General features: G+C 48.0%; 4 protein-coding genes across 7 annotated transcripts in view; 2 read left to right on the top strand and 2 right to left on the bottom strand.

Moving 5' to 3' along the window:
* RESP18 (regulated endocrine-specific protein 18) overlaps positions 1 to 32 on the top strand; it is a 4,368-nt gene extending 4,336 nt beyond the window's left edge. Inside the window, exon 6 of the mRNA XM_006890307.1 lies at positions 1 to 32. This exon is cut by the window's left edge and continues 43 nt beyond it. Coding sequence (XP_006890369.1) covers positions 1 to 32 — 32 coding nt within the window.
* A 12,406-nt stretch (positions 33 to 12,438) lies between these two features.
* PTPRN (protein tyrosine phosphatase, receptor type, N) lies at positions 12,439 to 29,537 on the top strand. 2 transcript variants are annotated; one of them, XM_006890252.1, is made up of 23 exons: positions 12,439 to 12,553; positions 13,864 to 13,914; positions 14,146 to 14,259; positions 15,884 to 15,980; positions 16,726 to 16,984; positions 17,066 to 17,423; positions 17,824 to 17,955; positions 18,494 to 18,529; positions 19,149 to 19,401; positions 19,582 to 19,668; positions 19,969 to 20,048; positions 20,253 to 20,317; positions 20,900 to 21,118; positions 21,531 to 21,731; positions 21,827 to 21,974; positions 22,129 to 22,202; positions 22,423 to 22,500; positions 22,614 to 22,733; positions 24,364 to 24,530; positions 28,274 to 28,327; positions 29,037 to 29,101; positions 29,191 to 29,264; positions 29,466 to 29,537. In XM_006890252.1, exons 1-23 carry the CDS (start codon positions 12,439 to 12,441, stop codon positions 29,535 to 29,537), a joined length of 2,919 nt encoding a protein of 972 aa, XP_006890314.1. The 2 variants fall into 2 exon arrangements, with proteins under 2 accessions (XP_006890314.1, XP_006890315.1); XM_006890253.1 differs by lacking the exon at positions 19,582 to 19,668.
* A 4,035-nt stretch (positions 29,538 to 33,572) lies between these two features.
* Positions 33,573 to 40,749, bottom strand: DNAJB2 (DnaJ (Hsp40) homolog, subfamily B, member 2). Of its 2 annotated transcripts, XM_006890251.1 has the most exons (9): positions 40,647 to 40,749; positions 39,734 to 39,843; positions 38,415 to 38,468; positions 38,133 to 38,255; positions 36,906 to 36,998; positions 36,589 to 36,691; positions 36,286 to 36,356; positions 34,693 to 34,890; positions 33,573 to 33,603 (listed from the first exon to the last, which is right to left on the bottom strand). In XM_006890251.1, the coding sequence occupies exons 1-9, from the start codon at positions 40,709 to 40,711 to the stop codon at positions 33,593 to 33,595; spliced, it is 828 nt and encodes a 275-aa protein (XP_006890313.1). In that variant the 5' UTR covers positions 40,712 to 40,749; the 3' UTR covers positions 33,573 to 33,592. The 2 variants fall into 2 exon arrangements, with proteins under 2 accessions (XP_006890313.1, XP_006890312.1); XM_006890250.1 differs by lacking the exon at positions 33,573 to 33,603 and having other exon boundaries at positions 34,541 to 34,890.
* A 12,808-nt stretch (positions 40,750 to 53,557) lies between these two features.
* On the bottom strand, positions 53,558 to 62,729 carry LOC102877675 (tubulin alpha-1D chain-like). Of its 2 annotated transcripts, none has more exons than XM_006890249.1 (4): positions 62,721 to 62,729; positions 56,007 to 56,229; positions 55,504 to 55,652; positions 53,558 to 54,541 (listed from the first exon to the last, which is right to left on the bottom strand). In XM_006890249.1, exons 2-4 carry the CDS (start codon positions 56,125 to 56,127, stop codon positions 53,558 to 53,560), a joined length of 1,254 nt encoding a protein of 417 aa, XP_006890311.1. In that variant the 5' UTR covers positions 56,128 to 56,229; positions 62,721 to 62,729. The 2 variants fall into 2 exon arrangements, with proteins under 2 accessions (XP_006890311.1, XP_006890310.1); XM_006890248.1 differs by lacking the exon at positions 62,721 to 62,729 and adding an exon at positions 59,029 to 59,046.
* Positions 62,730 to 69,573: the final 6,844 nt, after the last annotated feature.

Here is a 69,573-nt window from a genome sequence, read left to right as displayed (position 1 = left end):
AGCACATGATGCAAGATTCGAGGAGCTTCTAAGGAAGAAATGATATAGTGTGTAGAAATGACTACAGAGTTTTCAAAACGAAATGTTTTCCTTGATGCTAGTGTAACTTTGTACATGTCCCTACACCCCATCATAATTCCTCGTGTCATGTCACCTGCAAAGCTCCTTTGGATGAGTTAAATTGGATAGCCCAGGGTCCCTCACAGTTATACAGTCACACTCGCTCTGTTCTATGCCTTGAGGAAAGCCACCTGGGCAAGACTCTGAGGCAGAAAGTTGGAATCCCTGAATCTTCAGAAGTTGAAAAGCATTCACGTAGTACTTTGATCCATTTTTATAAAGGAGAAATTGGGGCTCATGATGGTCAAGGAGATCACTCAAGGCTGCACTGCAGGTTCATGGTGGAGCCAAGCCTAGTCGTAGGTCTCCTGATACTCAGCCTTTTCCCTTTTACAGCCGCCATCTTTCATTTCAAGGATCCAGTGAGGAGTGAGCTATTTCAAATATTAGACTCTTCTGTATTAAAGTCAGCCTCACTGAGGAGGTAACATCCAGACTAAGACCTAAATGACAAGAAGGTGGCAGCCATGTGAAACATAAGGGAAGGGTGTTCTAGGCAAAAAGCATGGTGATTACATAAGCTCTGAGACGAGAATACCATGACATCCAAAGAGCCAGGGGTAGAAGATAAATTTGGAGAAGTTGCAATCCCAAAGGCACACAGCTCGAATCCACTAGCTACTCTGTGGGAGAAGGATAGGCAATCTCCTCCCACGCACTTACCTGCCTCTGAAAACCTGCCAGAGGGTCAGCTATGGCTTGGTTCTGACTCAATGGTTTACAACAACAGCAGTCAAAAGAGACATCATCTCCAGCGGACCTGATTTAACATATCAAAACCAGGTAGGGCCAGGATTAATTACACGGGGACCTGCAGATCATAGTGGGTTGGAATTTATCCTAAAAGCGGTGGGAAGTGAGCTGAGAAATCTTAAGGAAGGGATTGTCATAACGTGATAATTTTTAAAAGCCACCCTTGCAGTGTCAGAGCTTGGATTGTGAGAAGGGCACATGTGAGGACTGATAAATCTTCACATGGCTGGTCTGGGGGAGACTGGGTGACTCGAACTCGGGTGTTGTCAGTGGAGCTGAGCTGCACAGATGACTGACTCCATCCAGGGGCAAACCTGCACCTCAGGGTTGTTCCAGCCCCTCACACCCTCCAAGGAAACTGGTCTCTGCTCCTCACATAAGGGCAGCTGGGCATCTTGAGCTGGGGCAACATAGTAAGTAACACACCCACCTGTGGATGCCAATGAGGATCTGCCCTTCTTCTCCAGCTCCACACTGGAAAAACACTGGAAGGAGAGAAGTTCTATGTGGGAGTCAAGGGGACAATGGTGGACTGAGTCACTCTGCTTAAGGCTTAGGAGATCAGGTTATGTTCCTAAGCTGCTGTGAATTTTAAAAGGGTAAGTGAAGGAAGGCTGCCTCTTCACAAACTGATCTCAAATCTCTTCGTTCTTTTGTTTTAGGGCTTCTTTGAACCATCCCTTACTGTGGGCCGAAACCTTGTAGCTGACTGAGAACACAACTGATGTCTCTATATGCTCCATCACCTTCCCCTTGCCCTCCAAAAGGAGCATTTCTAGGAAGACTCAAATCTGGACCATTAAAGTAAATTTTCATGCAAATTCCTGTGAGCTTGTCATGTGTAAGGACGGGTAAGATTTGGACCTGACCAGAGCCTCTGAAGAAAGCGAATTGGAGCCATAAAAGAGGTTGGGTGAGGAGGATAGCACAGTAACTTAAGGACAATGTCAGGCTAATCTTTCCCTTGGTTTTCCTTCCACTGACCATTCTGAAAGTGGGGAAAGTCATATTGGAACCATAGATGCAATGAGAGCCTTTCTCACCCCCAATCAATTTGAAAAACAGTTTTGTATTAGGCATTAACATTGAACTTTCTTACACCTTGTGATTCATCAACTCTTCTCTTAGGTGAATAGCCTATACACGTCATTCTCAAATCTTACAATGTGTTGGAATCAACTGAAGGGCTTGTTAAGGGCAGATAAATTATTAGGGCCCACCTTCATCTCTGATTCAATAGGTCTGGAATGAACTCAAGGATTTGTATTTCTGAGAAAGTCCCAGAACATACTGATTTTTGCAGGAACCACACTTTGAGACTCAATGGCTTAGAAAAATAAGTAACACGTACAAGATTTCCACAACATGACACATAATAATTGTGGACTAGGAGAAAACCCCAAATGTCCATCAATAGAAGAATGGATTAAGTACATTACAGCATATTCATAGACTAAAACACAGTAACGAAGAAGAAACTAGTTTAACAAAACCTGAGAAACTAGACAAAAATATATATTGTTGTTGTTGTTGTTATGTGCTATCGAGTCGCCTGCAATTTCATAGCGACCCTATGTACAAGAGCTTTAAACACCGTTCTAGTTTGTGCCAACCTAGCCATCTCAAACGCACTCATTCCCACCACTCCAGTCACAGAACCGATCCATCTCATCTAAGGCCTTCCTCTCCTTTGCCACCCCTCCATTCTGCCAAACATGATGTCCCTCTCCAAGGACCAGTCCTTCTTTGCAACCTGTCCAAAGTAATATCAGAATCCTTGACTCCAAGGAGCATTCCGGCTTCACCTTCTCCAGGGCAAACCTGTTTGTTCTCCTAGCAGTCCATGGTGTATTCAACACTCTTCTCCAGCACCACAGCTCAAAGGCATCAATTCTCTTTCTATCATCCCTGTTCACTGTCCAACTCTCTGATGCATAGCATGTAAATGCAAAGACTATAGCCCAGATCAGGCGCACCTTAGTCTCCAGCCTGACATCATTGCTCTTCAGTACTCTTGAGAGGTCCCTCACAGCTGACTTTCCCAATGCAATTCGTCTCTTGATTTCCTGATTGTTGTATGTTATCCCATATGTATGTTGTTGATAAATGTCAATGAGTTGACTTTGACTCATGGAGACTCTATAGATAACAGATCTGAACCTTGCTCTAACCTCACCATCTCTGATATATACTCCAGTCCATTCTGACAGTCACTGTATCAATCCATCTTGTTAAGGGTCTCCCCCTCTTCCTGTGATCCTCTGCCTTTTCAAGCATGATGTCCTCTTCCAATGACTGGCCCCTCCACACAATATGATTAAATTATATGGGATGAACTTGCACCATCACTGCCTCTGAAGAATACCTGGTTTCAGTTCCTCCAAGATAGACTTGTTCTTTTGGCTGTCACTCACAGTTTATTCAGTATTCTTCTCTAACACCACAATCCAAAAGGCACTAACTCACTGTCCAACTTTCAGATGCATAAGAAGCAATTAAAAATATTATGACTAAGTTCAGAACCTTCTTAGTCTTTAAACTGATATCCTTGCTCTTTAGCACTGTGGTAGCGTATTTTCCCAATGCAACATATCTTTTGCTTTCTTGACTGCTGTTACCATGAGTGTTGACTGTGATCCAAGTAAAATGAAATCACTGACAACTTCAACATTTTCTTTTTTTCTTTTTTTAACTTCAACCTTTTATCCATCTATCATGATGCTGCCTTAGGTCCAGTAATGAGAATTTTTGTTTTCATGATGTTGAGATATAATCCTATCAAAGGCTATAGTATTTTACCTTCTGCAGTAAATGCTTCGAGTTCTCTTTCCTTGCTTTCAAGCAAGTAAGATTGTGTCATCGGCATAATGCAAGTTTTTGTTGATTATTCCTCCAGTCCTGATGCCACATTCTTCGTCATTTAGTCCAGCTTCTTAAGTTATTTGCTCAGCATACAGATTGAATAGGTATGGAGAAAGGATACAACCCTGATGAACATCTCTCATGATTTTAAACCACACAATGTTCCTTTATTTTGTTGGGAAAACAGACTCTTGGTCTATGTGTAGGTTTCTTGTGAGCCCAATTAAGTGTTCTGGGATTTTCATTCTTCTCAGTGTTAGCCATAATCTGTTTTGTTACACACAGTCTTTGCATAGTCAACAAAACACAAGTAAACATCTTTCTGGTATTCTCTGTTTCCACCAAGATCCAACTGATATCAGGCCCACAGACTCTTCTTAAACCAGCTCGAATTTCTGACAATTCTCTGTTCATGTACTGTTTCAGTTGTTTTTAAGAAACTTCAGCAAGATTTTACTTGCATGTGATATTAATGATATTGCTCCATAATTTCCACATTCTGTTGGATCCCGTTTTTTTTTAAAAATGGGAGTAAATATGGATTTCCTTCAGTCATTTGATGAAGTAACTGTCTTCCAAATTTCTTAGCATAGGCTAGTGAGCACATCCAGGGCTGCTTCCATTTGTTGAAATATGTCAATTAGTATTCCATCAATTCCTGGGCCCTTCCCCCCCCCCCAATACCTTCAGTGCAGCTTGAACTTTCTTCATGACCATTGGTTGTTGATCACATGCTACTTCCTGAAATGGCTCAGTTTCGACCAATTCTTTTGGTACAGTGACTCTGTATATTCTTTCTGTTTTGTTTTGGTTTGAGTGTTTTTATAATTACTGGAAAAATTTATATATCCATTTTCTTTTTTGTGCTTCCTCTATCACTCAAGATTTTTGCCCATGAAATCCTTCCATGTTGCAACTGAAGGTTTGATTTTGGTTTTTTAATTCTTTCACCTTCTGTTCTTTCTCTTTCTTTTTGTTTTCTAACTCCAGCTCTTTGTACAGTTTGTTCTAATAGTTCACTTTGTCTCCTTGAGCTGCCCTTTGAAATCTCCCTTTCAAATATTTTTAAAAAGCTATTAGTTGGCAACAATGAATGAATGAGAACCCAAAATTTCTGTAAATGTTCATTAAAACTACTAAAATATAATAATAAGTAAAAAAAGCTATTGGTTGATAAAAATAGGAGAAGACACTGGACTAAATTAAATAAATACTAAATCCAAACTCACTGCTACTGATTCTCACTCACAACAACCTTAGTGGACAAAACTGCCCTGGAGAACTTACAGAACTGCCGTATAATGTTTCTAAGGTTCTAAGTATTTATGGAAGCAGCATGCCACATCTTTCTCCTGGGAAATTGATAGTTTTGAATCAACTGTTTCATTAACAAAGAACTTTTCTTCATCTTTGGCTTTAGTATTTGGTGAGTATTTTTAAATAAGAGTTGTACTAACAAGTCTTCCTTATATGTATATGGATATCATCCTGTGATTGATAGTATTATATTTCAGGACAGGTCTTCAAATGAGCTTTTTTAATGATGAATGTAACACCATTCCTCTTCAGTTTGTTGCTCCCAGCAGAGTAGGTCACATGATTGTTTACAACTTCTAGTTTTCCTATAACCATACTTTGTGTATTTCATGTTCCAATTATTAATGGATGTTTGGAGCTGTTTCTCCTCATTTTGAATCATGCCACCTCAGTAAGTGAAGCCCCTCCATTGCCTGAAAGCTTTACTCGATCCACATCAGTAGGTAGACTATTTTGAGAAGGCAGCTCTTCCCTAATCATGATTTGAGTACCTTCCAACATGATGACTCATCTTCTGGCTTCATTTCAAACAATGTTCTGCTGCTATTCTAGGGTTTTTGAGGGCCTGTTGTTTCAAAAGTAGAGGGCCAATCCTGCTTCTTAATCTGTAAGCTACAACAGTGACCTTGCTGGTGTTTGAAATATCAGTGGTGTGGTATCACAGTACCAACACAAACCACATAATATGACAAACTAACAGATGGGTGGTGGTGTATTTGAAATATCAGTGCTGTTGCATCACAGTACCAATACAAGCCACATAATATGACAAACTAACAGATGGGTGGTGGTGGTGGTGGTGGTGGTGGTGGTGGTGGTGGTGGTTATGCCCCATCAAGTCAGCCGTGACTGATAGCAACTCATGCGCAATAGCTCTAAACCCTGCTCTATCCTGATCCAATCTCACTGTCTCTGACACACCTAGCCTCATTATCCCTGTGATTGTGTCAATCCATCTCATGTGGGGTCTTCCTCTCCTGCAATGTCCCTCAACCCTTCCAAGCATGATATCCTTCTCCAAAGACTAGATGGGTAGTGCTTTTTAAATATAGTTACTAAAAAAATAAACCACATGTAATAGCATTCTAGCTCTACTATACAACATTGATCTAGTAAAATGCTTTCTTTTCCATTCTTACCAAGGAAGACAATCAGAAGCAGTGAGTGTTCATTTAGCAAAGACAACAGTATGTCCACTCTTTTATTTAGATATAGCAGAGATAACAATATACCATATTTGATTTCAGGATTGTGCCAATTCTTCCATTTTCTATAGAAATGTGGAAAGATTTGTTACTATTGTATCCCACCAAAAATTATACTGATTTACTATTTTGCAAAAAAAGGAAGACCCTGAGTCCATTATTTTTCAAAAGGAGCAGGTCTTCAACAAGATGAATTAACACAGTGACTACACCAATGTTCTCATTGTTACAATGTGAGAATGGCACAGGACCAAGCCACATTTCATTCTGATATAAAAAGGGTTGTTAAGAGTTAGAGCCAATTCAATAGCACCTACAACATTGCACTAATTAGATGTGAAAAGTAAGATGTAGTGAGTACTCTTGTTACCATAATGAGATACATGCACTCCAATGACAGAAGGAGGTCCCTATGAAAGTTCAGAGTTCTGCCATATCTGTTACATTTCTAAAGCCTCAGTGGTCTGTAGTTTGTTGAGATGCCCTCTCTAAATTGAGAGACAACTTGCTTCACTTCACGCCACCTACCACAACAGAAAAGTGAGCTTATGAAGCAGGCCTCTGTGGAACATGTAACACACTCACCGAATGCTGTTCTGACCCACTTACTAACAAACCATCAGGTTTCCCGTGTGGCCTGAAGCAAGAAAAATTTCTGCAGCAATTCCATACAAGAAAACAAGCAGTCCTATCTTTTAATTATTAGGATCCAGGGGTCATGATAGGCAGCTCTCATGGTCTATGGGTAAGGAGTGCTGCTATCAGCCCAGAAATGTAGGCAGTTCAGATCCACTATCTATTCCCAGGAAAAAAGATGGGCAATCTCTTCCTGTGCAATTTACAGCCTCTGAAAACCTGCTGGTGGCTCTGTTATGAGTTGGTTCTGACCAGACAGAATGAGTGAGCATGTGTGCGTTGTCTGCGTTGTCTCTGTGGTGCTGAAAATGTCTATAGCAGCCTGAGGTGCTCTGTGAACCTTCCCTACAAGCCCTAGCAGTACAAACCCCAACTATTCTCCATTTAAAAAGCAACTCCTGGTTTTCTATCAGTCCCTGTTGCAGAGTAACACTTGGCCATGAGACAGAAAGAAATGTGAACAAGGTATTATCTGATCAACTAAATAATAAAATCAGAGGTTTGTTGTAGTTCCATGTTAAATGCAAAAATGTAGATGAGCTAGAAGGTTTGAAAGAAACAAGTGAACTGCATATGCAGGAAACTCAAACTCCTACTGATTCTCTCCCTCATTCACAACTTTATTTATGGTCTCAAGAGGAATTCTCCATGATCAGCTAACAGAGTAAGAAGGAGCATATGTTTAATTTATACATGAGTCTGCACAAAATCCAGGCATCATTCAAAAGTGGAAGGAAGCAGGGCGCTCTGTTGGCATATTCCGGAGGCTGCTGTACTGTAAGCCAAAAGTGGAAGGAGGCTGTCTAAAAAGTGTCCTTAAATGACATCAGTGAAGGTGAATCCACTCTTTAGAAAGTTTTTATTGGTAGATCTGGATAGCTACTTGGAATCGGAAAAGAGAAAGGATGAGGTATGAATCCATACTGATTCATTATTTATGGCTGACAGATTGGTTAGCTGATGATAGCCATAAATAAAACAATAGTATCTGTGTTATTACAGCATAGAATATAACACTTGTAATGGCTTCAGAATATAAAGATCATTATGACCAAAAGAAAACAGAATTGTGAAGGAATCCGTCTCTCATACTTTGGACATGTTACTAGGAAAGGATATTTCTTGGCAATGGACATCATGCTTGGGGCTTGGGAAGAGGGAGAGTCAGCAAAAAGCAGACCACGCTAATGAGATGAATTGGCAGTGACCACAGCAAAGGGCTCAAGCATGTCAGAGATGGTGAGGATAGCCCAGGATAGGACAAGGTTCAGGTCTGTTGTTCATTAAGGTAGTGTGATATCACACAATGTTCTACCCATAGAACCCTTCAGAATTCCAACTTGAGGCTTGCATTTGCTCTTTAGTTCTTCCAGCTTGACAAATGTTGAATGTCTCTTCCCTTTTGGGTTTCTAACTCCAGGTCTTTGTACATTTCGTTATAATATTTTGATTAGTCTTCTTGAGCTACCCTTTGAAATATTCTCTTAAACTCTCCTTTTAATCATTTCCCCCCTTTACTTTAGCTTCTTTACATTCAAGAGCAAGTTTTAGACTCTCTGCTGGTATATTTTTTTATGTTCCCTTTGTTTCATGTATATTTTTATTGATTTATTTATTATCAGATGTAGCCATTTTCAGGGACTTTAGTGATCTCAGTTATCCTTAAGGTCATAACATTGTTTTAATATTATCAGCTTTAAAAATACTTCTGCAGAAGCATATACAGATAAGCAGAGTAAATAGCTGGCTTCTTTCCTATATGTGTAATGATCTTTTGCTTTCTTCATGTATGATGTCATCCCGTAACTTGTCTGGTCTTTGGTCTTTAGTGTTCAAGGCAGCAAAACTATTATTGAAAATATTTTTTAAAATTTAGGCAGGATAAACTAAAAATTTTACTCTAGCTTTCATAGACTCCTTTTAATTTTGTTCAATTTGCTCATGAGCAATTAATGGCCTTGGTATGACTATTGATATTGGGATTTTTCCATTGTACTTTCCTATAAATAGTCAATTTGATTTCTGTGTATTCCACCGAGGTCCATGTGTATAGCCAGCATTTCTATTTTTTTTAATTTTTATTATTTTTGTGTGAGTGTACCATCAAATCAGATCTGACTGGTACAGGAGGAGATTGTCCCTCCTTCCCCGGCACAGCATCTGGTGGATTCAAACCGTGCACCTCTGGGATTATAGTTGCAGCTCCTTGCCACTAGGTCACCAGAGCTCCCCAGCATTTCTATTTTTTAAAGGCATTTACAATTAATAAATCATAGATTGTACAATATTCTGTCTTTTGATTTCCAGTCTCATATGTGTCACCAAGGCCATATTTTCCAGCTACCAACCCTTCTTTGTTTCTAACTTTGCATTCCAGTCATGATTATTATTATTAATGTATCTTAAATGCATGTTAGATCAATTTCAGATTGCAGAAGGTGGTAGAAATCCTCAACTTCTTCAACTTTGGATTTATTGGTTGGTGCATATATTTGAATAATAACTGTAGTAACAGGTCCTCTTTGTATGCATGTGAATATTAGCCCATCACTGACAGCACTGTACTTCAGAATAGATCTTGAAATGTTCTTTTTTATGATGAATATGACACCATCCCTCTTCAATTTGTCTTTCCCAGGATAGTAGTAAATCATGTGATTGTCTGATTCAAAATGGCCAAGACCAGTCCATCTCAGCTCACTAATATTTAGGACGCATCGATCCTTATGTGTGCCATTTTGGTTTTTGACACTTCTTGGCAGCATCACGATGGGTGATAAAGAGGTTGAGATTGTTAACAGCTTCAGTTTGCTTGGCTCTAAAATCAACAATCTTGGTACCAGCATCCAGGAAATTAAAAAATTAATTGCATTGAAAAGTCAGCTAACAGATACCTCTCCAAAGTATTAAAGAACAATGATGTCAGTCTGGAGACTAAGGTGCACCTGATACAGGCCATGGTCTTTGCAATTACTTGCTATGCGTCAGAAAGCTGGACAATGACTAGGGATTATAGGAGAATTGATGCCTTTGAGCTGTGGTGCTAGAGAAGAGTATTTAATATACCATGGACTGCTAGGAGAAAAAAAACACATTTGTCCTAAAGAGAGTGGAGCCAGGCTGCTCCTTGGAGGCAAGGATTCTGAAGCTTCATCTGACATACTTTGGACATGTTGCAAGGCTGGATCAGTCCTTGGAGAGGGACATCATGTTTGGGAGGGTGGATGGACAGCGCTGGAGAGGAAGACCCCTGATGAGGTGGATTGATGCAGTAACTAGGGTAATGGGGATAGGTGTTTCAGAGACAGTGAGATTGACATGGGCTAGAGCAGGGTTTAGAGCTATTGTACATAGGGTTGCTGTGAGTCGCAGGCCACTCAACGGCACATAACAACAACAACAACAGTTTTCCAAACTCATATTTTGTATTTTCCACATTTTGATTGTTAATGTATGTTTGCACTGTTTCTTCTCATATTTTGTTATATCACATCAGCAAATGAAACTCTTTTATTGGTTGAAAGCTTTTCTCTAGTCAAGTCATTAAAGTACATTCTACATTGAGCTTTAATGGCCTAATGAATAAGAAATTGCATGGCCAACTCAAAGGCTGGTGGTTCAAATCCACCACCTGCTCTAAAGGAGAAAGATGAGCAGTCTCCTCCTGTGTGATTTAGAGCCTCTGAAAACCCACTGAAGAATCAGCTATGAGTCAGTTCCAACTCAACAGTAATGAACAACAAGTGCTTTGAGGAAGCAATTCCTCACCAGGTGTATTTTGAAATGCCTTCCAAGTTAAAAGACTCATCCTCCAGCACAATATCAGACAATGTTTCACTGCTTTTCAAACAAGTCTGTCTTCAAGGAAGTGCAACCAGGCTGCTCCTTAGAGGCAAAGATGGTGAAACTTCATTTCACCTACTTTGGGCATGTTATCAAGAGATGTAAGCCTTTTAAAAAAAAGACATCATGCTAGAAAAGGTGGGAAGTCAGAGGGGAAGATCTTCGATAAGGTGAACTGACACCATGACCATAACAATGGACTTGAGCATATTAGAGATCATGAGGATGGCACAGGATAGGGCAAGGCTCAGATCTGCTGTTCAGAGGATGGCCGGCTAAATGTCGCAGTCAACTTGATGGCGCCTAACAACAAAATAGGGCTCCAAAGACCCATTATTTCAGAAATGAAAGGCCAGTCCTGCTTCATCTGAAAAAAAGAAAAACATGTATACACAAATCTCTGGTGCTCTAGTGTGAAGGGAGTTGTGATGTCAACCCGGTAACACACCATTCTAATCCACTGTCAGCTCTGCAGGAGAAAGAAGGGCAATTTCCTCCTGTGTGATTTACTGCCTCTGAAAACCCTCTGGAGGGTCAGCTATGAATCAGTTCTGACTTATAACTCTGCTGGGGAGGGGTGTATGTAAAGTAGACACTGACCCTCCAGCAGGTTTTCAGAGGCTGTAAATGTCACAAGAGGAGACGGCCATCTTTCTCCATCAGAACAGCTGGTGGATTTGAACAATATGCCTTTGGTTTGGCAGTGCAACTCCTTACTCACTAGGCCACCTGAGCTCCCCCAGAGATACAAGAGAGGTGTCAGATGTGTGCATGTATGTGCCTGCGCACACGTGTATGATTTACTTTTATGCCATATCTACAAGAAATATCCTTGTTGGTTGTTTATAGCAGATTTCATCATGGAACTGATACTATTATATCCCATCTCATCAAAGGACTGACTGTACCACAGCTGCCAACTCAGAGAATAAAGTGTAGAAACCCTAATATTAAGATCCCCTGGCTAGGTGCAGGTCAGGACAAAGGGAGCGTAAACAATACCAAAAGCTGCAACGTATGCAATGTATCTCATGATATATGCTGGTTATTGAAAAAGCTGATTGACAGAGTTGAACTCATTTCATCTTCAAGACTATACCCTGTGATGTCGGTTCTATTAGCATCCCTATTTTACAGATCAGGAAATTTGGTCTTAGAAAAGTTAAGCAACTTGCCCAAGTATACAGCATCACTAGAACGGAAATCCAGGCACACCTGACTAACCATTCCTGGTCTTAAGGATGATACCGGCACTATTGATTAAAATGTATAAGAGTTCCTGTTCTATTCCTTTTTCTACTCCTTAATGTAAGGTTAACAGTCCTCTATCAAGTTATCTCCTACTGTATCTTTCTGAGCCCCCAGCCAGCTATAACCTTTTTACCAACCTTAATAATAGGAAATAGTTTGATCACCTGGGAATTCTAGAGATGTGTCTACTATTTGGTGGGGTGGGTAGGAAGGATGGGTAGTTACCCCCTCAACATGGGGCTCTTACGCCACGTGTGACGCAAATCTGCGTAAGAGCCGTGGGTGGGAATGTCGTCACCATCCACCCGCGATTGGCCGGGTTGCCTTAAGAGGGGCGTGCAGGCTCCGCCCGGTGGGTGGGAGTGGCAGGCCCCGCCTCGGTCCCTCTGCGGGGCTCCGGCCAGCGTCGTTGCGGCTTCGCCGGTTGAGGGAGCGCGCTGAGCCGGGAAGGATGCGGCGCCCGCGGCGGCCTGGGGGACCTGGGGGCTCCGGGGGTCTCCGGCTGCTCTTCTGCCTCCTGCTGCTGGGCAACCGCCCAGGGGGCTGCAACGCCATTAGTGCCCACGGTCAGGAGAAAACCTGGGGGGAGGGGAGAGGGAACTGGGGGCAAAACTTGGGGGAGGGGGAAGAAGGGGAGTGTCCCAGAGTGGGACGCTCATGTAGAATCTGTGCGCAGGCTGGGGCAAAGGCTGACATGAGGATGGGAGGGCATCTGGGAGGGAAAGGGGCGTAGGCCGGAGGTGGGGCTCTGAAGATGGGGGCGGGACCTAGAAGAAGCGGTTGCAGGGGAAGACTGTGGGTTCCGGAGGAAGATTTGGGGTGTATGTACGTTGGGAGACCTAGAGCTGGGATAGGAGACCACAGCAGAAGCGAGTAGCTCCAGGGTTCCAGGCGGGTGGAGGCAGGTGCCGCGCGTTGCAAGATGAAGCTAAGACAGAACCTGGAACTCCGTGTCCAGGGCCGTGGGCATCGGTCCGGTTCCCATAGAGAACTGGGAAGACAAGGGTCAGGGCCTCTCTCTACGACTAGAGGAGTCTGACTGCTGCGTCCTGGTCTCCGTGTCCATTAAGAAGGGGAGCTGCGGAAGGGAGCGGAAGAGGAAGCCGAGGGAAGGGTCCCCCCTCCCGCGCCCCTCCCCACAGCCGGGCCTGGTGCTGACTCACGTCGGGCGGACGGAGTCAGCGCTGACTCACGGGCTGGGGGCGGGTGGGGGGAGGGAGCCGCACGGTGGACCGGGCACAGCCCCGCCATCGGGCGCCCTCTTTCCCCACCTCGGCTGGAAGGCCAGCGCTGGGTACTTCCTGTGGCTCGGGGTGGACAGTGGGACAGAGCGGAGCGGTCAGTTCGCCCTGTTAACCCCTCCTTGCCGCACGACTGCCTCTGAAGAGCCCCTAGCTGAGGCCGGCTCGGTACTTCAGCACCATGGACAGCGCCCGCTGCTAATAGCGGGGGTGTGGCCTGGATCACTCCTTTTTCTTTTGAGTGTCCGGCCAGATGCCCAATGGTGTGCGGAGGGGTGTGTGTGTGTGCCTGTGCGCTCTCTACAATTTCTACTTCCGGAGTTGGTTTCCCCGTAATTTGTTCCAAAACTCTTGCACAGTAATTCTGTGAGAGCAGGCATAGGATGTCCCACCACCTCTCTTCCCGTGCACCTGGAAGGTTAAGCAAACCGAGGCTTTTAGGAAAAGGATGTAGGTTCACAGATGCCAGAACTCCAAAACCAAGCCCCTTGCTGCCTTCTCGTAAGAACGCTAGGCCTCTTTATTTAAAGCTTTTCTTACAAGGGCGGGCCCCAGTTCTCCTTTTCCCAGCCTAACTGTCCCTCTTGATGTCCACTCTGTGGTGTCTGAGCCTCGACTCACCTGTCCCACTCCAGGTTGTCTGTTTGACCGAAGGCTTTGCTCCCACCTTGAAGTCTGTATTCAGGGTGAGTGAGACCAGGAGTCACAAGGAAGGGGTGGGTGGGCTGTGGGAACATAGTAAGAAAGTAAAGAGAAGAGGACTGGGAGGAATGTGGGGTCCTGGGCTTCGCGAAGGGGCTGGAGAAACAAGATCTTCTGAAGCCAGAAGAGGTGGCAAGAGTTCTGTTTGCTTTCAAACTGGACTTTGGAGGGCCTCTTCTCCAGGCACCTGCCTTAGGCACCTTTTGTGCTCTTAGATGGCTTGTTTGGACAGTGTCAGGTGGGAGTGGGGCAGGTCCGGCCCCTTCTGCAAGTCACCTCTCCAGTTCTCCAGCGCTTACAAGGCGTGCTCCGACAGCTCATGTCCCAAGGTGAGACCTGGGTGCACGAGAGAGACTTGGTCACGTCTGGGTAGGGGAGTGACCTGAAGCATAGGCTTTCTCCTGTCCTAAACACTAATCATGAATAATTCCTATCACTCTCACTTCTGGAATCTCATCTTCCCAGACCTTGATGGAGAAGGAGATAAGTGTGGAAGGGGGGTCCTAGAGATAAGCTTTCATGCTTGAACTCTGGAAAGACCCAGCAGAGACTTGTAGAAGAAGCTCTTGGGAAAAGCCAGCTTACATCACTTTGTGTCTAGCCCCACTCATTGAAATTGGCAGAGTGCTCAAGAGCCAGGAGTAGGGGACACTCAGCCAGGAGAATATCACACCCATCCAACTAGTGGGAAATAGGAGGAATTTCTGACAAGATGGCCTTGAGTAGGTAAGAATTCAATGCGTAAATGAAAGAATTGCCTTTAAATAGGAGCACAAATAGTCTGCCTAGTGTTCATAGGCAAGAAGACAGTCTGGAGATCTGGCATGGAGGTAGATTCTAGAATATGGGTTAAGAGCAGCATTAATCATACGTTCAAAACAGAAGGTGGAGAAAGGAAGATGATTCCTTTGCAATATGTGACCAATCATTCCTAAGAACAATTTCATGAGAGGGAAGGGTAAACAGGAAGAGCTACTTCAGCACAAGATGATAGTGATGATAATGACAAGAATGATGATCACATTAATTGCTTTATGCTTTAGAGTTTTTTAATACTTCAAAGTCTCTGAACTTATCTCCACACTAGCCCCAGAAAATACCTATTAGTCTCACATGAAAAATGTAACAATTAGACAAGCTTTGGTGGCCTAGAGGCAAGAAGCTGCAATGCAGTCCCAGAGGTGTGTGGTTCAAATCCACCAGATGCTCTGCTGGAGAAGGAGGGACAATCTCTTCCTGCACCAGTCACATCCAAATTGATGGTACACACACACAAAAATAATAATTTTTTAAAATATTTGTTAAAAAATGTAAAAATTATGATCAACAAAAAGGGCAATAATATAAGCAGTAATTATTATAATGTTAAATAATAATATTTCATTAAGTGACAGGCATATTATAAGCATTTGATCTATTCTATTAATATTTTAATTATCACAAAAATCTTAGAAAGTGTTAGGGAGCTCTGGTGGCTTAGTGGCAAGAAGCTGCACTGCAATCCCAGAGGTACGCTGTTCGAATCTACCAGATGCTCTGATGGAGAAAGAGGGAAAATCTCCTCCTGTACCAGTCAGATCTGATTTGATGGTACACACACAACAAATAATAAAATAAAATTAAAAAAAAAATCTTAGAAGGTGTTAACCTCAATTTTACGGATGAGAGAATTGAGGTTTAGAGAAACTTGGGTTACTTACCCAAGGTCGAAAAATTTGCAGGTGGTATAGGCAGGATTCAAACATAGGTTGTCCCCCTCTAAAGTCTGTACCTAAGGGAATAAAGAGGAAACAGATCAGGTCACCCGTCAGGTCTCCAGATCCTCCCTACAATACCTGCAATGCACTCAGTGTGGCAGGGGAGAGGCACTGTTCCAATTCCCCACTGGTCCTTTAAGAGGTAGCCCTCAAGATGCCCCAGGAGTCTACTTCACCACATCCTGTCCCCTGGCAGGATTGTCCTGGCATGATGATCTCACTCAGTACGTGATTTCCCAGGAGATGGAGCGCATCCCCCGGCTTCGCCCCCCACAACCCTATCCAAGGGACAGGTAGGCAAGCCTTTCTCAACTTGAACATGGCAAGGCTGGTGAGCTGTGGCTGTCCTGTAGGACAGAGGAAAGAAGAGTCAATGTCAGCAAACTGTATAGATAAAAGCAGCTCAGGAATGGTTACTCTCTTGACTCCCACACGCTCAATAGGCACTGAGCTCATCCCTGGGGATCCAGCAAAACAAGGGCATTAAAGTTCAATGCTTTAAATTACTTTTCAATTAAAGTTTTATTACTAGGTGAAGTTAAATATGGCACAGGACCATCATTTAGGGGGTTAAGACCTCTTAAGGTGTTGTTCAGACCCTGCAAAGCAGAGGAAATCCATTGAGGCCCACAGCACACAAATGAATCCAGCGTGAAAGGGCACAAGAAAGAGCAATCCTGAATGCTTGAATATACACATGTGGAGGGTCAGCTGAGGGGACACCACAGACACAGGCCACTGGAGGAACACAGCCACAACTCATCCAGAGGGGTTTCCGATGCCCTCATCTACTTTTCTGTCCTGTCCAGCCCCAGCCTTCTGCTTCTCTAGCCTCTGCAGCTTGGGGGTAAGCGGGGGGGGACGGGGACCTAGGCATGTTTATCATGAAGGCATAGGACATCTGCTCGGGCTGTTTGTCTCTTCCCCAGTGCTGCTCCCTTCTCCCCCAAAGCTTCCTCAATTGTCATGACATCAGACCCAGTCTCAATGTAAAGACTGTCTGACTCCCACTATTTCTGCTTTTGCTTTCCTCCTCAGATCTGGCTTAGCGTCTAGGAGACCTGGCCCTGGGGAGCTGCTTTCAAAGGGCATGCCCACTGGCCCTGCCCCTGCAACCCAGCACCTCCTTCCTCGGCCTTCAGCAGGTGGGGGTGGAGCTGGGGCAGGCTCCTCCCTGTCCCCCCTGCAGGCTGAGCTGCTGCCCCCTCTCTTGGAGCACCTGCTGTTGCCCCCACAGCCTCCTCACCCTGCCTTGAGTTATGAAACCGCCTTGCTGCAACCCTACCTCTTCCACCAGGTGAGCCCTGGACTCCAGTCCTGCCCCACTCAGTCCCCCAGCCTGACTTCTGCTCTTACTGGGATCTCTGGTTTCCTACAGTTTGGATCCCGTGATGGCTCTCAGGGCTCAGAGAGCTCCCCAGGGATGGTCAGTGTCGGCCCCCTGCCCAAGACCAAACTCCCTGCCCTCCTCAGCAGAGCTGCCTCCAAGGGCATGTTTGGGGCCCACCCTAGCCTCTCCTATGGGGACCCTCCAGGGCCTTCACCTGCTCAGCTTTTCCAGGATTCAGGGCTGCTCTACCTGACCCAGAAGCCTCCAGCGCCCAGCAGGGCCAGGGTGCCAAGGCTTCCAGAGCAAGGGAGCAGCAACCAGGAGGTTGCAGAAGATTCCTCGGAGGGCTATGAGAAGGAAGGACCAGGGGCTCGTGGAGAGAAGCCTTTCCCAGCTGTCCCGCCAGGTAGCAGACTCCTCAGCACCCACCTGTCTGCCGGTGGGGGCCACCTGGGGCATCTTCCCATCTGTCCATGTACTTACTAGCATGCCCAGAATATCATTCATGCACTGATCTGGTGCCTACAGTCAGTCTGATCTGTGCTAGGCCCTGGGGATACAATGGAGCGGCATGACCCTTGAGAGTCAACGTGTCCAGGTGGGCCTGACATGAAGTCTTGGTCTCCGGGAAGGTTTTTTTGTTTCCTTGTGTACAAGGAAGGGGAGGATATCCTTATCCTGGTGTTTGAGACATTCCAAAGGCTAATTCTCACCCATCTTCCACTCACCCATCTTCCACTCACCCATCTGCATCCCGTAAGTTCATCCCACCATGAGCACTAAGCCCAGTGTCTGGCTCCTGGCAGATGTCGCTCTGCAGAGACTGGCGGCTGTGCTGGCAGGCTATGGAGTGGAGTTGCGTCAGCTGACCCCAGAACAACTATCTACCCTCTTGACCTTGCTGCAGCTGCAGCCCAAGGGGGCAGGAAGAAACCTGGGTAAGTGTCCAGGCAGAGGGACTAGCCACTCCTGGCAGGGACCAACCTCTTTCCTCTCTTCTCATGACCACACGAAGCAGCCTGGAGGGGGAAAATTAGGGTCACAAGAAAAGAGTTCTTTTGAAACCCAGGGTCACTGCCAGCCAAGACCAAGGAGCAAAGAGCAGTGTGGTGAGTTGAGGAGTCAGGTGAGGAGAGGACTGGAGGGTAGAAGTAACAGAAAAAGAAGCCAAGGGTTGATGTGATCAGCCAGGAGGACACCCAGAAAAATGGTTAACGATAATGTGTCCAGTGCTAAGGAGAAACCAATAAACAATAAGCATAGAACAAAGCGGAGCTTTGAATGTTGTGGCCAGTGGCAGAGGGAGGGGTTAGAAAAAACAATTAGAAGGGAAGTGAGACCATGCTTGGAGTCAGACCAATAAGAGGGCTCGGCCAGTGTCTGAGAAAAGAGGCCACCGCAGAAGCCCTCTCACCCACTGTGTCCTGTGGGCCAACCCTGACCTTTTGCTATTCTCACCCTTCCCAATTCCTACAGGTGGGGTAAATGCTGGAGCTGACATCAAGAAAGTGAGTCCCCCGCATCTCCTTGATCCTTAAAGTGCCCCACAGTGCTCTCTCTTGTCTCCGGATCAGGAACCCTAATCCATACCCAACCCCTTATCTTGCAAATGGGGCAGCCAAAGGCCCAGACTGTGAATCATTGCCTCAGTCTCACATCAAGTGGGACCCAGCTGGGTGCAGAAGCTGATCATGAGTCAGGCTTTCTCATTGGCTGCTCTTTTCACTGCTGTCCTTCAAACCATCCTCCAAGGAGCCTGAGCAGAACAGGGCTGAAGTAGACAGGCTCCCGGTCCCTGTAACTTGAAGAGAGAGCTCTTGGCCACGTTGGACAGCACTAAAAGCTATTTCGCCCTTACCATAGTTTCCCTTGCTTGGGTATATTCTCTGTGAGTCTAATCCCATCCCAATCCAGGCCCACTCTTGCTCATTTATTTATGCATTCACTCATCTATCTGGCTACAATTTGCTGGTGGCTCTGTCATGGACCCCAGGGAAGAAAGACAAGCAAGTCCTAAACTCTCTTGTGGGAACTAATAGTCTAAGAAGTAGGCCTCCCCTCTTCTCCCCACTCTCCACATCGAAGTCCAGGCCTGGTCACACTGATCTGATCTCTTCCAAACAGACAACAGAAGAGGAGGAGATACAGGGTGCAAACACAGCAGCACCCCCATCCCCCACGGCCCCCCTGCCTGGACACCCCACCTCCAGTAACGCCCAGCAAGTACTGAGCTCCCCAGAGTCCTCCAAGGCTGCTGACCTCCCTGTCACACCTGTCCTGCTGGAGAAGAAAAGTCCTCTGGGCCAGAGCCAGCCCACAATGGCAGGGCAACCCTCTGCTCGGCCTTCTGCCGAGGAATATGGCTACATCGTCACTGACCAGAAGTAAGAGTCCTGCTGGGGTCATCTCTCCAGGCTCCTAGAGCAGGAAGCAGCAGACCAAAATCCAGATGTAAAGGAAAGAGGGAGGTGATGGGTTGCTCCGCACTTCAAGGGGTGGCCTATTACAAGAAGAGACTGAGTGGGGCCCTCAATTGTCTTCCTCTGTCTGCTCCCCACCTCCAGGCCGCTGAGCCTGGCTGCAGGCGTGAAGCTGCTGGAGCTCCTGGCTGAACACGTGCACATGTCCTCGGGCAGCTTTATCAATATCAGGTGGGACTGGTGTCTTGCTGGGGTGTCTGGGATCTAGGAGATAGCTGGAGAAGGAAGTGGCTAGAGGGGCCCGGAGAAAGATGAGAAGAGTTCTGGGCAAAGGGCCAACATGGGTCCGAGAGATGCTTCCAGCTGTACATCTAGCCCCATCCGATGCCTTCCTGGCCTCAGACACCACTGCTGGGCATCTTGGATGAGCTGCACCCTCATTCTCTAATGAGGACAGGCCCAGCTCCAGACTCGCTCCTAGAATCTTGGGTCTCAGGTTGATGAGACAGTGACATAGCTCCAATTTGGCAGTGTGGTGGGACCAGCCCTGACATTTCGCATCCGGCACAATGAGCAGAACCTGTCTTTGGCTGATGTGACCCAGCAAGCTGGTAAATACTGCCCTGACCTCAACCTTGGCCTTGGCCTTGGCCCCAGTCCACGTGGGATAGACCTAGGCCTGTGGATGATGCTCCCCTGATATATTCCAAGCCTACATGGGTCCTCCCGCCATCTGGCACAGCATGACATAGGATGGGGACCGTAAGGAGTGGCCCATGTGGAGCTGGAGAGCCTGACTCACATCCTCTCTATAGGGCTGGTGAAATCGGAACTGGAGGCCCAGGCAGGGCTCCGGATCTTGCAGACGGGAGTGGGACAGGTATGAGCTACCTGGAGATTCAAAGCCCCAGAGGGCTGGTGTCCCTTACCACCTGACAGAACTGGAGAAGTGGAGCTGAAGCATCATTACCTGGCCGCCTTGCTAGTTTCGCCAAAGCACCCACCCCTTCCCCGTGCAGTTTTCCTTAGGACCAGCAGATGGCGACAGTGATTCCTCTTCCCTGACCACGCTGAGTTCTATAATAGTGCTGTATCCTTGGCAAGAACTAGCTGAGATGCCCTTGGCCTTCTGGAGAAAATTACAAGGGAAGTCCTTGGGCAGAAAGGACATTGTACTCAAAATATATTTCCATTCTGCATCCAACATTGATGCCTCACTTTCTACTTTTCAATTCCTTAGAGAGAGCATTGCTCTCTCCACTTTTAAAACCAAATCTCTGGCACTGAAGTGTGGTTGAATTAGCGCGCTGACATTTGAAAAGGGGAATCTTAAGTTCCTCCGAGTGCTTCTCTCTGTCCCAGCAAGCTCCTGCCCTCCCAGCTTTTCCCAGGGCACGTCCCAGCAGGGTGGCACAAGCAGGGGTGAGGAGCAGCCTCCATGATTCTACCCTTGTTCCTGCAGAGGGAGGAGGCTGCCGCAGTCCTTCCCCGGCCAGCCCACGGCACCTCTCCCATGCGCTCCGTGTTGCTTACTCTGGTGGCCCTGGTGGGCGTGGCTGGGCTGCTGGTGGCCCTGGCCGTGGCTCTGTGTATGCGGCAGCATGCACGGCAGCGGGACAAGGAGCGCCTGGCAGCCCTGGGGCCCGAGGGCGCGCATGGGGACACCACGTTTGAGTACCAGGTGTGTAGCCCCAGAAACTTGCTGAGGACAGGAACTGGAGTGGTTCTGGGAATCTAGGTCTTGCATGGGGTGGGATTGGAACATGGATGGCGAGTGAGCTGGAAATTGAGAGCTATTCTAGCAGAGACTGGAGGAGCTCCCGTGGAGCAAGTACGGGTGCATTTTGGATAGGGTGGGAATTGGGAACAGAGATTCTGAAAGTTCTCAGTGCTGACGTTCTGGAGGTCTGGCCTCTGCTCTGTAGTGTCTAAGGGTGTCTTAAGTACCACCCATGCAGAACTGCTTTGACAAGGATGGAAGGCCCTACTCCAGGACATAAGGGTTCCCCATCAAGTCAGTGAAGACCTAGAACTGAGCCCAGGACCCTTCTGGAAAGGCTTTAGGGGACCCTGGGCTCCTGGTTATCCTGCAGGACCTCTGCCGGCAACACATGGCCACGAAGTCCCTGTTCAATCGGTCCGAGGGTCCGCCGGAGCCCTCACGTGTGAGCAGCGTGTCCTCCCAGTTCAGTGACGCGGCACAGGCCAGCCCCAGCTCCCACAGCAGTACGCCCTCCTGGTGCGAGGAGCCAGCACAGGCCAACATGGACATCTCCACAGGGCACATGATCCTGGTCAGGACTGGGCTGGGGCAGGACGGGGCACGGCAGGGTGGTGTGAGCGGCGGGGCTGGCCTGCAGGCCCGAGCCAGGCTGTGGTGACCCCACAGGCATACATGGAGGACCACTTGCGGAACCGGGACCGCCTGGCTAAGGAGTGGCAGGCCCTGTGTGCCTACCAGGCAGAGCCGAACACCTGTGCCACCGCCCAGGGGGAGTGCAACCTCAAAAAGAACCGCCACCCTGACTTCCTGCCCTGTGAGTGAGCCTGGCTGGCCAAGCTAGCCCAGCCCCCTCTATGGGGTGTTCTAAATATGCCTGGGGGGAGGGTCTGAGCTCCTGGCTCAGGATGGGTGGCAGGGTGCCAGGATTTCAATGACCAGAGCGGACATCTGGGGTGGGCTGTGTGCAGATGACCATGCCCGCATCAAGCTGAAGGTGGACAGCAGCCCTTCTCGGAGCGATTACATCAACGCCAGCCCCATCGTGAGTGGCCTGGCTCCAGCCTTTACCTCTGCCCCATCCTTCTTCTTCCCTGAGCCCTGATGTATAAACTCCATTCACGGTGGCCACCACTATTCCATCCGGGTATCCTGGCATGAAAACAAGGGGATCAGGCTCCCCAGACCCTCTCACTCTCATTAACCAGGGCCTCCCTGCAGTAGAAGGCCTCTCCTGACTCATGATGTATCTTCCCTGCCCTCAGATTGAGCACGACCCTCGGATGCCAGCCTACATCGCCACCCAGGGCCCGCTGTCCCACACCATTGCAGACTTCTGGCAGGTGGGTTCTTGGAAGGAGATGTCTCTGGGGACTAGATGGCCTTACGGCCATCCAGATTAACCAGGTGTTAGTGAGGTTAAAGGGGTACAGACCGTGGCTTCTTCTGTCCCTAGATGGTGTGGGAGAGTGGCTGCACCGTCATCGTCATGCTGACCCCACTGGTGGAGGATGGTGTCAAGCAGTGTGACCGCTACTGGCCAGACGAGGGCTCCTCCCTCTACCATGTATACGAGGTTAGTGGGACTGTGAAACTGAGACAGGGGAGGAGGGAAAGGGGATGGTGGAGTGTTCGTGAATACATGAACATATATAAGTCCACAAACATTTCTACAAGTACATGTGTGTCCTGTCTATGCCGAAAAAAGAATGTGAGGAGTGTATGAGGAAGCGAAGGAGCCCTGGTGGTGCGGTGGTTAGGTGCTTGTCTGCTAAGCAGCTGGCGTTTCAAACCCCCGGGAAGACGATGTAGCAGCTGGCTTCTGTAAAGGTCACACCTTGGAAATTATACAGGGCACTCCTACTCTGTTCCGCAGGGTTGCGATGAACTGGAAGTTATTCAGTTGGTAAAGGGTTTGGGTTTAAAAGACAGCGTACAGAATTAAAGCTTTAAAACCAGCAAAGTCGAGGTAAGAAACTAAGAGCCAAGAATAAACGAGACAGGGAAGACAATAGATCCAAGATCAAGGGAACAACCTGTTTCAATTGAGCCTTAGTTCTGAGTTTCCTGGAGACAAAACAAAGAAATGTCACGAGTCCCACATGCTGATGATGGAAAATGGGAACAAATCTTTTCATCCAGAGAGGGCGTGGGGAGGGGAAAACTCCCGCAGAAGAGGAAACCAGATCCTGGGCAGATGTAAGGATCATTCTCTGTTGAGATAAGAGACATCAGAAGCTTCTCACGACTAGATGAACTCTTATCATTTTCTCTTGTAGTGCAGTGGTTAAGCAGTTAGCTGCTACCCAGATGATTATCTGTTCAAAGCCGCCAACTGTTTCTGGAGGAGAAAGATGTGGCAGCCTGCTTCCATAAAGACTGTTTAGTTAGTTTGTCTCCAAGTTAGTTCCATCTCCGACTGGCCCTGTGTGTAAGGGAATGAGCCATTTTCCAGTGCTGAGCGACCCTCACAATCACTGCTGCCCCGGAAGCTTTGGGGGGCAGTTCTGGCCTCTGCTGCGAGGTCGAGGTCATTGTGAGCTGGAATCCACATGTTGGTGACAAGGTCTAACACTCGATAGTCAGCAGACAGCAGAGGAGGGTGGCTCAAGCTGGATTGGTTTGGGTTTTGTATGTATTGATCTTACTCACTGTTAAAGTATTTTTTTTTAATTTTTATTTTATTATTTTCTCTGTGTATGTACCGTCAAATTGGATCTGACTGGTACAGGAGGAGATGGCCCCTCCTTTTCTGGCAGAGCATCTGGTGGATTCGAACCGCATATCTCTGGGATTGCAGTGCAGTTTCTTGCCACTAGGCCACCAGAGCTCCCCTAAAGTATTTAAAAAAAAAAAAAAAAAACCTAATCAAAACATTATGGCATTTCATCTCAGTTTTTATGGTGCATGGAGCATGGCACTTGTGCTACGCTCCGTGAGAAGACCAATGAAAGAAAAGTGTAAAATAGTAGTGTGTCTAATTGGCAAAGCCAGCACCTGCCCTGGGCAGTAGTTACAGACAGGCTGCTGCAGAGACAGCTGGGACAGGTGGGTGCGGAAACTTGCCAGGGAATTTTGAATTTGTGTTGGCCTGGGAGCTGGGACATTTGCAGAGAGGGAGAAAGCGAGGTCTGGATGTGGAGGCTGGAGGGTTCCTGGTGTTTGTGGTCGCCGCCCTGCTCAGGCCCAGGTCCCCTCTTCCGCAGGTGAACCTGGTGTCGGAGCACATCTGGTGTGAGGACTTTCTGGTGCGCAGCTTCTACCTGAAGAACGTGCAGACCCAGGAGACGCGCACCCTCACACAGTTCCATTTCCTCAGCTGGCCGGCAGAGGGCACTCCGGCCTCCACGAGGCCCCTGCTGGACTTTCGCAGGTGGGGACCGCGGGCCCAGGGATGGGCTGGTGTTGGCCAGACTGGCAGATCCTCACCAAGTCACGCCTCCTTCCACTGTCCACTGTCTGCCCCTTCCAGAATTCCCACCAGGCCTGCTGATGCGTCCTCTCTTGCTCCATCTTTCCTCCTCACACCCCATCTCTGTTTCTGGGAGTCTCTGTAGTCTCCCCCTCACTCTTGCTTTTGTTCTGACCCCTTCTCTCCCTCCTTCGACCACCCCCAGTCCCCCTGAATGGCTCCCTTCATTTCTATGTCACCTTCCTCCCTGCCTCTCCCTCCACGCTTGACGCTGCTTCCCATCTCTCAGCTCCAGTCATCGTCCTGTTTGCTCTCAAGGTCGCCAGCCTGATTCTCTTACTTCCTCCGCCCCATTGGTCCTTTTCTAAGCTTTTCACTTCTCTTTCCACTCTTGTGTGTGCCGCCCATTTTCTCCTTCTCTTGCTCTTTCTCTGCCTCTGTCCACTATTTCCCTGGATTGCCTTGTCTCCTCTGCACCTCTCCCCTTCTCTGTCTCCTCTCTCCTCTCCTCCCGTCTTTGCATCTCTGCCTCTCTTTGTCTCTGTTTACTTGCCTGTGGCCTAGTGGTAAGGAATTGCCTTGCTAACCCAAAGGCATGCAGTTCAAATCCACCAGTAGCCCATGGGAGAAGGATGGGCAATCTCCTCCCATATGATTAACTGTCTCTGAAAGCACACTGGAGGGTCACCTATAAGTTGGTTCCAACTCAATGGCACACAACTTTCTCTACAGTTTTGTCTTTACCTACTTCTCTCTTCTGTCTGTGTGTAACATGAGGAAGGCCGAGTCTGACTTCCAACTACTTCACAAAGGGGAATAATCCCCATAAATAATATTTATAGTAACCACAAACATAACTACATGGTCAGGCATGCCACTCTACGTGCTCCTGCACCTATTCCTACTAATCATTGCGTTCAATGTTCACTGCAGCTTGACTCACAGAATTTACTCACAGTTGTGGGGTTTATTAGGGTAACAGGTTTGGGAGGAGGAGAGAGACAAAGACTATAACACAATACAGGTTTAGTCCAGCAGTCCCAAGCCAGATTCAAAAGCACAATTCCTCAATTAGTGAAATTTCAGGTTCAGTTCAGCAGCACAGATAAATTTCTGGTTTCCTTGATCATCCAGCAAACTTGATGTCAGACCACTTACAAGTCAGCTTTCCCTTCAATTATCCAGCAAACAAAATCTTTAACTCTGCCTCCATCTCCAGGGTTCCTCTGACTACACCTTGCTACAGTTACTTCACAACAGTGTCAGTCTCTTCACCTTTTCTCCACTAACATCTCTCACAGTGTGGAAAGTGCTCTCTTATATTGGTCCCACAGTTGTTGATGACCTAGAAGACGTGTCCACAGTTAAGGTAGCCGGAGACCATGCCCCAGACCATGCTGCAGACACCCCTGTCCTCCTCTGTGTCCTTCTCTCTCACTTCCTCCCATTTGTTTTGTTTGTCCTCTCTCCTCCTTCTACCCCTCACTCTTTGTCCTCTCTTCCCTCTGTCTGTCCCTTTCTCTCTCCCTTCTTCCCTCTGTCTGTCCCTTTCTCCCTCACAGATGCCAGTGCCACTTTTGCAGCTAGTATTTGCACTCCAGAAAAGTGATCACTGGCAGGTGTGGCTGCTGCACAAACAGCACAGACAAGCCATGTGGGAGAGCTGGGTGGGATGAGACGCTGAGGGAAGAAACAAAAAGAGTGTGGGAGGATCTCTGGTTCTTGGGAACAGTTTGTGTGCATGTGTATGTGTGTTGGGGCTGGGACATGAAGCTTGCTAAGAGACTTTATTTGTTTTGACATTAAAACAAAGACCAGGCTATGCCTCCAGCCTGTCCTCTCCCCTAGACAGGTAGCTGAGAAGTCTGTCACCAGAGCTTCTGCTGGGCCTCCACCAGCACTGAAAGCCTCCACCTGCCTTGTTGGCCCCTGTCTGACTGAACAAAGGGCGCAGGTGTGGGGGCAAAAGAGCTGGGGAGACTAGAATTCCATCAAAATGGTTTCTGATTGGGACCCCAGGTACCTAAGGCCCAGGCATCTTGAAAACAATTCCAGGGCTCTTATAACTAACGCCCACTTTGCACATTTTCAAATTCTGAGTGGAGTAGTACACCTTGCTTTAAGCCTGCACAAGTAAACAAAAAGATGTTATGTTTCTTTGCTTTAGACTGGGATCATGTAATCTCAATGTATCTGATCAGGATCAGACAAGTAACATACTGCCTAATAAATGCAGTGTCGTGAAGGTCACAAATTTTAAAAATATAAACAGTCTCACTTCTGTAGAGTCAGAATCTAAGTTGCAAGTCCCACAGGCCATTGGCCGTCTTCCCCTCAGAACCACTGGTGGATTCGAACCAACTGAGAGGCGTGACCTTTGGGTTCACAGCTCATCTCTCTATGTGGACTAGGCCACCAGAGCTCATTCAAGCAAAGGAGGTCTTAAAAAGTGACCCTGAGCAAGTTCCTTGACCTCCTGGTGTTTGTACCTATGAAATGAGGATGAAGACACATGCTTTAGATGTTGTTGGAGGTTTAATAGGATAAAACAGATCAAATCTAGCTTAAGTTCCTGGCATTCATTGATTAACTGGATAAACACTCAATTTATTCATTCCACCTACTACTTATCATCATCATCATTAAATGAGGGACTCTGGTGGCCCAGTCTGCAGGGAGATGCGTTGCCAAGCAAGCCAAAGGTTCTCTGGTAGTTCAAATCCACCAGCAGCTAATCTCCTCCTATGAGATTTACAACCTCAGAAATGCAATGATGGGGCATCAGCTATAAGTCAGTTCCAACTTGATGACACGTTTTCATGAAGCTTTTTAAGGAAAAATTATTCCAATTATTTGGAGCCACTGTTGTGATTCTTGTTCAATCTCATCCCTAATCAATGTTCTAAAAAGACATTGTTATTGTGTGCTGTCGAGTTGAAACCCATATCTGACCCCTTTAGTAGGTTGTCAGAAGCAATAAATGGACTCCTGTAAGCCATCCAGTCTCCTGGCCCTACAAGCCTAGGGAAGCCAGAGCAGAAGCCTAAGTTCCCAGCTTCCCCTGAAAATGGCCTGATGACGCCCTAAGTGCTTCTCCCCCGTCCGGGCCCAGACAGGGTATCATAGGTCTGTTCCTGATTCTCAAAGCAAGAGAGTCTTAAGGGGAAAGGCCAAAGGAGACTGGACCATTGAAGGAGAGCAAACCCATGACCCTGATCAGAGGCAGCAAAGGATATGAGGTCCAAACAGCCCCCAGACATGGTACCATTCAGTCACACAGCACCTAGGTTGTAAGACCAAAGCTGAAAGGTTGTCTTCCCCCACCCAAAACTACCCAACTCCGTTAGCTCTTTACACAGATTACCTGTGGATATGTCATCATTGTAAAAACCCTAAAGAGAAATGTGGAACTTGTCATTATCCCATTTTACAGATACAGAAGCTGAGGCTCAAAGAGGCTGAGCTAGTTGTTTCAGATGCATAGCTTGGGTACATGACTCGTAAGTAAGGCAAGCCTCTAGCCACCAAGAGAAGCCTTGGTTCTTTGCCTCCTGTCCTGACTCTGTTTCCTCTGGCCTCTCCCCTCCTCTGCCCTGGTGTGTGAGGAGCAAAGGCTAATGGAGAGGCTGCTGGTGTGGGTTTCAGTCCCCACCCCCAGCTCAGGTGCTGGACCCACAGATCCTTATACCCACTTCTTGTTGCAGGAAGGTGAATAAATGCTACCGGGGCCGCTCCTGCCCCATCATCGTGCACTGCAGGTACGTGGAGAAGGGTGTGCGACAGGGTGGGACAAAGCTGAGAGGGCGCCCCCTCTCTGCAGGTCAGTCAGTCTCCCATGCTCGCTGCGGGCCTCTCCCCTGCACACCTGCAAACCATAGCCTGTGGGCCAGATCCAGCATGCTGCCTGCTTCTTTAACCTCCTAGGAACTGAGAATGGTTCCTAAATGGTTGAGGAACACACACACACACACACACACACACACACACACACAAAGACACCGACAGACTCTGTGGCAGCGCAATTACTACTTACTGTCTGGGTCCATGGGAGCTCTGGGTGGAACTCATTGTATGTTGTGCTGCTAACTTAAAGGTCAGCAGTTTGAATCCACCAGTTGCTCCTTGGGAGACAGATTGGCTGCCAACCCCCTGGGCAGTAGTGGGTCTGGCATGTTGGGCCATCACCCAAGAGTGCGTTTAACAGAAGCCTGATCCGAGGCTGGAGTGCACCAGGCCCCTTCCTCCTGCCCTCTCCATCCCAGGGTCTCCAGGCCTCTCCTTTGTGGTTGTCCAGTTGCCCAAATGACACCTCAGGGCTCACAGGGTCCCTCCGCTCAGACCATGCATGCACCCCTAAGGCCACTCTTTGTGGTCAGCCCTCTTCCCTCCTCCCCTACCTGACCTCTGCCCCTCAGACTCCTTCCCTCCTTCCTCTGCTGGGCCCTGACCCTCTGCCTTCTGTTTCAGTGATGGTGCTGGGAGGACTGGCACCTACATCCTGGTCGACATGGTCCTGAACCGCATGGCCAAAGGTAAGCCCCCCTCCCCTGAGGAGCCCACAGCCCACAGGGCTGTGAGCGTTCTTGGAAGGGCGCCTGAACAGCTCTGCTCCCATCTTCAGGTGTGAAAGAGATCGACATTGCGGCCACCCTGGAGCACGTGCGTGACCAGCGGCCCGGCCTTGTCCGCTCCAAGGTGACCATGCCTCCTTCCCCAACACCCACTTCCAGTCACCCCCAGAATCAGCAGCAGCCTGCCTCCTCTGGACCAGCACCCAACCCCTCCCCAACACTCCCCAGGTTTCCAGGAAACACTCTCAGGCCCCTCTCCAAGGGCCTGCTGGGCTGAAGCAGGGGTTCCCTGCCTCCTGACCCTGTTCCTCCTGCCCGTCCCCAGGACCAGTTTGAATTTGCCCTGACCGCCGTGGCAGAGGAGGTGAACGCCATCCTCAAGGCCCTGCCCCAGTGAGCCCACCCCTCAGCAGGCACCCAGCCTCTGTCCTCTGTGCCATGTAAGCATCTGTGTACCTGCTGTGACACCCCTGCCTGCCACTCCGATCCCTCTGAGCAGGCCTGGCCCTTCCACGAGGCGTACGTAGTAAGGAAGCAGAGGCAGGAAGGGCGGGCACCCTCCTGGGCGCTGGCAGCTGGCCAGAGACCAAGGACGTGGGCTGCAGTTCTCTGCTGAGCCTTTTTCTGCTTCGGTCCCCTGGCCTCCACCTCCTGGCCCAGAGGTGCCCCATGTGTGTCCCCTCCCCCCAGGCGTGCCCAGGAGGGGTGTCAGGCCTCAGGTCCCGGCTCCCTCTCCCCTCCTGCCTGCCTCCGCCTTCAGGCTTCCTCCCACCATGTGCTGCTGTGCAATCTTTCCCTATCTGGCTCTGTTTCTAGAAAAATCTACTTTTGTATCAATGTGAATAAAATTAGTGTGTCATCTGTGTGCTGCACTCTGGGATCCCACGCATTTCTGCTTGTTCGCAGCCTCTGGCCTGGCCTGTCTGGACCCAGAGCGGTGGCGTCGGGTCCTCCCAGGGGGAGTGGTGTATTCATAGCTGAGCGGTGGTTATTTTTATATGATGCCTTCCATGTGCCAGGCAGTCTCCACAGTGCCTGGTTTCATTTGCACACCACCAGTACCATGTGGGTACTGTTATTAGATGCCTTCCATGTGCCAGGCAGTCTCCACAGTGCCTGGTTTCATTTGGACACCACCAGTACCATGTGGGTACTGTTATTAGCCCCACTTTACAGATGGATAAAATGTTGCATTGGACAGATAAGCAACTTGCCACCAAGGGAGTATGACTGTTAAGTGGTAGAGCTAGGACTCTTAACTGGCACTTCCTCCCATGCTGCATAGGCCCCTGGTCGGTACCCGGGCAGCTGCTGTGTACCTCAGGCATGGGAGATCTGCAGCAAAGGCCCTGTGAGACGAGAGCAGGTGCTCGCCAAGGGCAGAGGGCACCATCTCTTCCACCCTTGGCTTCCCCAACGCTCCACCCTGTCAATCTCAGTAGCAGCCCTCACCGTGGTCTAAGGTGGCTGTGGTGATGTTTGCTGTTGAGCTGGAACAAGCTCACAGCTGACCTTCTCAGAGGCAGTCAACTTGTCCATGCTTCTCCCGCAGAGCAGCTGGTGGGACTTGAACCGCATGCCTTTGGAATTGTTGCACAGCTGCTTACCACTAGGCTACTGGAGCTCCCTAAGGTGGTAAATGTAGAAACGGAACACAAAGTGCCTTGGGCCTGAGCCCACCTGGGACTCGAAGAGTCACTCGACCATGTTGAGAGGTGCAGACTCCTCAAATGAAAAGGCCAACACCATCCCTCTCAAGCAGGAAGAGGGGGGACCAGCTTGGACACCACAGGCCCCGCCTACTGGCTCACTTGCACTCTGCTGACCCTCAACTCCAGCTGTTTGTTCTCAAAGACTACAAGTAGGAGTAGGGGAAATGGCCATTTGACAAACTTCCAGAAGATTCTCTTTTGTCAGAGGTGTCCATTTCTCTTTTGGACCAGTCTGCTTTTTATGCTCTGATAAAAATCTATCACGGGCTCTTTGTCTATGTGCAGGAGAAGCAGATTACTGATCCAGGGAGGAAAGGAGGGCGAGCCAATGTGGCGCTCTCCCGTCAAGAAAGGGCACCTCTGCAGAGCCGGATCCGTGAGAGAGGCATCTGGATTCTCCTCCCTGAGCCCTGTGATCTTGCTGGATCCTCGGTAGGGCTGACTGGGGCCAGTCCAGGCTCTGAAACCCACCACTGGTGGTGAGTGAGGAGGGAGATCTCAGCCTATGAACTTTAAAAATTAAACAAACCCATCAGATGCTCTGCTGGAGAAGGAGGAACAATCTCCTCCTGTACCAGTCAGATCTGATTTGACGGTACATGCACAAACACAAAAATAATAAAATTTTAAAAAATAATAAAAATTAAACAAACCCACTTCTATCAAGTTCATTCTCACTCAGTGACCTCACAGGATGGAGCAACACTGCGTCGGGGGTTCCCAAGGCTGCTACATTCATGGAAGCAGATCATTCTCCCAAGAAATGGCTGGTGGGTTTGAACCACCAATCTTTTGGCAGCTAAGCATCCTACTGCTGCTCTACCAGGGCTCCTTCCATGGACCTTGTTGTTGGAGGTAGTCAGCTCCAACTGGGAGTTACCCTATTACAATGGAACAAAACTCCACCTGGTCCTATACCAGCCTTGACATTTCTGCTGTGCTTAAGTCCACACAGCCACTGAGCCGATCCAACTCACTTCAAGGTCTTCCTCTCTGATCCTCTATGTCCTTTTCCAGGGACTGGGCCCTGTGATCACATGCCTGGAGTATGTGAGACAGTCTGCCCCCACCTGCCTCAGAAGTGTCCTTGTCATAGATGCTCACCACCTGCCACCTAATGTCGTCAGGCGTGCAGCTGTCTAGTTTGGTCTGGTTCTGGCTGTGCTGTGTCATTTGGGCAACAACAGGGTCCACAAGCAGCAAGAAAATCCAGGGGAAGCCCTTACATCATGGCAAGGATTAAGAAGGAGGACTCAAATGAGGCCTCCGGAGCGGGAGCAGAATGCAGGAATGTCTCAGGATTTAGCGGGAGCTGAGGAGAGCAACCTGGTATACAAAGGTAACTGCCCTGTCTGGTGGCTCAGTGGTAAGGAGCCGCACTCCCAGCCCAAAGACATCTGGTTTGAGTCCACGAGCTGCTCCCTGAAAGGAAGATGGGCAGTCTCCTCTCACGTGATTTACAGCCTCTGAAAACCCGCTGGAGAGTCAGCTCCAAATCTCCTCCTCACAGTCCCTAGGAAAAGCTGCACTGCCAGCTACTGGGCAACAGATGGCGGTATGAGGACAGCAGTGCTGTCCGTGGCCCACTGGCCTTCGGGTCACCCAGGAAAGGATGAACAGCGGCACACCATCTGCTCTCACAACTCAGCTTTATTGACTTCCAGCGTGTCCCCCTTGGTCTGCGCTCAGCCCTGGCTTCCATAGGTCTCTGAGGCTAAATGTTACAGGAGCTGGCGTCACCGGCTCAACTGCTCCCCTCCCTGGTCCCTGGGCTCCCCAGGCAGGGAGGAGGAGAGGCGGCTTGTCTGTAGTGTTGAAGAGAAAGATTGGGCAGCAGGGTCAGAGGCCAGAGAAAGCCATTCAAGCAGCGGCATGCCCGGAGCTCCCATCTCACGCCCTGCCCAGCCCTACACACACTTTCTTCGGGGGCGGCCACCCCGAGCGGCTCTGCCAGCCCCGGCCGGGCACCTTCGGGGGCCACGCCCTGCCCCAACGGTCCTGCCGGTTGGGCCTGTTCCTCTGAACCCTTACTGCCTATGAGAGAGGAAACCCTTCCAGATGCTTCGGGTCTTTGACTTGTACCCTAACCTCTTAATTTTGACGCTGACCCTTAGGGCAAGTGAGAGGGGTCAGGGGAACCACAAGCCAGTCTATTACCCCTTCATCCGCATTCTCACCGCCTCTTCCTGGACAAGCCTCGGCCTCTGTTCACTGTCACAGCCAATGAGGGGCCAACCTGAGCCAGAACTACACATCTCAAGACGCTCTGACGCCACAGCACACAGCCACCCCCAGCCGTCCAGGGAACTGGCCTTGTAGGGCCACCACAGCGGATGGTGTGAGAACTACCCCAAGTTTCCAAGGCTGTAAATTTTAAGGGAAGCAGACTGCCACATCTTTCTCCTGTAGCGCACCCGCAGGGTTCTAACTGCCAAACCTCTGGTTAGCAGCTGCACGCTTTAACCACTGCACCACCAGGCCCCCTCTGCCGATCAGAAGGCAGGCAGAGTGAGTTACACTCACGGACCTGCAGTCCTCAAGACGCAGCACCGAACACCCAGAGAAGAGTTCACAGGCTAAGACTACTGATGCGCCACGGCCCGCCCGAATCACCCACTACCCGGCCCCCCACCTCTACACTACAGGGTGGGTCAGGGAGAGGAGGGTCCCCTCCCAGCACACAGGGGTGGGCGCTGTCCCGGTGGAACTGTGCAGCAACTCTGGATCCAGGGCATCCAGCTCAGAACACATCTGGGGAGAGAGCAGGGGATGGGTGACAGGAGACAAGGGTCAGCGGCCCGTGTGGCGGTAGAGCTGGGCACGGAGGCCTGGGCTAGCCCTGGGGCCTCCCCCTGAGCGCTAGATAGGGTCGTATGGGCTAGGAGTCCCCACAAGGCCGCCCTCCTGGGCCCTGTCCCACCTCTCCCAGGCCAGCCAGCCTCACCTCTGCCTAATCCCAGAGCTGGGGGCAGGTGGAGACAGCAAGAGGAAGGGGGCAGGAGTGGATTCCAGCTTCCAAGCTGTCTGGCCAGAGGTTGGCGCCCCACCCAGCTAGCCTCCCCAGAGCCCTCGTGGCCCTACCGGCCCCAGCATCTTCCTCGCCACACTGAGGCCTTCTGGGGAAGGAAGGAGGAGGGAGTCCTAGCCAGAAGACAGTGAAAGCAAGCGGTGGGGCTGGCAAGGAGTGGAGAGGAGTGAGGAGAAGCAGCAGCAGCGGCAGCGGCAGCAGCACCAGAAGGGAAGCAACAGAACCAGTCAGAGCTCAGCACTGCAGACACCGAGGGGGGCATCTGCAGTCAGACGAGAAGGGAAGACTCCCCTCTGGCAGCCCCACACACCCAGCATGGCCACCAACTCGGCTCAGAGGACCCAGGCCAAGTCCTCCTTCCTTGACCTCTGTCAGTAGCACAGGTAGATGGGGACTTGGTCACAAGAGGCCCAGCTCCAACCTCAACGCCCCTGACCTGAGGCACCCACCCTGGGCTTCACCAAGTGACCTATCAGCCCTGGACTGAGCACAGATTCCCTAGTCCACATTGGCTTAGGGATGGACCTGGGAGGGACCCCAGGGATGGGAGCATGGAGTTAGGGAGGGGCTCTTGCAACTCAGGCCATGCTCCTCTCTGCTCTGACAGTCAGAGCCAGACCCCCAGGCAAGACTGGAACCAAGTCAGGGTGTGACTGGTGCTCAGAGGATGAGGCAGCGTGGGGCCTTCTCCTCCTGGGCAGGACTGGGCCCGGCTGCCTCACCCCTGGCACCCTCATGGGTCCCCCCAGTGCCTGGGTCTTGCTGTGGGCCCTTGGGTTTCCCTGGCCGTTGCTGCTGCGCCCCCCGCCCACCTGCTGGTTTCTTTCCAGTTGCCTCCATCTCTGACAGACTGTAGGCCATGGCAAGCTGGAGGTCCTCGTCTTCCTCAGAGAGGTCAGAGGGGTGCAAGGCAGAAGGTTGCTGGACCTGTGTGCCCCCAGCCCGGGAGGTGAGTGACTGCTGCTCTCGACGGCTCAGCTCCAAGCCCAGCGCCAGGTCATCTGGGACACCTGCAGAAGGCACAGCTACCATGAGGGCTCCAACCTGGTCGGAGGCATCTCCCTGACAGCCTCACGCAGTGGCACGTGGCCATGCACAGCCCTGCTCTGGAACCGACACGCATGCACGTCAGGGCAGTGATTACAAGCACGGGCAGGCAGGTGTCCAGCTCCACCCGGTCCTAGATCCACCTCCTTGCGACAGATAACTCAGTTTCCCTTTCTGCAGCTATACAATGAAATAATGATTTAAAACTAAAACACTGCCATAGGGTGGGCTCGGAAGCACAGAGACGCCACTGTTAGAAAGCACAACTGCTCCACAGGAAGTCCTGGCTGTAATCTCCATGAAGAGGCGGCACCTGGTTGGTTAAGCACTCCGCCATCTAACCAAAAGGTGGGTGGTGCGGACCCACTGAGAGGCTGCCTCCAAAGACAGGCCTGGTGATCCGATTCCCAAAGGCCACAGCTCTGCAGGTCCTTTGGAGCAGTTCCACTGCCCACATGTGGGGTCACTGCAGGTCAGAAGTGACTCCAGGAGGACGAAACGTAATCCACATAGAGAAGAACACCAGGCCTTTCTCCCGAAGCACTGCATAGTGCATCCAAACTGCCAACCTTGAGATTACTCCTAAAACCCACGGCCAGCAAGTCAATTTGACTCATAGTAACCCTCTGCACTGTACATCTTCATGGGAAGAGACCGCCGTCTTTTATCCCTGGCGCAGCTGGTGGATTTGAACTGTTGACCTTCTGGTTAGCAGCCCGATGCATTAAGCATTCTGCCACCAGGGCTCCTTACTATGTAGTGGCGAAGTACTACCCAAGGGCTTGGGAAGGTAAGCTGCACAGGAGATGGCCCATCTTTCACCTGCTGAGCAGCTGGTGGGTTCGAACCCTTGGCAGGTCCCTCTACGCTGGAAGCATCGCTCCTTAACCACTGGTCAATGGGAGGAGACTGTTCATCTTTCTCCAAAGGAGCCGCTGGTGGATTCAAACCAGTGGTGACGCAGGGGCCTCCGGGTTAACAGGACAACTCACTACGTACTTGGAAGTTAGCGCTCCTCTTACTGAGGATCAGGTTCCCCAGTGAAAATAAGGCCACTGCCACCTGCCCTGCTGGCTCGTTTTAAGAACAAAGAGGACACTGTACACACGCACGTGCTTTGCTAACACAGGGCATCCCACCAACTATAGCGGCAGGTGGCCAGCCCTTCTAGACACCGCTCACCTCCCCACCACAGCCACCTTGCCAAAGATCAGCGTCTCAAATCCTGCCAATCAGCCCTGTGGCTGCCACCCCCTCCCTGCACCAAGGGAGGTCAGAGAGGAGCCACTCAGGGAAGAAGCTTCAGGCCTCGGGGTGGGGACTTTCTGCAGGAACGGAGTGGCAGGGCAGCACCTCACCATTGATCGTGACTGACTTCAGCTGCCCGTCCTCCTCCACTTCTACCCGTTCCTGCCCGTTCTCCACGATCCTGTGGGAGACAGCGCAGTTCCTTCACTAACCCAGGCATGGCTCCAGGCTCAGGGGCGCTGCAATGGGCAGCCGAGGTCCTGCCCTCAAGGTCCTGCCCTCCAGGAGCTTATCTTCTAGCCGCAGAGAAGCCTAGGTGAACAGCTTCTCATTTATCCACACCCCCCCCCCCCGCCCCGTGCCCCCAGCTCCCAGAACCCTCTACCCAGCATGGTCCCAGGGGGAACCCTCACCTGCGCGTGGTGATGCGATGCCCCTGGACGAAGGTAGTGGATGTAGAAACAGAGCGAAAAGCGCCAGCGCCAGGACTGAAGGAAAAGGATGAGGAGGAGAAATCTGGGAGGGAGGTGGAAAGGAGAGAGGGAGCAGCGGTTAGGGCAAATTGTACGCTGTGCACTGCAGTCACAAAAGGCCAGGCGATTCTGGGAGCTCAAGACACACAGGAGAAAAAAAAAAAAGACACACAGGAGAGGTGGCTTGCAAAAGTAACTAGCTGCTGAGGGTGGGGGTTCCAGGATGCAGGACTTGCAAAAGTAGAGAAAGCACTTACCGGAGTGCCCAGGGAAGGAGGTAGAGAAGGTAAAGAAAGGGCTGGCATGTCGGGAACCCCGGGTCTGAAGCTCTGAGAAGGGGCCCAGGTCATCTGCAACAAGTTGCAGACTTCAGTCATCTAGCGAACAGCTTCCCCCAAAAAAGTGTGAACTCTGCTTTTACGTCCAAAAACACAAGTTGCTAAGCTACTGGGTCTGATGCTCTTTTTTTTTTAAATGGGGCTTGGGTTTATTTAGAAATTAGATTCCTTTTTAACATTGTTTATGCAAAGCTAGAATGTCAACATGATAAAAAAAATACCAAGACAGAGGAGAAGAAAAGGGACAGGGAGAAATAAGTGACAAGCAGGATATGATATCAGGTAGACGCAGCCTTGAGTCCCCACCCTGCTTTCTGTGTGACTCAAAGTTTCTCATCTGTAAATGGGACAAAATTATCCACCTCAATGGAGGATCAAAGGATATAAAACACTTGATGTATGTTTGTAGTTGTTACGCATCCTCGAGGCAGAACTGACTCCTAGCTCACCCTCAAGTGGGCTTTCAGAGGCTGTAAACGACACAGGAGGAGGATGACCATCTTCCCCCAAGGAGCAGATGATACATTTGAACCTCCTGCTTTTGGGTCAGCAGTGCAATCCTTTGCCACTGGGCCTTCCTACTTGATATATATGAAAGGATATAAAACATATTAACCATGCCAAAAACTGGGATCTATTGTTGTTTGCAATGCTGTTACTGCTGTCACATCACATGATGCTTTGTCGTGCTCTCACCACTGTCACTGCTGTGGGCTAACAATGTACTACTGTTGTGACGACTGAATGAGGCGGGCCTCTGAACTGTCCCGCCAGGGTCACATGGGCCCTGGCATGTGTACGGTTCTGTCTCCCTGCTCACTGGACGGATGCCCCACCTAATCTTTCTGCCTGTGGAATTCCGCTTCTCTCTCAGTCTCAGCAAGAGGGTTTGATTATTGGAAAAGGGTACTGTGACCCCCCCCCCCTCAGTGAGACGCAGTGACACAACAGCTCCCACAATGGGTGATTGTGAATGGGGCACAGGACGGGCACCTCTCATTCTGTGATATGGGAGGATGCAGAGAGGTAGAACTGACCCAACAGCAGTTAAGGACCCACTCTGCTGTCTGCGGGCCTCCCAGCCGAGGGGGACTGAGAGGCCTGGGGGACAAAGGCAAGCCAGGCTGGCCCCGTAAGTTCACTCACCAAAGAGCTCCGCAAAAGGGTCTCCACTCCCGAAAAACTCCCTGAAGACCTCCTCAGGGCTGCGGAAGGTGAAGGGGAAGCCGGGTCCTCCACCGCCAGTTTCCACTCGAGATGTGCCAGTTCCTTGAAGGAGAGATGGAGCACAAAGGGGGATTGGGGGCTGCATCTTGCCCTGGGCTAGGGGACCACACTCACAGCAGGGCCAGGAGCCTCAGAGGGCATCCCTTACCAGTATCTGCCCCCCCCCCACCTTCCACCTCTGGGCCCCAGTGCTCCACCTACCTGCCCCAGTCAGCCCCTCCCGGCCATAGCGGTCATAGATCTCCCGCTTATGTTCTGAAAAGAGAAACCAGGTCACTGTGTGAGCTCGATGCACCCTCCTCCCACCGCGAGGCTAGGCCTCTCAGGACTGCCCAGAAGCTGAGACCAGGGGGGAGCGAATGACAGGGGACGCAGCTCTAGATTTCAGCCGCAGCTCAGCTTGTCACACAGCTGTCTATGGCAGCACATGGCAACCTCATCGAGCGGTTGTAAAGATGAAATGCGATAGCCCACATAAACTTGGGCACACAGCAAGCAGTCAATAACCATTAGTCAGCCAAGCCTCAGCCTCAATGTCAACTCCCCAGAGGCCTTTTTTTTTTAAGCCATCCTAACAAAAATAGAGCTCTGGTGGCCTAGTCAGTAAAGAGTTGTGCTGCCAACTCAAAGGTAAGCGGTTCAAATCCACAAGCTGCTCCTTGGGTGAAAGATGGGCAGTCTCCTCCTGTGTAATCTACAGCCTCTGAAAACCCACGGAGGGGTCCATTATGAGTTGATTCCGACTCCACGGCAATGAGTTGAATAGTATTCCCTATCATGTCACCCTGCTACTTTCCGTCCAGATAATTCTATTTATCTGGTTACTGTCTGCCTTTCCTGGCCAGAATATGATAAAGCCAAGTAGGACAAGGGCTGTTACTGCTTGCCTTCCACTGTCCCCCTACATATGCCAAGGTTCCAACATGGTAAGTACTGGATATTTTTTTTTGCATGAATGAATAACAAACATTGGTTTATATTCCAGCTCTGTAATCCATAGCAACTTACCTTCCCCCAGCCTCAACTTCTGTGCCTATAAAACGGGGGTGTAAAGCCTACCTCACAGGATGTCTGTGAAGAGTCCTGGGGGTTACCAGGGAAAGTGCCCACCAGTCCGGACGGGGACATCACATTAGCTACCTGCCTCATTCTTTGTGTAGGGCCCAGTGGCTCCCCCAAGGCCCCAGGGAGCATTGAGAGCAGACACAGGCTATCAGGTCAGGAGAAGAAGAAAACATACTTGCTTATAGCAACCCTGAAGGGCAAAATAAAAACGCCCATCAAGGTTTTCGAGGACATGTTTTTACAAAGCAGATTGCCCTGTCTCTCCCAACCGTAAAATTTGGGTTGGCAGTCAAGTCCTTAACCACTGTGCCACCAGGGTTACTGACTGTGCACACAAAATTCTTCAAAAGTCCGGCAGAAGGAAGACACCTGGAATACCAGGCTGGAAAAGGCACAGAGGCAGCTGCTGGGCTGCGCAGTATGACTGGGGGTGGTGTGCTGGGCCCATCCCTTACTATCCGACAGCACTTCATACGCCTCTGCCACCTCCTTAAACTTCCTCTCAGCAAACTCTTTATTATCTGGGTTCTTGTCTGGGTGCCACTGTAGAGCCTTCCGCCGGTACCTGTAGGGAGGGGGTGCAGAGGGGAGGCTCAGGCTCTTCTTGAAGACCCCTCTTCCTATTACACCTCTGTTCCATTACTACTCCAGTCCCCACCCATGCCAGCTGCTAAGGCTGCCCTTTTGCCTGGTTCTGGATCCCGCCTCTCCTCTCTGCAGCAATACTGTTTTTACTGTTAGGTGCATGTCTGGAGTCAAGTACAACTCATAGCAACCCAAAGAACAACAGATCTGAACCCTATTACCATCCTCTTCATCTCTGACACACTGAGCCCACTGCTGGAGGCACTGTGTCAATCCACGAGTATCTTCCTGTTTCGCTAACGCTCTACCTTTCCAAGCATCATGTCCCTTTCCAAGGAAGAACCTCTCCAAGCAACATGCCCATAGTATGAGAGAGGAAGGTTTGTCCTCTCTGGCTCTCAGGGGTACTCTGGCTGTTAGTAAGGTGAAGGTGAGACAGATGCAGCCCTAAACCCTCCCCGGGACTCAGGGGGGCCCAGGGAACTGCAAGACCTCAAGGTGGAGACCCAAGACGGCACTGGCTCTGCCTTGTCGCAGAGCCTGGCTATGCTGCAGGGGAACCTGAGCCAGCACATAGCTTGGGCTGAGGATGGGAGAGGAGAGGAAGGAAAGACAGGCTCAAAGAAGGGTCTTCTTAGCTATGGACTTTGTCCTATTCGTCCTCCCTACAAACTTCACTGAACCCTGGGCTTCCAGACTTTCTACGGCCCTGGTCCCCTGACAGGCTTGGGAAGGGCCCCGCGGTGGGCGGCGGGTGTTCTGGCGTGCAGCCGAGGCACTTACGCCTTCTTGATGTCATCAGCGGACGCACTGGGCGGCACGTCTAGGATCTCGTAGTAGGACGTCATGGCAACTCGTCAAAAGGAAGGCGAGCCTCTCTAGGGCTGCAGGAGAGAAGGGATCAGGTGGAAAGAAGTGACAGCCCTTTCCTGGGGTGGCGGGGAAGCCTCGGGCTGGAGCTGCGCGCAGGGGCGGGGTCTGCAGCCGGAGACAGGGCTCCCTCCCGCAGCCTTATCGGCTCCCCGCAGGCCGGGGCTATCTCGGTGCCTGGGAGGAGTCCGGGGGAGCCCCGGGGCCCCCCAGACCCGGCCCGGCCCCCGCCCCCACCTCGTCGTGCGGCTGCCACCGCTGCTCCCGCCGGGAACCGTCTGGCACGAGCGCCCGGCTCGCGACAACTGCGTAGGACGCGCGGGTCCAGCTGTGCGCGCAGGGATGCGTCAGCGACATAGAAACTACTAGAGCCGAGACCGGAGGGGGGCCCGCCCCCGGGGGAGGGGCCCGCGAAGGCTGCCGGGAGGGGGCGGGCCCGTCTCCGGGCACGTCATCCCGGGGGCGAGGCTGGGCGCCCACTGCCTGCTCTCCGGTGAAGCACCCGGTAAATCACCGGGGCGCCAGGCTGGACGCGCACCGCCTCCTCTCCGGTGACGCACTCGGCGGCCACAGCTCCACCGGCCCGGTCCCTCCCCTGCGCTTCTGCGAGCGCCTCGGTTGTTGATGATTGCACACCTCGGAGGAATCGCCACCCCTAGGACGCACAGACCTCCCTGCAGTCCCTGCGCCACCCCCGGTCTCCAAGGCTCTCATTGCCCTCCTTTTTTTTTCTTCTTTTAAAGCGCTTGTGGCGTCTCCCTCCATTACACCTGTAATCTAAAATCAGATCTAAAATTAGTTGAAATGACTATTTTGAAGATTTGTTTCACTTTAACTTACCCTTGTTTGTCAACTCCACAGCGCAAAGGGTATCCGTTATCTTCGTGGTTTTTAACTATTAGGGCAGTGGTTAAGGTTCCAAAATAGCCCTTGAGTGAATATATTGTGAACAGGTTTAAGTTCCTGTCTCCCATCAGGAACAATCTCCATAAACTGTTTTGCCATATTTGGGGAGTAAAGTGAGCCGGTGGAAGGGAATTCTCCACATTCACAAGTACCCCCTCAAGTTGATAATCAATGGGCCTTTTCCACATCAAACATTCCTAGGTTCAAGATTCATGGAAAAATTAACTATTGGTTGATAACATCCAGTCCAGCCCACACGCACGAGGTATCTCCGTGCTAGATGTATAAACAAAAATGTCAACCAATCCCTGCCCTCAAGAGTACTGAGCTAGCTTGATGAGATGCCAACCCGTCAACAGAGCTTCTGTAAACACTGCCCTTTATGATAGGAGCTGTGTACTCAGGGCTCAGGTTTTTCTTTTGTATTTATTTGATCCCCCCCCCCCATAAATATAGGTAAATATCTAAAATTGCTTGAAAATCAAGTGTGATATGGTGCATGGTAGTAATTCTATGTAGGATGCATTCTCGCTGGGATTGTTGTGTGCCACTGAGTCTATTCATGGGGACCCTGTAAGGACCTAACAGAGCTGCCACATAGAATTTCCTATGCTAATCATCAGATTTTTTTTTCCTCCAGTGGAGCCACCTGGTGGGTTTGAACTTTCAAACTTTTGGTTAGCAGCTGATGGTTCTGTGAGTCTTAAAAAGTGCTTTTAGTACTCGCTTCGTCAGCCATACATTAAAATTGGAACAATACAGAGAAGATTAGCATGGCCCCTGCACAAGGATGACTCGCAAATTTGTGAAGCGTTCCATAGTTTTTAAATTTTTTTAATTACTGTGTTGTGATTGTATATGTATATGTAGATGTAGATGTAGATGTATATATGCAACATTTATTGCTTTATATGTATTATAACAATTTTTTTTTAGTGCTTTTAGCCAGCGTGGCCCCGGAAGGTTTCACTGAGGAGGAGGGCTTGAGAGGGACATGAGAAAAAAGTGTAGAGCTGTACATTTGTCCCACTGTGCTGGCTGCGCGCCTGCCTGCATTTGGGGAATTCCCACTGACTGCATGGGCGGGCCTGCATGGGAAACAGGCCACCACCTGCCCCAAAGCCCTGACTCATGTCCTTCCAGACTTGCAGACTGTAATAGCACAGGCAAAAAGCTCTGCTGATCTGATATCCCACCTGGGGCACTGAATCTAGAGCAAGACACAGAGAAGCAGAGGCGAGTGAGAATGCCTTTCTGCAGTAACTGTCATAGTGGGGGTGTGAGCAGCGCCCTCCAGTGTCTTCAGGAGGAACTGCCAGCCTCAGCGCATAGAGTGAGGGGTTTTCTGCAAGAGACTGAGCGGACAGAGGTTTCTCAGGCCGTCTGTCCTCTGCCCTGACCTTGTCTGCCCAGCTTCCCATGGTGCATGCCTGTTTGCTGAGGCTTCTTTGTCTACCTTGCATTTGTTTTTAAATTTGTCTGTGCTGCTTACAAGTGTCTTCTGGCACAAAAAGTAAGGCTCAAACTTGGTATAAGAAGGAAGAGTTAAAAAAAAGAAGGCAGAGTAGTTTAGATTAAGTCACTTCAAAATCTTCCAAATCCCCCCTTTTTCCCCCCGTGGTTTTTCAACAGACTTTTGTCTAGCATCAACTGTGGATGGGCTATCTTATTAAGACTGTTGTTGTTATGTTTCATTGAGTCGCTTGCGACTCATAGCAACCCTATGTACAACAGCCCTAAACCCTGCTCTATCCTATGCCAGTCTCACTGCCTCTGACACACCCATCCCGATTACCCCAGTCACTGAATCAGTCCATCTCATAGAGGACCTTCCCCTCCTGTGCTGTCCCCCCACCCTCCCAAGCATGAGGTCCTCTCCAAGGACCCGTCCCTCCTTACAGCATGTCCAAAGTATGTCAGATGAAGCTCCAGAATCCTTGCCTCCAAGGAGCAGCCTGGTTTAATCCTCTCTACGATGAATCTGTTTGTTTTCTTGGCAGTCCATGGTACATTCAATACTCTTCTCCAGCACCACAGCTCAAATAAAAAGCTTACATTAAGGAGAATACTTGATTGAGCTCATACAAAACCTATACTTGGACCAGGAATCAGTCCTCAGAACAGAGCAAGGAAAACACTGCATGATTCAAAATCAGGAAAGGAGTGTGTCAGGGTTGCATCCTGTCTCCATACCTTTTCAGTCTATATGCAGAACAGATCATTCAGGAGGCTGGGCTTTATGAGGAGGAATGTGGCATCAGGATTGGAGGAAGACTCATCAACAACCTGCATTATGAAGATGACACAACCTTATTTACTGAAGCTGAGGAGGACCTGAAGCGCTTGCTGCAGAAAATCAAGGACTGCAGTCTTCAATAAGGATTGAAGTTCAATGTCAAGAAGAAAAGGATTCTCACCACTGGGTCAATTGGCAGCACCATAGTAGATGGAGAAGACATTGAGGTTGTTAACAATTTCAGCTTGCTCAGCTCCACAGTCATCACTCTTGGCACCAGCAGTCAGGAAATCAAAAGACGAATTGCACTGAGAAAATCTGCATTCAAGGCCCTCTCCAGAGCACTGAGAAGCAATAATGTCAGTCTATAGACTAAGGTGTGCCTGATCCAGACCACGGTCTTTGCAATTACTTGCTGTGCATCAGAGAGTTGGACAATGATTAAGAGTGACAGAAGAAGATTCGATGCCTTTGAGTTGTGGTGCTGGAGAAGAGTACTCAACATACACCATGGACTGCCAAGAGAACAAACAGGTCTATCTTGGAGAGGGTGAAATCAAGTTTCTCCTAGGAGGCTAGGATTTTGAACCTTCATTTCACATACTTTGGGCACATGGCCAGGAGGGAAATGTCCTTGGAGAAAGACATCATACTTGAAAGGGAGGAGGGACAGTATAAGAGAAGAAGACCCTGGATGAGATGAATTGGCACAGTAACTGGGGTAATGGGGTTTGGGGTGTCAGAGTCAGTGAGACTAGCTCAGGACAGGGCAGGCTTCAGAGGTGTTGTACATATTCACTATGAATCACAAGCAACTCAATGGCACATAACAACAACAAATTAAGGAGATGAAAATCGAACTGAGAAATAGACAAAGGCCTACGAGGGAGAAACTTTTAATCACCTTTGTTCACAAGCAATTCCAAGAAATAAATAAGAAAGAACAAGTTATCTAATATTAGAAAATGGGCAAAGGGCACATCCAGTAAATACTTCACTCTTAACAAGAGAACTCTAAATTAAAGCTGCAATAAAATACATTGCTTCACTTGTCAGATGATTGACAAAAATGGAAAAAGCTTAATACAGTAAACTTCTATTTGCAAAATTGTGCCTATAATCATTCTCATACATTGATAGTGGGAGGGTAATTTGGCTTAACCATTCTGCACATCAGTATAAGGTGGTCTATCAAAATTGAAAATGTATGATGATTAGCATTTTGTTCCTAGGGTCGCTATGAGTCATGCTCAACTCGAAGGCAATCAACAACCGTGTGCCAAGAAAGATGTACTGGGGTAGCAATATTTATTTTAACAATACAAGTTGAAAACAACCTGCATACCTGTTTCCAGCTGCCTGAGTGAGTCAGTGATGGAACACCATGCAACAGAACACTATCTAGTCATCAGATGAGGCCTATCTCTGTATACTGACATGGGACAGCTTAAATTTATTGCTCGGTTTAAAAAAAAAAACCCAACATGGAACACAGCATATATTAAATGTACACACACGATTGTATGCATGTAGAAAATCTCTAAACAGAAACAGTAGCGAAAAATACATTAACAGAGCTGGCTGCCCAGAGGGAGACAAGATACTTAGTGCACAGAGAAAGGAAGATCTATTTTCTCTGTTTGGTACCTTTATCTTAAATCTCTTTGGTACATACGGTACCCATGTGCATGTGTAGTAACTATGCACATTGTTGTTGCTGCTGTTAGGTACTGCTGAGTCAACTGATGCATAACCCTATATATACAACAGAACAAATCCTAGGTAAGTCCTGCCTGATTCTGTACCCTCCTCACATGCTGTGCGGGAGCCCGCCTGTTCCTGCAGCCTCTGTGTCAGTCCATGTCATTGAGGCTCTTTCACTTGTACACTGATGCACTACTTTTCCAAGTATAACGTCCTCCTCCAGGGACTTACCCCTCCTGGCGATGTGCCCGGAGTATGTGAGATGAAGTCTCACTCTCCTTCCTTCTTAGAAGCACTCATATGTCTGAGGAATTCAGAACACAGGAAATTTCAAAGAAATATCTATAATACCAATAACCTACTGCAGAAGGTCCAAGACTGCAGCCTTCATTATGGATTGAAGTTCAACATCAAGAAAACAAAGATTCTCACCACTGGGTCAATTGGCAGCATCATGATAGATGCTGAAGAGATTGAGATTGTTGACAGCTTCAGTTTGCTTGGCTCTACAATCAACATTCTTGGTACCAGCAGCCAGGAAATTAAAAGATGAATTGCATTGAGAAAGCCTGCTGTCAGAGACATCTCCAAATTACTGAGGAGCAACGATGTCAGTCTGGAGACTAAGCATGGTCTTTGCCATTGCTTGCTATGCATCAGAGAGCTGGACAATGACTAGGGATGATAGAAGGAGAGTTGATGCCTTTGAGCTGTGGTGCTGGAGAAGTGTATTAAATATACCATGGACTGCTAAGAGAACAAACAAGTTTGTCCTGGAGAGGATGAAGCCAGGTTGCTCCTTGGAGGCAAGGATTCTGAAGCTCTGTCTGACATACTTTGGACATGTTCCAAGGAGGTACCAGTCCTTGGAGAGGGAGATCATGCTTGGGAGGGTGGAGGGACAGTGCAGGAGAGGAAGACCCTCGATGAGATGGATTGATTCCATCACTGGAGTAAGGGGGAAAGGCATGTCAGAGACAATGAGATTGGCACAGGATAGAGCAGGGTTTAGGGCTGTTGTACATAGGGTTGCTATGAGTTGCAAGTGACTCGATGACACATAACAACAACAACAACAATCCTGATATTAAAAGCAGGACTGGCATCCACTTTCTAAATAACATGCCTGCGAAAACTCTATGAACTGGTAAATATCAAGATAAATGTAGAGAGGTTTCAAGTCTTTTGTTCATTCGGTTGTTATGAATCAGAACTTGACTCGAAATCAATCAACAATAATAACAACAACCCTGATATACAAAACTAAGATTCTCACCCTGCTTCCACTTGGCAGCACCATGATGGATGGAGAAGAGATTGAGGTTGTTAACAGTTTCATTTTGCTTGGTTCCAAAATCAAAGCTGTTGACAGTATCAGTCAGAATTGCATCAGCAAAATCTGCTGTCAGGGACTGCTCTAGAGTCCTGAAGAGCAATGATGTCGTTCTAGAGACTAAGGTGTGCCTGATCCAAGTCATGGTCTTTGCAATTACTTGCTACGCATCTGAGAACTTGATTATGACTAAGGATGACAGAAAAAGAATCCATACCTTTGAGTTGTGGTGCCGGAGAAGAGTATTCAACATTCCACGGACTGCTAAGACGACAAACAGGTTTGTCCAGAAGAGGGTGAAACTAAGCTGCTCCTTGAAGGCAAGAATTTGGAAGCTCTAAAATCACATACTTTTGGCCTGTAACCATGAGGAACCAGTCCTTAGAGAAGGATATCATCATACATGGAAGGCTGGAGGGACAACACAAGAGAGGAGGACCCTGGCTGGATACAGTGGCTGGAGTAAAGGGGGTAGGTGTGTTGGAGTCAGTGAGGTTGGCTGAGGACAGGACGGGGTTCAGAGTTATTGTGCATAGGGTCACTGTGAGTCACAGGCAACTCAAAGGCACATAAAAAATTGGGGAAAGAAAACAATTACAACAAGCTAAATGCAACCATATGAGGCAGCACATGACAAATGTCCATCAAGTGAATGATGGAGACAGCCAATGGATGTTGGAAAATGAGGGGAAAGTGGTATCAGGGCTTACATGGGTCCTGGACAGTCATGACCTAAGCTAGAAGGAATGGCAACATTTAGACAAGCTGAGAGATGGCATTTCAGAAAGAGGGAATTATGGGGGCAGGCTGTGGAAGCAGGCATATTCCTGACACATCAGAGGCGAAAGAATGAACTTGTTGGGTATGATCCAAGGGTAGGGAACTTGCCTCATGTGTTGGCTGCAGAAAGTAATTGTAGCCTGTCTGTGGGTGTTGGGATGAATATCCCCTTGCACTGAGGGAGTCCCCAGGAACCAGGCAGGGTGGCACTCTCAGCTGCATTGTAGAGCTCTAGATCACCCCCCTCCCTTGCCTGGCCAAGTTCTGCCCTGGCCTGACAGTGTCTGCCAGCAGGGAAAAGGCTGGGGAACCGCACAGGATTCAAAGAGTCGCCCCTGCCTCTGGGAGTCCCAGCCATCCCCCACAGGTGAAGAAGACCCTTCTCGACCTCTCCCAGGCCCCACCTCCCGCCTCCTCTGAGATTTCAGGGGCCTGTCCCAGAAAACACTGAAAGATAAAACCTGGCCCCAAAAAGGCCTCTGCCCTTTGTCCAGCCCTAGATGTTGGTACACACAAACTCTCTCTCTCTCTCTCTCTGTCTCTCTCTCTCTGGCTCTGTCTCTCTGTCTCTCTGTCTCTCTCTCCACCCCAGCACCTGGCGAAGGAGTGTCAAACATCACCCCCTCCTGCCTCCAGATACCTGAGTCCATAGTCTGTGTATTGAGGCCCTGGCAGGCCCAGAAGTGGTGGCTGGAGGGCTGCCTAGAACTTCTGGGACAGGAATTGAAGAAAAGGGAGCAATGGTATAAACTTAGGCCCAGGAAGACCCAAGTTTAAATCCCTCTCCACATACTACATGGGTAACCTTGGAAAAGTCACAAACTTCACGAGGCCTTCTTTTCTGCGTTTGTGCAAATAGACATTCCTTGACAAGTTTGTTCAACAAATACTGAACATCTGAAACATGTCAGGCAAGACTCCAAGTCCTGAGAGTTTACAGTCAAGGCCATAATCTCACGGAGCTGCCATTCCAGGGAGTATTTATTTCAGGATTAAATGAAATAAAATGGATACAGAGCTTGGTACATGAACAAAAGCACTCAAGTCACTACCATCAAGTCAGTTCAGACTCAGACTTGTCATTGGAGTTCCAAGCTGTGATTAATGGGAGGGGACTGCCCATCTTTCTCCCTCTGACCCATTGATGGAGACACGAAGCCTTGGATTAGCATCACAGCTTGCTCCAGACCACCACAAGAGCTCTCTTGGCCCATCAACAAATGGACAGGAAAAACTATGGTATATACATACATACAGTGGAATACTATGCAGCACTGAAAAGCAAGGAAATAATAAAATATTACATAGCATGGGTGACCCTGCAGGACATTATGCTGAGTGAAATATCTCAGTCACAGAAGGACAAATATTGCTTAATACCACTATTATAAAACAGGACTGACATGAGGGTCAGGGGGAAATAAAGCAAATAGGGGATAAATAATGAATCTGCATTGGAACAAATGAAGAAAAGAACTGTTTAAAAGGAATATGTGATTAGACATTATACATATGACAAGAGCCCAGAATAAGAGGTACATTGCAAAGAGGACTGGAGGGTTGGGAGGAGGGAGGTGCAACAATGAATATTTTTTTTAAAAGTGACATAATGCCTGCACATGGTAGAGGTCTCTTATTTAGATGATGAGATAAATGTTAAAAAAAGTGAACTAGGAATGGGAAAGGGAGAGAGGGAGTAAAATGTGCAACAATGAATGAATGAAAATATAATTTTTCTGTAAACTTTCATTAAAATCACAAAAATTTTCTAAAAAAGAGCTCTCTTTATATATAATAGGTACTCAATATGTGATGTGACTTCTAAGATTTTGAAGTCCTTTTCCAGATTTGAAACCACCTGACAGACACAGAAGAGTCAGACAAATGGAGATAGAGAAAGTGGAGATTTAAGAAGTGGGTTTATTTTGCACTTAATGAAATAAAGAAAAATGGATTGGAGGATACACTTGAGATGTTCAACCAAAACCGGCTGCTGAATACTCCCTCTGGGTTAAACACATGCATGTGTGCGCGCACACACACAGCAGTAGACCAGGCCCAACCTGATGAGCTTAACTCTTCAAAGTCGAGTCTGAGGACACTTGCTGTCTCTGGGTAAGTAACTCTGAAGGAAGAGGGTGCTGAGCCGAACGTGCTCAGTTTCTTCTGTAAACTCCACTCCATCCTGTTATCCCATCCTCCACTTACTACAAAATCATCGAGACAAGAATGTCGGCCATGTGATGAGGACCAGTGACCAGTGAGAGGAGGAGATAAGCCACTTCATTTCCCCTTTGACCCAGCCCAGGCCCTCCAGGACATCCTGTGCCAGAACCAAGCAGGGGGCAGTGCATGGGCTGGTCATTTGTTTTCTCTGCCATGTTTTCTCCACCTCCCTTGCCATGAATACCTTTGCCTGTCTCTGCTTTGTTGAGGATCAGCTAGTGGAAGACAGTAGCTGACGACTGAGGCTGAGAGCAATGGAGAAACCATGATATTTCTCTCTCCAGGGACCTCAGGTGGCCTAGTGGTACGGAGTTGTGCTACCAACCCTAAGGCATGCAGTTTGAATCCAGCAGTTGCTCCATGGGGGAAAGATGAGTGATCTCCTTCCATGTAATGTGTAGCCTATGTCATCAACTATGGGTCAGTTCTGATTTAGTGGCACCAAACAAAAACTACATGAGCTAAAGTGCAGAGCCAAAAGATTGACAGTTGGAATCCACAAGTTGATTCAACTTGATGGCATCTAACAAAGCCAATTAACAAAGCTAAGGCACTCTCATGGTTCACTCCATAACCAGATCTGCCTATGGAATCCATGAGTTGATCCGTGAAAGAAAGATGGGTCATCTACTCCCATTAGGATTGGGAGCTAGCTTGGAAGCTTGGAGGGTTACTGGGTCAGAAGTGATGCCATAGCAGTGGGATGGTGATGGAGATACTGTTCCATCTCAAGTGGCATCTTGAGCAATGGTTGTGCCTCCTCTGTGACTTTGACTCTGACCAAACTCTCCTTGCCTCCTTGGCCCCTCCCTTTTCAAGTCCCTCCCTGTACCCTCTGCATCAGCCTGCAGTGCTTTTAGCTCCCAGCCGGTGGTCCTGGCCGTGAGAGGAGCCATTATGGAACAGCTTCCCGGCATAGCTGATATTTAGGCTGCTTTTCCATGCTTTACTTGGCCTCTTCTTTCTTCCCATTTACAACGATCTCTAACATCAGATCCCTCCCATTGGATGACATGACCTAGTTTTGATTTCTCAACTGGACCGTGGCAATTACAGGAGGAGGCAAAGGAGGAGCCTCTCTGTGCTGAAGAGAAGGCTGCGTACAGTCCTAGGAGGAGATAGCACTCTTGATCGAGGCTCTCACCATTCTCTCGCCTAATTCCAGATTCCTGGGGAGGGAGCAGATTGTACCTGCCTGACTACGAGGTGTTCACTTCAGTGGGTGAGTAGGAAGTTAGAAGGATTCAGCAGCACGGAACAGATGCTCCTTATACTGAGTCTGATAGGTGGTCACCTTACCAGCATCCAGTCCTGGAAATATTTTTACACCTACTCTGAGAAAAGTAGAATACAGCAAGAGGTGAGGGCAGTAGTGAGAAACAAATCTCCCCTGGGCTGTAGGTTGTGGAGACTGTCCTAGTTCCAGTCTCTCCAGTGCTTAAACCATCCCACCGGGCCAGCAGAGGTATCCACCTGATTGTAGTGGAGGCTTGAAGCTGTACTTGCAAGCTATAGGGCTGAGAGCGTGTCAATTATCTTTATTAAAACACGGTGAGCCTTGACAGAAATTGTTAGGTAATCCCCTACCTAAAACCATTCACCTTTTGTTGCTGCCACTGATTTTGCCTTAATACCACCTTCATTCACTGCTGTCCCATCGATTCCAACTCTTAGTGAGCCGTATTAGGTTTCCAAGGCTGTAAGTCTTAAAACGGAGACTGCCATCTTTTTTTCCCTTGGCGCTACTGGTGGACTCGAACCCCTGGAGATGTACAGCTTTCGGTTAGCAGTGCTACATGCTGCAGGCTGTGCTGCCAGGATGCCTTAATAATAAATAGAACTCATCACAAGAACATGGAAACAGCCCTGATGTCCAACCACAAACGAATGGATTGAGAAGTTGTGGTACATCCATACAATGGAATATTACAAAGCATACAGGAGCAATGCTTTTGTAAATTACAACCAAACTTGGAACTAGAGAGCATTATGGTGAGTGAACTAATGCAGTCTCACAAGGACAAATACTGTATAAAACCATTACTGTAGAATGGGTATGAGGATCCAAGACAGAAGGGTGGAAGTAGAGGGGTGAGGATGGGGGGGTGTAGGGTGTTAATTATAGGGTTGCACAATTTGATGGGTGGGTGGGGTAAACGAAATGGGAAGAATCTTTTGTGAAAAACAATGTATTCAAACTTTTAAAATAAATCCGTATATAAAAGGGGGGGGAATAATAAATAGAACTGCAACCACTATGGAAGGCTGTATGGCACTTTCTCATAAAGTTGCAAATAGAAATATCATTTGACCCAGCCATTCCACTACTAGGAATTTACCCTAAATAAACCATAACTGCCACCCAAGCAGATACACTCACACCCATGTTTATTGCAGCTTTGTTCGCAATAGCAAAGAGCTGGAAACAACCTAATTACCTATCAACAAACAAATGTATAGAGAAGCTCTGATATATTCACACAATGGAATTCTATGCAGCATTGAAAAGTAAGGAACTCATGGATATATTATGCAAAAATGAGTGAAATATCTCAGTCACAAAAGGACAAATATTGCACAGGGCCACTGTTGTAAAATGGATCGACATCAGGGTTGAGGCAAGGCAGAAAAGGAGGTGAGGAATGATGTATATTGTATTGAAACAGATGAGGGAGAGATCTGTTTAAAAGGGATATATGAATGGGTATTCTTGTCATTACAGAAGTCCAGAAGGCTGCATAGTGGAGTGAATTTGTGAGGAGGGATTGCACAACAATGAAAGAGTTTTTCTTTTCAAGAAGAGTGATTTGGGTGGGAGGGAGTGGGCAGGGAGTAAAATGCAGCAATGAGTGACTGGAAACCCTAAGTCTGTAAACTTTCATTAAAATTAATAAGTTAAGGGAGTTCTGGTGGCCTAGTGGCAAGACACTGCACTGCAATCCCAGAGTTATGCGGTTCAAATCCACCAGATGCTCTGCTGGAGGAGGAGGGGGCAATCTCTTCCTGTACCAGTCAGATCTGATTTGAGGGTACATGTAAAAATAATACAATAAAAATAAATTTAAAAAATTGATAAGTTAAAAAAGAAATGCCAATAAAATAGATGAACATTTGGGGGGGGGTGAAGAATAGGAAAAAAAAACATATATATATAGGCTCAGACTATTTCTTACACGCACCATTTTAAAGACCTTTCTTGGTCTCAGGGCTTCCCCATTGGTTCCACAGCCCAGATGTGCGCAACCCACGATGCAGGGGAATTGACCTTGGATGAGGCAGAAATTAACCAGTGGAGGAACAAAGTCAATGCATACATTCCTCCCCTTCCCCCTTCAGCCTGCCTACTCCCATAAGGGATGGTTCTGAGATGCTGTGTATTCAACTGAATCTTCTTTCTCCGGTGCACCCTCCCTCCTTCCCAGATATAATCCCTATGTCCCCTCTCTGCTCCATGAAACTATACTCCTTACTGAAATCATAACACATAAACCATCTGCTTTCTGGAGGCTCCAGCCTAAGACATTCCTATTCTTCATGTAGAAGAAACTCTCCTCATCCCATTGCTGTTTTCAAGAGAAAAAGAGACACTTGTGACAATAAAACGACAGCATTTTATTGGAACAGATGCACAGATTTTCCCTAGTATTCATCCCCTTCTTCCTCTTCTCCCTCCCCCTCCACACTATCCATGCCCACTTCCTCGTAATCCTTCTCCAGGGCAGCCATATCCTCTCGGGCCTCAGAAAACTCACCCTCTTCCATGCCCTCACCCACGTACCAGTGCACGAACGCCCTCTTGGCATACATCAAGTCGAACTTGTGGTCCAGGCGGGCCCAGGCCTCGGCGATGGCGGTCGTGTTGCTCAGCATGCACACAGCTCTCTGCACCTTGGCCAGGTCACCCCCGGGCACCACAGTGGGGGGCTGGTAGTTGATACCAACCTTGAAGCCTGTCGGGCACCAGTCCACAAACTGAATACTACGCTTGGTCTTGATGGTAGCAATGGCGGCGTTGACGTCCTTGGGCACCACATCTCCACGGTACAGCAGGCAGCAGGCCATGTACTTGCCGTGACGGGGGTCACACTTCACCATCTGGTTGGCTGGCTCAAAGCAGGCATTGGTGATCTCTGCCACCGACAGCTGCTCGTGGTACGCCTTCTCTGCAGAGATGACTGGTGCGTAGGTGGCCAGGGGGAAGTGGATGCGAGGGTAGGGCACCAGGTTGGTCTGGAACTCTGTCAGATCCACGTTCAGGGCTCCTTCAAAGCGCAGGGAAGCGGTGATGGAGGAGACGATTTGGCCGATGAGCCGGTTGAGGTTTGTGTAAGTTGGACGCTCGATGTCCAGGTTGCGGCGGCAGATGTCATAGATGGCCTCGTTGTCCACCATGAAGGCACAGTCTGAGTGCTCCAGGGTGGTGTGGGTGGTCAGGATGGAGTTGTAGGGCTCCACTACAGCTGTGGACACCTGAGGGGCTGGGTAGATGGAAAACTCCAGTTTGGACTTCTTGCCATAGTCCACAGAGAGCCGCTCCATGAGGAGTGAGGTGAAACCGGAGCCCGTGCCCCCTCCAAAACTGTGGAAGATGAGGAATCCTTGGAGCCCTGTGCACTGGTCAGCCTGGAGAGTTAAAAGGAAGACAAATGGGGTGGGGGATAGAGAGGGGAAATGTACAACAATGAATGAATGGAAATCCAAATTTTCTGTAAACTTTCTTTTAAATCACAATAAAAAATATTTTTTTAAAGAAAAAAAGGAAGAGAAATACAGGATGTAGATGCTCAGGGGACAAACAGAAAACAACCAATTGATGCTATTTCAAATACCCAAAAGATTCAGAGAGTCCTGGAAGACTTTCCCAAGAGCACAAGATAGATCCTCATATGGAAAATCCAGTCTTTCTCTTATTCTTCCATTTTCCTGGGGCCCTTAAAAATCAGCTCCTTCATCTTTCACAACAGCCCCTTTTGTCATCCTAACTTGCCACTGTGACTCTCACACCCATGCCCTCCTCATCTACCTTCAGGTGTTTCCAAGGAATTTTCTCTACTGAGATCAACAATCCAGGAACTTGGTTCCTCTTTTTTAAGGGGGTCAAAGCAATCATAGGGCCTTAGACCGTACTAAGGCCCCTGTTTTTCAGGGTACCTCTGGGTACATCTGTTGCAACATAAAATGCCCTTCTGGGATTGTTGTTGTGAAGTGTTGTCGAGTCATAGGCTACTCATAGCGATCCTATGAATGAAAGTCCTGGACACCTGTATAACTTTCCTCCTTTCTCCAGTTCATAGGGTTTCCAGAGGCAAGTTATCATGGAAGTGGATCCCACTCCTGCTTTCAAGCTTGTTTTAATCGCTATAGCCATAACTTGGTCAGGTAGCCCGTGGGTATATTTGCACTAGTCTCAGCGCTGCCCTGTTCAGCATGGACTAGTTGCCAAAGCGGATACCAACGATGTCTAAGAACATTCCCCGCTGGGCCCTCTCTCTGGTCCTGATGTTGCATGAACCTCTAACAACCTCTCCCCACTGCCTGATCTCCACTTTAAGGCTAGAACCCAGTTCCTTTGGCCCTTCTCTCACCAGCTTCCGAATCCGGTCCAGCACCAGGTCGATGAGCTCCTTCCCAATGGTGTAGTGGCCTCGGGCATAGTTATTGGCTGCATCCTCCTTGCCTGTGATGAGCTGCTCTGGATGGAAGAGCTGGCGGTATGTGCCCGTCCGAACCTCATCTGCAATGGGTAATGTTGGAGACCTCATTTCCCCTCACATCTGGTTCCCGGAGTTGCACAGTAACCAGAAAGGGAGGGAACCCAGGGAAACCCCCCAGGTCCTGACCCTCGAAGAGCCACATTCAAGCTGCTGCTGCTGTCCCTAATAGGTGTTCTTCAGTGACAAGAAAAGGAACATAAGGATGACTGACCTAGACCCCAAGAGTTAAGTGATAGTAATTCTGCAGATGTGGAGCTTTGAGCAACTGGGGAGCGATATAACCACAAACTCCAGAGTGCTTCAGTTACAGAGAGGGGCTTGCTATTGTATGTAGAGACAAGGTCAAGGTCAGTCCAGGGAGGGCTGCCACTCACCAATTACTGTGGGCTCCAGGTCCACAAACACTGCTCGGGGCACATGTTTTCCAGCCCCAGTTTCACTGAAGAAGGTGTTGAAGGAGTCATCCCCTCCCCCAATAGTCTTGTCGCTGGGCATCTGGCCATCAGGTTGAATCCCATGCTCCAAGCAGTAAAGTTCCCAGCAAGCATTGCCGATCTGCACACCAGCCTGCCCAACATGGACTGAGATGCACTCACGCTGAGGGAGCAGAGGACAAAGGACACCCTTAGCATGGAGAAGCGATTATGCTTGGATATGTTCCCACCTTCCTTCTTTGGGTGGTTCTCTGGCTGAGAGCAAAGGTTCCAAGAACCTGCTCCCCTTGCCCCACCTCCTGTAGCTAAGTATTTGCTGGTGCCATTGAGGACCAACAGGCCTTGACTCTACGGGCAGGGCCAAACGCAAGGGGAAGCAGAAGATGTGGGAAGTCCTAAGATTAAAGAGTCTTGTCCGGTGACTAAGCATTTTGAGGAACCTTGAAAGGGATCCAAGGAGTCTGCTGAAGCATGATAGCCAAGCCGCTCCTGCTCAGAATGAGATGTGGGGCCACTGATGAGAGAATGGAGCTCCTGGGTGGTGAAAATGGCTAATGCACCTAACTGCTAATTAAAAGGTTAAGAGTTCAAGCCCACACAGAGATGCTTCAGAAGCAAGGCTTAGTGATTGAGAAAAAAAAAAATCTGTCCTAGGAAGCTTTATGGAGTACATTTCTACCCTGAGATGCTTGGGCTGCCATGAGTCAGAACTGATCCGCCCGGAACCAGTGGTGAAAGAAAAAACAAAAACAAAAAAAAAAAAACAACCAAGACCCAATGTAGCTTCAGGGCTTGGAAAAAGAACTCCGAAAACCAAACCCAAAGCCAGTTCCAAGTCAGCTGGGCCCCGCTGGGTTTCCGAGGCTGTAAATTTTGAGATCAGACTGTCTGACTCATCTTCCTCACCTGAAATGACTGGTGGATTGGAACTGATAACCTTTTGATTAGTAGCCCGACACTTAACCCACTCTATTGCCAGGGCCGCTTCTGAGATAAGGACATTTAGAAAAGCAGAGAGAACATTGGATTCATGTTCCAGTTAGAAATATCCATGAGGAAAGCAAGAGTGGGCTGGGAACATGGAAGGCCCATCAAGGCTTTCATGGGCACTAGCTGGTTCTTCTCTGGATGGATGTTGGCTCTGGAGTAGACTGAGTCAGGGAAGAAAATTTCTTCCTGTGTGACTCAAGGCTGATGGTCAAGGATCTCTTGTTCCCTGAAGTAGGACTGGAATAACTTGCTTGTTTCTGGAAAATAGAGATTTATGCTCTTCCTGGGGTGCTCCAAGAAAACTATTTTCCCCCTATCTTCTGGCTTTATTAAATCCTGCTTCTACTATGTGCTTGGGATACATAACCCAAAAACATGACCCTTGCTCCCAAGCCTGGTGTCCAAGGAAGGGAGAGTCTGATAGATCGTTAACAGATAAATGACAATGTGGTAAAAGGGACACCAGAGCAAATCATGCTCTGCTTGAAAAGTAATTACCACAGACAGATCTTAAAAACAAATGCAATAAAAGATGTAAAAATTGAAAAAAAAAAAAAAACAAAATCAAACCCACCCCTCAAATTTGCCCAAACTTTAAAACTTAGTCAAGCAGAAATTGGGAGCTCTCACAAGACTAGTGGAATTCTATGTGAGTCATCTTCTTTGGAGAATAATTTGGCAGCATCAATTAAAGTTGAAGATATTCGTGCTCTAGAGAAATGCTCATAAAGGTAAACAAGAAAACAAGTGCAGGAGCAGCTACATCACGGTAACGTAGCAACTGAAGCCAGCACCCATCCTTCAACAGGAGAGAATGGATGAATGATTCACAGGTGGAAATGAACGGACTCCAAGAAATAATCCCACATGGAAAATACAGAGGAAGAAAACAAATTGAAAAGAATCACATGCTATACCACTTGATGTCTCTAGAGGAGGCCTGGTGGTGCAGTAGCTAAGCATTTGGCTGGATTCAGTCATTCCACAGGGAGAAGACATGGCAGCGTGCTTCCATAAAGATGGATAACCTTGAGACCCCCGTTGGGCAATTCAACCTTGCTCTGTGGTCTCTCAGTCAGAATCAGCTTAACAAAGAGTGGTCTTGGTTTGATTTTAACTTGCAAAGCAACACCATACACTGCCTAACAAATAAATAAATCTATTTTGCTCTATGTTCTTATGATGTGTATGTATATTGTAAAAATAAGATAAAACATGAACACTAAATTCTGAATAAATGAGGGAAGTGGAGCAATCAGGGAGAGATTCTGTTGAACTAGTCTCAGGTGGCTCTTCCATTCTTCTTCCTACCTTTTTGCGTTTCTGGAGTATTTTTAAACGCTTTAATGAAATGCTCTCACAATATGAAATTTAACATTTCACTCACTCTTTGATATGATACAAGGGACTTGATTGCTTGGGATTTTTAGATAATCATGATTCATCTATGAATACCCTGCAGAAGTCTACCATATCATATATCACTTCTCTTCTCGTGAGTCAGAGTCTGGACCCGTCAGTGTCCTCCCTTGTGAAACAAGGGCCTTGGACCTACCTCCTAGAATTACTGTGAGGATTGTATAATGAAATGCACACAAAGCTCCTGGCTCATTCCCTAGTACCTAGTAGGGTTCACGTCACCAATCTTCTGCCCCTCAATCCCTGGTGTCAGAGTAAGGAGGCCCATGGAGGGAGGGGTGCAAGGACACAAGGACGAGAGAAATCTCAGGTCCAGGAGGGAGGCAGAGCTCCTGGTGGGTGTCAATGATTCATGTGTTTAGCTGTTAACTGAAAGTTTGGTGGTTTGACCCCATGCAGAGGCACCTGAATGACCAAGTCAGCCACTGAAAACTCCGTGGAGCGTGTCTCCCCTGACATACCATGAGTCAGAGTCAACTCGGAGATAACCGGTTTAGGAGGAAGTCTAACCAGGTTTACCAGTCCCTGCCCAGGCCGGAGCTGGCTGCTGCACTTCTTTCTGTGTTCTGTCCACCAGACCAGACACATAGACAGAGCTGCTGGCTGGCCTATGCTGGATGGCTGACCTCTCAGTTATGTCTAAAGGGCCAGGGGAAACAGCGTCGCTCGTACTGACCTGTAGCGCATTTGGGACAAAGACCTCAGCCTCTGGCCTGCCACATACCTAACCTCAAACCCCATTCCAAGTCTCTTCATCTCAGCTTCCCTCCTCCTCCTCAGCTGTCAAAATAGTCAGCTCTCCAGATAATAATAATAGAAGCCTTCTCATTGCACTCTTTAGCTGCCACTTAAAAAGCTTGAATTTAGGTATTGGGAGGCACTGCTTGTAAGCACTTCCCATACATTATCTCATTTCATTTTCACAACTCTCTCAAGCTGATGCTTTTATGATCTCATCTTACAGATGGGGAAATTGCTCTCAAAGAGATTAATCAACTTGCGCAAGATGATGAACAAAACAATGAATATTCTGGAGCCAGGGCAGCCTGGTTCCCACTATGCTTTTAATTCTTCTTCGATCTTGTCCGGTGGGGCAGTGAGTCAAAGATATCAAACACTCCACGCACTGCCCAGCTCCCTCTCTCTCGCCCCTGTCTCTCCCCACCAGTACCTAGTGAGAAATGAGAGGCCAGGCAGAGGCAGGCAGAGGGGCAGGGCTACAGGAGAAAGCGGAAGGCAGGGTTTCTATGGAGGACAAATTTCCCTAGCTAGGAGCTGGAACCAGGTTAACAGGGAGCTTACTGACAAGCCACATTCAGAGAGTCAGTCAGTGGAGGAAAGTACATTCCCCCTCAAGTTCTTCTGACACTTCCTTTGGGTGGCATGGTCCAGAGGTATTAAAAAAGTGGTGCCTTAAGGGAGCTCTGCTGGCCTAGTGTCAAGAAGCTGCACTGCAATCCCAGAGGTATGCAGTTTGAATCCACCAGATGCTCTGCTGGAGAAGGAGGGGCAATCTCCTCCTGTACCAGTCAGATCCAATTTGGCGGTACACATACAAAAATAATAATAAGATAAAAAGGAAAAGAAGTGGTGCCTCTCTGGTAATTTGAATGTCCTGAGGAAAAATATAGGCAATATCTTTTGGTGCCATTTACAACCTTCCAAAAACCCCCTGGAGGGTCAACTATGAGTCAAGGCCGACTTGACAGCAATGAGGTTGAGTTTTGAGTTTGGGGCTCTGTCATACCCTAAGTACCCTTTCCTTGCCCAACCCAAAGCATGCCCCTTTTACCTCATCTTTCAAGGGCCATTCACATTTGGAAGTCGCCCCTCTCCTTCACCTCATCCCATCACACACTGTAAACCCATGAATACCTGCACTCTACAACATTTCCCCACGCCACTTGGGCCCACAGGGACCCTCATTGCCTCAGCCCCTTCCCTGCTCACCATGCTTCCTGGCAGTTTTCTGTTCCTCTGTAGCTCAAGGAAAGGCAAGGATGATGTGTGATGGACTCACAGCCAGCTGGCCTCTTTATACTCTCTGGCCAGTCCTCAGGGGGTAATGTTGTTAGAAACAGCCCCAGGAGGGCAGGCCTGTTGGCCTGGTAACAAAGCCACAGGCAAGCACTGGGCCTGCCCCGACAGGGTGAGGTGGGGTGAGCAGAGGAGGGCCTGCGCTGATAACACCACACCAGTGTTAGAAGTTAGCTGTTGGATCATTTGGAGCCGGAGCCCTGGGAAGGAGAGTTATAGTTGGAATAAAGTGCCTTGCCGTTTCAACTGGACTTTGTAAATGAGCTATTAGAGTCCAGACTGAGCGCATATACCAGAAAAAGCAAACAAGAGGGCCAAATGTGGGAGGTCCAATCATCCGGGAGATGTGCATGTTGCCTTATGGGAAGATGCCAATGCCTTAGAAAGCTGGCATGCGCAGTAAGACTTACCTGCACAGCACCTGATTACCGGAATAATCAGTGGTATCGTGAACAGCTGACCAGAGTGGGAATCGCCAGCAGCAACATCCCATCGGCCCAAGTACCACTCACCTGTGAAGCACGGAGCTCACCCTACGAGAAGCAGACTGGTTACATAAGCCCCCAGCTCCTTTCTGAGAGGGTCTCGTTCCTCTCTCTGAAACGTACTGTCTCTACTTTCCTAATAAGTTTACTTCTTTCACCTCCGCTTTTATCTCCTTGCCTTCTTTCTCGCCACGTGGGGCATCCCGAAACTTTGCAGGCCTTAAGCTCTCCGGAGCTATGGCACTGAACACCGGCTCTCTTAAGAGCCACTGAAGTTGTTTGCATTCTCTGATGCTTCTCTGTTGCCATGGACCTTCCTGTTGTCTGCCACCTGGCTCAAGTTCTGTGTCCAGGCAAGGGAGACCGAAGCCACCGCACCTGTCACATGGTAGCTGCGTCTGTGCCGGAACTTAGGAGCACAAACTGCGTGTGAGCTGTGCTGAACCTGGTAACACAGGTATCGAGGCCCCCGGGTACAAGGTGTTTGTTGCTTACTCACATGAGCCTATCTCTTGGTGATGATCCTGGCCCTTACAGGCGAGACAGGATTTAGAAATCAAGCCCCCTGGGCTCCAGCTGGATTGGTGTGAGTGAAGCTAGGAAGATGTCTGCAGTGAACCAGAAAGAATGAGTCTCAGGGTATTCTAGGTGAAACCTCAGCTTGTCGCGGACTTAGGAATCTGTACGGACCAGCGCCAAAAGCATGGACTTTGGACGCTGGATTTCACTTCTCTCTCCAATTAGCACTTCTTTCTTGCCTCAAGTTTTCCACCTTTGATTAACTAAGCTAAGCTTTCTTACATGTTTTTTTTAAATAATTTTTTATTTTAATTGTCATTTTGACAAAAGTTTACAGAAAAGTTAGGTTTTCATTCATTCATTGTTGCACATTTTATCACCTCTTCCTCCCTTCCCCCTCCCCAAGTTGACTTTTTAAAATTAGTTTATTTACAATATTCTAATATAAATTCTAACAAGTTCGTTCAATTTCCCTCACCCCCCTCATCAAATTGTACAACCCAATGATTAATTCCCTCTTCCCCCTGTACATCCACTTCCCTCTGCTTCCAACCTCTCCCACCCCTCCTGGATCCTTATACTCATTCTACAATAACGGTCTTATACAATATTAATCCTTGTGGGACTGAGTTCACTCAGCTAATGCTCTCCAGTCCCTCCCAAGTTAGGTAATAATTTACAATGTTCTTGCTCTTGTGTGCTGCATAGTATTCCATTTAGTGAGTGTATCATAATTTTTCAATCCATTCATTTATGGCTGGACATTTGGACTGTTTCCATGTTCTTGTGATGGTGAATAATGCTTTCTTACATGTTTACAAAATTTTCTGGTGAGCTCTGGTGGCTTAGTGGCAAGAAGGTGTACTGCAACCTCAGAGGTGCACGGTTCAAATCCCTCAGATGCTCTGCTGGAGAAGGAGGAACAATCTCCTCCTGTACCAGTCAGATCTGATTTGACGGTACACACACACACACACACACACACACACACAAAATAATAAAATAAATTAAAAAATGACTTTAAAAAAATTTTCTTACAAAATTCTGACTACTCTCCATGGAGAAAGCAAGGTAATGTACACAGTCTTGGGGCTCCTTCTAGAAGCTTCCTCCCCTTCCACTGAGGATGGCACAGGATAGACAGGGTTCAGATTTGTTACTCAAAAGGTTGCTCCAAGTTTTGGTCAACTAGACGATACCTAACAACAACGTGCAACTGATATTGTTGTTACTCTGTCCTGGCTGGGTTCATCCCTCTGCTGGAGGCCTCTGTGGCTTTAGGAAAACTTATGCAATAGCAATGCTAATGTCTCCCATTTGTGTTCTTCTTTATGATTCTTGATGTCCTTAGCTCCTCTGAGTCCCTCAACAACATTGTGAGGCAAAGGAAATTGAAGCCTCTTGTGGTTTTGCCCAAGGCCGCATGGGGGTAATTAGTAGTGGAATTAGACTCTTCTGAGACTCAGATTGAGTGCTTCTGTCCTTTCCACATGACAATGTTTTCACTGTCCCTCACTCCTAAGTCTCTGTTGTTGTTGTTAGCTGCCAACAAGCTTGCCCTGATTTGTGTTGATCCTGTGCTCAGTGAAACACAATTCTGAATTTTGTATTTACAATGATTTATTCATGCACATACTTTTATTTTTTAAATTTTATTATTTTGTGTGTGTGTGTGTGTGTGTGTGTGTGCCGTCAAATTGGATTGGACTGGTACAGGAGGAGCTTGTCCCTCGTTTTCCAGCAGAGCATCTGGTGGATTCAAACCATGAGCCTCTGGGAGAAACACAATTCTGGCTGGTCCTGTGCTGTCCCTGTGTTTATTTACAAGTTGGAATTTGGTGATCCATTGAATTTTCATTGTCTCACTTTTTAAAATGGATCTCAAACTATTCTTCCACTCTATTTTAGTCTCAGTGGTTGTGTATTGTCAAGTTGGAACTGACTCAAAGCTCACACACACACACACACACACACACACGTGGGTTTTCTGAGGCAGAAAATCACATGGAAGGAGATTGCCCATCTTTCTCTCATGGAGCAGCTGGTGGATTCGAACCACGAGCCTAGGAGGTCCACTGGAACCCGTTCTGCATCCCAGAAGCACAAGCCTCCAGTGGTAGGTAGATGGTGGCAGCCTCATTTCTTTGCTGGCTGCTGTCTTGGTTTTGTTGTTACGTGCCCTCGAGGGGACCAGAAGTCATAGCAACCTTATGAAGAGCCGATGGAAACCGTGCCCTGTCCCATGCTTCCCTCATGCTTGGGCCCGTTGTTACAGTCGTGTGTCAAGTCGCTCTGTGGAAGGTCTCCTCTCTTTTGCTGACCTTCTACCTTTTTTATGATGTCATTTTCCAAGGACTGGCTTTCCTGACAAAATGTCTAAAGTTATACACAGGCATCTCACCTCATTGTGTACAAGAATCAGATTGACTAGAGCTGTGGAAAGAGTGGATAGAAAAGCTCAGTTCTCAGCAGTCAAAACAAAACAAGAATATCATCACTTCTTTGACACCCCTAAACTCCTTTCTTTGCCTCCCACCAGCTGCAGCACCCTAGTTTGACTAAACTTTGACTTTGGTTAAAGTCAGGTTCAATCCCAGTTCAAACTTTCTCCAATTTTGTACATTCACACACCCATCCAGTGAAGTGAATGTCGGCTGTGGAAAAGCTCAGAACCACACTGACTGATTAAACTTCAAAGTCGCGTCTGCCAACCTCAGATGAAGGAGCCCTGGTGACATTACAGGGAACATGCTAAGCCTCTAACCAGAAGGTTGGCAGTTTGAATCCACTAACCACTCTGAGGGAGAAAGGCCACATGGGGGTGGAATTAGGATTCCTTTTAGGAGACATCCTTCTGTGCTTCCACGCTACTGTCCTTTCCATGTGACAGTGTTTTTACTGTCCAGATCTCTTCCTGTGAGAATTCAGTGTTTCACAAAACCAAGTGGAGGGTTACTAGGAGTCAGAATTTACTTGTTTTGATAGCAGGCTTGGTTTGGTTTTTGAGCCTCAACTTTATCTTCTTGATGCTGCCTAGAAACCACTCTCCATTTCTATAGCCACTCTCAGCAGTCATAACCAAGATCAGGGTTGTCACGACTAACACGTCAAAGTATTTTAACTAGCAACAATGCACAGGATGTAATTGTTAATGTGACATTTCAGCCACTGTGACAAATGGGAAGGTGGAGTTATTTAAGGTAGGGACCTTGCAGAGCTCCAGTCATCACAGTATGTTGTGGGATGGCCCAGAATCTCTAGATGGTAACTCTACTATGAACTCACCTCTCCATGACCAGAGCTTTTCTCTCTTAAAAGGCTAAGATTCCCTGGGAGAATACAATCAGCAAAGGTGAGGCAGCCCAACCCCACAGCAGGTTGATCTAGAAAGAGATAACCTGTCCCTATTGAGTTGATTGAATTGGTGCTGCCGACCTTTAGGAGCTCTGGTGGCTTAGTGGAAAGGAGCTGCACTGCCAACCCAAAGGCATGTGGTTTGAATCCACCAGCTGCTCTGTGGGAGAAAGATTAATGTCTCCTTCCATGTGATTTACTCTTGACTGCCTCTGAAAATCCGCTGGAGGATCAGCTATGAATTGGTTCTGACTCGACAGGATACAACAACATAGCAAATCTTCAGTTAGCTGCGCAATGCTTACTCCACTGTGTTACCAGACCTCAGGAACTACTGTTCAGGTGAAGAGATACATTTGAAGTCCAATGGCTCCAAGTTGGTTGTTTTGGGGGGTTTTATTTTATTAATTTTAATAAACATTTACAGAGATTTTGGATTTCCACTCATTGTTGCACTTTTCTCCCTGTCCAGCCCTCCCCCCGCCCCAGTTCACTCCTCTCTTTGAAAAGTAAAAGAAAAAATTCTTTCATTGGTACACAGTCCCCCTGCACCCCTAACCCCCACCGCCCCAAGTACTATGCAACCTTAATTCTGGACTCTTGTGATAACCATAATACCCTATCATATATTGCTTTTAAATTTTTCTCTCCCTAATCTGTTTCAATGCAGTATACATAGTTTATCCAGTTTTTCTCAGTCTTACCCCAACACTGATGTCAGTCCCATACTACAACAGTGGCACCATGCAGTATTTGTCCTTTTGTGACTGAGATATTTCACTCAGCATAACGTCCTCCAGGGCCACCCATTTTGAATAATATTGCATGAGTTCCTTGTTTTTCAATGCAGTGTAGTTAGTATTCCATTGTGTGAATATACCACAGCTTTTCTATCCATTCATTTGTTGATGGGCACTTGGGTTGTTTCCAACTCCTTGCTATTGTGAACAAAGCCACAATAAACATGGGTGTGCCAAGTTGGATTTTTCTAAAAATAAATAAATAAATAAAAACCACGTTCACTCTTGTTGAGTCAATTCCACAGAATTGTCGACATCACGATTAGATAGTGTTTAGGAGTCAAATTAGAAAGCTAGTTAGAAGGCTACTCATCACCCAGACAGAAAGGGGTACGGCATGAACAAGTGGGGCAGCAGGCAGGGCAGATGGTGGAAAGTGATAGGGTGTGTTGGTGCATAGTGGAATGTGGTAGGCCTGCCCGGTAGCCTGGTCTGCACCCTACCCTCAGCTTTTTCTTAGCTGGTTGAGTCCTGATTTTAAGCATTCAGCTTTTCACTTGTTTAAGGAAGAGAGCTTTTCCCCCTGACTTAGAGGGTAGGTATGTACTAATCTAAACCATTCATGGTAGTTCCATTCTCTCCATCCAGTGATTGTTTTGGTCATGAAGGTAGTGTGATATAAGAGGAGGTCAGCTTGACTGCCCTATTTTTTTCTCTCTGATAAAAAGGAATGTGGAAGAAAACGCCCTTCCTTTCGTTTAGGCAGGGTCATATGAGGATGTGATGCTTGGAGCTGCTGCAGCCATCTTGTGATTATGAGGGAAGAATTCACCAACACAGTGAAGATGCCAGAATAGAAAGCTGGAAATACCAGAGGTATTGATGAAATCACTGAATCAGTCTTGGAACCATTGTACACTCACGTTTCATGTGTAATGGTAAATATTCTCATTGTCTAAACCATTATAATTAGGCTTTTCATTATTGTAGCCAAAAATTCTGACTAATAAAAGTAGGGAGGAGAGCGCAAAATAGAAAAGGAATACAGGATGATTCTGGTTTTTCTAGCTTAGGCAGTTAGATAGGAGGTGATGTTATTCACTCAAACTGAGAATCCTAAAATAGAAGGTTAGGCAGGAAGTAGGATAAGATTAGGAAATTGAGAATTCCACATTGAACTTGTTATATTTTCAATGTCTAACAACACAAGAGAGGAAGACCCTGGATGGGATGGATTGACACAGTGACTGGGGTAATAGGGGTGGGTGTGTCAGAGACAGTATGTTTGGATCAGGATACAGCAGGGTTCAGAACTGTTGTACACAGGGCCTCTATGAGGCGCAAGCAACTTGACAGCACATAACAATACCAACTAGCTTAACTTATACTCTCAATCAACATCCATGGGACAAGCAGTTAAGAAAGTAAACAGCATAATGTATTGGGAAATTTGCCAACAACCTCTTTAAAGTGTCGATGTGAGAGGAAATGACTTTAAAGACTAGGCTGTGCCTGAACCACGCCATGGAATTTTCAAGGACTTCATATGCATGTGAAAGTTAGACAGTGAGTTGGAATTCAGATGAATTGAATCCTTTGAATTGTGACGTTGGCGACAAATAGTGCATATACCATGGGCTGCCAAACAACTAACAAGTTTGTCTTGGAAGAAACTCAGCCAAGGTGTTCCAGAGATGGATCTCCAGATTCCACATACTTTAGTCATGTTACTAGGAGAGGCTTGTCCTCGGATAAGAACATTCTGCTTGGAAAAGTGGAGAGATGAAAGCCCTCAGTAAGTTGGGCTTACCAGTGACTACAGCGATGAATGACTTATATACGGGTGATTGGGAGGGTGACACAGCATCACACAGGTCTGTCTGCAGGCTCCTGAGAGTTGGAGTCCACTTAACAACACCTAACAACAACCATAGCAGTGGGCTTTCAAGTAAAGATGTCCTGCTCACAGGAGAGGTCTCGGCTGGAAATAGGCACTTAGGACTCCTCAGCATGTAGATGATACTTGAGGTGTATTCATTTGGAGATTACCCTAGAATTGTGACTAACTTTTTACAGACATTTTTCACTTTCCTAAAGTAGAGATGATATAAAGTCACATACAATCATCACCAATTCTTAAAAATTGCTCCTTTAAAGGGGACAGTAAAAGGAGAGAAAAACTCAGGACCCACTTGTGGGGAGCAAAAGCAGGAGGGGTTATAGAAACCAGAAAGGAAATGTTTCAAGGAAGGAGGGATCCACTATGTCAAGCCACACCGAGCGATTGAGAAAGATTAAAATAGAGAAGCAACGTTTGGGTTTGGCAAGAGAGAAGCTGCTGGAGAACTTGGTCAGAGCATCTCAGTGGAGGGTACAAACCAGGCCTAATGGGAGTGCTGAGGAGTGAATACGCAAAGGCAGGGAGGTCAGAGCCATCACTCTGGACGGCTGTGTTGTAAAAAAGGACAGCTGATGGATGATGCTCTACTCTGAGATGACTGAAGGTTACAGCTTGACCTTCAGTTACAACCAGTGGAGCAATTTTACACTTTGAGAGCCTTGCTGCATTGCTGCAGAATGGAGGTGAGACCCGGGGGTGGGGTGGGGGGAGTCATAGAAGAAGGTGAGAACAATGAGGAAGAAGAAGGGAGATTCAGAGAGAGGGCACCTGCCAGATGTGTGAAGATGGACTAAGAAGTGATTCAAGGCCAAGAGTGAGACGCGCTTGGCATCAACGTCTCAATTCTTACATATGTGCATGTCTGAAAGTTTTCATTCTGGTAACGTGGGTCATGATCAGCACACCCACCTAGAACTAGTGACCCTAACTCAAGGCGTCTATACTAACACGGAGGAGATAACATACACACACACATACAGTCGTGTGTATACACACACACACACAATCCTAAACACCATCTGTGTTCTATATCATATTAACATACCTCAGGCAGTTCTTCCTGCAACTATGACTTGTCTAGCTTCCTTGCTGCAGGGGTCAGGGTAACATAAATGTATAATGTGGACTAGATTGTTGTTGTGTGTTGTCGAGTCATGTACAACTCATAGTAACCTTATGAACAGCATATGAACCCTGTTCTACTCTGTACCATCCTCACACTCCCTGACACACATGAGCCTATTATGACAGTCACTGTGTCAGTCCACCTGGTTGAGGGTCTTCCTCTCTTTTGCCAACCCTTCACCTTTCCAAACATGATGTCCCTCTCCAAGGAATAGCCTCTCCTAGCAACATGCCTGCAGTATCTGAGGTGATGCTTTATCATCTTTGCCTCCAAAGAACGCTCTGGCTGCACTTTCTCCAAGACATATTTGTTTATTCTCTTGGCTGTCCAGGGGATATTCAGTACTCCAACACCACAGTCCAAAGGGATCAACTCTTCTTCTGTCATCCTTATGCACTGTCCAGCTCTCAGATGTATAGCAAGGGATCAGAAAGGCCATGGCCTGAATCAGATGCATCTTTGTTCTCAAACTGACATCATCGCTCCTCAATAATTTGGAGAGATTCCTGACTGCAGATGCATTATATCTCCTGAGTTCCTGACTGCTGATTCCAAGAGTGTTGATTGTGGATCCAAACAAGAGTAAATTATTAACTTCAATTTTTTTTCTCCATCTATCATAATGTTGCCTGTTGGTCCAGTGATAAGAATTTTTCTTTTCTTGATGTTGAGATGCACTATCTCAACATGGGCTCAATAGGAGATGCTTAATGCCAACAGAAACTCTGCTTCTGTCACAGGGAGACCGGAGACTGAACGATGATGATGGTGAGCTGGCTTGTTGCCCATTCTCAGAAAGCTGTACCCTCAACTCCATTTGTTGCCATATTTCTTTCTGATTGCTAGCGTAACAAATTGCCACAAACTTCATAGCTTAGAAGAATATATGGTAACAGAGTTCTGGAAGACAAAAGCTCCATATGGGTTTTGTTTTTCT

Source organism: Elephantulus edwardii, unplaced genomic scaffold, assembly GCF_000299155.1.
Source record: "Elephantulus edwardii isolate Elephantulus edwardi_28Jun2011 unplaced genomic scaffold, EleEdw1.0 scaffold00087, whole genome shotgun sequence".
NCBI classification, from domain to species: Eukaryota; Metazoa; Chordata; class Mammalia; order Macroscelidea; family Macroscelididae; genus Elephantulus; species Elephantulus edwardii.
The sequence above is the reverse complement of the archived record's forward strand: the minus strand, read 5'-3'. Positions and strand labels throughout refer to the sequence as shown.

Bases quoted from the DNA above. Each gene is read 5' to 3' on its own strand.
- LOC102877675 (XM_006890249.1), bottom strand. From the start codon at position 56,127: ATGCCCAGCGACAAGACTATTGGGGGAGGGGATGACTCCTTCAACACC. The intron at 55,653-56,006 runs GTGAGTGGCAGC...TACCCATTGCAG, and splicing joins CCTGGAGCCCACAGTAATTG to ATGAGGTTCGGACGGGCACA. The intron at 54,542-55,503 runs GTGAGAGAAGGG...TTAACTCTCCAG, and splicing joins TGGACCGGATTCGGAAGCTG to GCTGACCAGTGCACAGGGCT.
- PTPRN (XM_006890252.1), top strand. From the start codon at position 12,439: ATGCGGCGCCCGCGGCGGCCTGGGGGACCTGGGGGCTCCGGGGGTCTC. The intron at 20,318-20,899 runs GTATGAGCTACC...TTGTTCCTGCAG, and splicing joins TGCAGACGGGAGTGGGACAG to AGGGAGGAGGCTGCCGCAGT. The intron at 22,734-24,363 runs GTTAGTGGGACT...CCTCTTCCGCAG, and splicing joins CCCTCTACCATGTATACGAG to GTGAACCTGGTGTCGGAGCA.
- DNAJB2 (XM_006890250.1), bottom strand. From the start codon at position 40,711: ATGACGTCCTACTACGAGATCCTAGACGTGCCGCCCAGTGCGTCCGCT. The intron at 36,357-36,588 runs GTGAGGGTTCCC...TGTCTCCCACAG, and splicing joins CATCGCATCACCACGCGCAG to GATCGTGGAGAACGGGCAGG. The intron at 34,891-36,285 runs GTGAGGTGCTGC...TGCCTTCTGCAG, and splicing joins GAAGTCAGTCACGATCAATG to GTGTCCCAGATGACCTGGCG.